Raw genomic sequence first — 51,040 nt, forward strand, 5'->3', positions numbered from 1 at the left:
GCACAGTGTGCTCTCTCAGCACAGTGCGTTCTCTTAGCACGGTGCGTTCTCTCAGTAAGTTTGCATGCAGTGTGTGTTGCATGGCAGTGTGTTCAGAGAGCGTACTGTGTGAAGAGAGCGCACTGTGCGAAAAGTGTGCTCAGAGAGCGCACTGTGCAAAGTGTGCGCATTGTGCGAAAAGTGCTAGCACTGTGCTAGCACTTTCGCACTGTGCTAGCACTGTGCTAGCACTTCCGCACTGTGCTAGCACTGTGCTAGCACTTCCGCACTGTGCTAGCACAATGCGCACTTCAAGCACTGTGCTGTGCTGTGCGCACAGTATGATGTGCTGTGCGCACAGTATGATGTGCTGTGCGCACAGTGCGCACAGTAGCACTTTACCCAACACTAGTCACAACTGCACCAAATAGCTGTTTGTTTGCGCTTTTTTGCGAACGTCAAATCTTGTCAACTTTGTCAACTTTATTTCCTGGCTGCTCCAGGTTACAAAATTTTGACAAAAGCTCAAAAAAGTGACAAAAACGTGAGCTGTTTTGAAAATTTTTTCAGCATTTTGTCACTCTCATGGCCTTTCGCCTAATGGCGTTTTGCAATTTTCTGCACCGCCCGTTTTGACATGCCTGGTGGGATCTGAGAAAGGTCCGCGCGCTCCTGTCAAAGGGCGGGCCCAGGAGAGGCCGAGAGCGTTGTGTCAGATACAGCAAACAGCAGCAGCACAAGCTTGGGCCAATTCGCGCTCTCGGGCGCTGCTGTTCCTTTCATTGCACGGGTGTACACCGTTTGTGAAATATACCAGTGGCGGTGAGGTGCGGTGCGTTGCTGTACTTGCGACGCCATCGCACATACTTCGCGAAGCGTTTCTTTTTTTGCTATTTCTTTTACATGCTCCCTGGAGGGGAAGCATTAGCCGTGTAGCAAAAAGCAGCGGCCAGAGGAAAGAGGAAGTCCGTGCAAAGCAAGTCCGCGAACCAGCCAGCCCCAACATTGTCCCACACACACGCACAGACTCAGATGTGGTATCCGCCGGCGTCACCTCATGTGCTGTGCGTCGGCAGTGGTTGGACGGGGTTGGAGCGGAACAGTGAGCCAGCGAGTGCCGGACCGGAAGCGTAGGACTGTGAGGGCAGGCAGTGCCGCGCAGTGAAGCATTGCAAACATACGACGCGGTGCGGTGTGTGCGCGCGTGTGTCTGTTTGCTAGCGTGTGTGTGCGTGTGCGTTTGTGTGCGCGTTTGGAGAGGACCGAAAGTGAGGTGCAACCCGCAAGGCGACACCACCAATCAATTCAACCAGTCACCGACAGTCACCGACTCAACTCAACCATGCCCCTGCTCAGGCGGCAAGTGCTCCAGAAAACGTCGACCGGGGAGCGGCTCCGCGATGGCGACGAGGTGCTCTACTGCCAACCGACCGGGGAGATATTCAGCAACTACGAGTAAGTATGCGCCGTAACGCTGGGCAGGATATGTGTGTGTGCACACACCAACACAAACACACACACACACACACAAAACGCACCAGTACAACAAGGAAAAGCTCTTCTATCTGCAACGCGCTTCTCTTTCCCGTGGTTTGGCCGTGTTTTTTGTTGCAGGGACTACTTCCACCGCATCATGCTCATCTCGTCCATGGTGTGGACCTGTGCGATGACCGGGCGGCCCAATCTCACCTACCTGGAGGCGCTCGACTCGGAGAAGGACGCCCGGAAGCTGCTGAAAACGTTTCCCGCCGCGGTCAAGGGCCCGTTCCTGCTCGTCGCCTCCCACACCCAGCGCACGTCGATCAACGAAATGCACGAGGACGTGTACGGGTTCGTGAAGGACCATCTGTTCAAGGGCGAGTCGGTGGACGCGATGGACCCGGTGCGGAAGGCGTTTCGGCGTGCCACCATCACGAACGTGCTGGTCGATAGGTAAGCTGTCTAGATGGCTGGCAAGAGGCGCAAGGTTCGATTCCCAATTCCGGACGTTGACCTGCGTAGGTCGTTTTGTAAATTAAAAACAAACCAAAAAGTTTTTTTTTAAATCTGTTTCGCGAAATGTCTTCCCTTGCGTCCGTGCGGTTTTTGAAACGGAAATGGCGCAAATTGACTAAACCCAACCTTTGCACCGCCCCCCCCCCCTCCCTTTTTTTTTTAGCACCCTAACGCCCAACGCACTGACGTACCAGGTGCGGGCGGAGGACGACATGACGCCGAAGGTGTGGACCGTACTGCCCGGCAACGTGAAGCGCGACCGCAGCGCGCTAACGCGCGAAAAGTGCAAACTCTTTCTCAAGCAGCACGTGGAGGCCGGCCCGGGCGGCCAGCTGCGCATCAAGGCGGACTCGCTGGCCCGGTTCGTGACCGGCGAGGGCTGGACCGACGGGCTGGTCTTCCACGGCCAGACGCCCAGCTTCCAGCAGTCCAAGCGGCTGAAGCAGAACGCGGAGCGCGGTGAAGCGGGTGGCGGTGGTGCTGCTGCATCGACGGTCAGCACCAAACAGCCGGCCAAACAGAAGAAGCAGACAAAACAGCTGGCGGCCGACGGGGCGGACGGGACCGGCAAGCCGAAAAAAGCGAAAACTCAACCGCCCGCCGACAAGGGCAAGGAGCGCAAGGGCAAGGAGCTGCCAAAGGCGGCGGCGGGATCGACCGCGGGTGGCGGCGGCGGCAAGCAGCAAAGCATCGCCAAGTACGTGGAGAAGCTGCCGGGCGAGACGCAGGCCCTCGAGGCGAAGGCGAAAAAGCAGGAGGAAGAGGCGGCCCAGCTGCGGCTGCGGGTGGAGCAGGAAGCGCTGGCGAAGAGGCGGGCGGAGGAGGAGAAGGCGCTGCTGGCGCAGCAGGTGGTGCTCGCGCTCAAGCGCTACAACGCGGTGCTGGAGGACCAGGAGCTGCCGGACCAGCGGCCGCTGCCGCCGGTGCGCCCTGTTCGGCCCCTGATCGCGGCCCGCCACTTCAGCAGCTTCGTCTTCATACTGGAGTATCTGAACTCGTTCGCGGACCTGCTCGCGATCCGCAGCAAGTTCCCGGGCGGGCTGACGATCCATCTGCTCGAGCGGGCGCTGATACTGCGCGAGGTGAACGGGCCGCTCAGCGACATCTTCCAGGTGCTGCTGAGCGCGATCTTCACCCAGCAGCTGGAGGAGGAGAACGAGGAGAGCGTGCGGTACGAGCGGATCGAGGGGCTGGCCCAGAAGCGGCAAACCGTGCCGGAGCAGGTGCGGGCCCGCGACGCGGCCCTCTGGTGCGAGAAGCACTACTCGACCAAGCTGAGCGAGATGCCGATCGACTCGATGACGGTGTCGGAGCTGCTCCGGCTGCACTTTCTCGCGTCGGGCGCGCTGGTGGAGGAGCGAGCCGCCCGCCACCGCTACCAGAACCGGGGCGGGTACGGCAGCGGGGACGATCCGGGGCTGCGGCTGGTGCGCGACTATCCGCACATCCTGCGCGCGCTCAACTGGTACTCCGTTTACCAGCTGCCGGTCGGCGACATCATCCAGATCCTGTGCTGCCTAATCCACCAGCTGCTGACGTACAGCGGGGTGCGCGATCTGGTAGAGGAGCGGGTCGAGAAGGCGCGCACCGCCCGGACCAGCTACCAGGCGAACCGGTGGGCCCAGCGGCGGCTCACTGTGAAGGCGGGCTCGCTCAAGAACGCGGCCCGCGACGACATGAAGCGCGAGCTGGCCGGCTTCGAGGGCGAACTGGCGGCCCGGGAGGAGTACCGGCGTAAGCTGACCGACCGGCTCGACGAGCAGTGTGCCCGGATCGAGGCGGACGCGCAGCGCCAGCTGAAGGTGCTGCAGGCCGAGTCGGAGCGGCTGAAGGAGGACTTCTTCGACTACCAGATCTATCTCGGCACGGACCGGTGCTACCGCAACTACTGGCTGTTCGAGTCGCTGCCCGGCCTGTTCGTCGAGCACGATCGGACGTACGCGGGCCGGTGCCTGGACCGCCCGACGCCCCACATTCCCGGGCTGGCCGCGTGCGCGCCCGACCAGCGCAAGAAGTACATTACGCGCGCGATCATGCGGTGCGCCGGGACGGACGGTGTGGTCGCCCTGCTCGACGCGAAAGCGATCGCGGACGCAAACGCAGTGTCGTCCTCCTCTACTCGCCCGGCACCTGTAGAAGAAGTGTACGAGCAGCTGCTGACACTCGGCAGCGCCAAGCTGGAGAGCGCCGAGCAGCAGCAGCAGCAGGGCAAGTCGCGTGCCAACTCGGCCGAGCCCGCTACCGACGGCGTGAACGGCGGTGCGGCCACGAATCTCCCAGCACCGGTGCGCCCGGCGTCCAACCAGGAGCTGCTGATGTGCACCGCCCAACCGGACGACTGTCCCGTGCACACGGAGCAGCATCCCGGGACGGTCGGCTGGGGCTACTACGCCACCGCCGACGAGCTGGACGCGCTGATCCGCAGCCTGAACGCGCGGGGCGCCCGGGAGAAGCAGCTGCGCGAGACGCTCGAGTGCGAGCGGGACCTGATCGTGACGCACATCGCGAAGTGCCCGCTCGACAAGCTGTCGGTGGGCGAGGCGGATCGGGCGGGTGCCCTCGCGGACATTGCCTCCCGCAACCAGAAGCGGTACGATGCGCCCAACTTCAGCCACGAGCCGGGCACGGAGCCGAACGAGATACTGGAGGCGGTCTTTCTCGAGAACCTGCTCGAGCTGGAGGCGAAGATAACGGTCGGCTATCTGGGCGTGATGCGGGTGCGCGACCGGGACAAGTGGCGCGAGGCGCTCGAGGCGCACGGGTACGATGCGCAGACGGACAAGCCGCTCGTGTGGGGCCCGAAGCGGCTCGCGCCCAAGGCGGAGGAGGGCGACAACGGCAGGGAGCAGCAGGACGGCGAACAGAAGCAGGTGAAGCAGGAGAATGGCGAGCCGAACGGCGACCGGGTGGACAGCGAGCAGGACCAGAAACCGGTGGTGGCGAAACTACCCGGCGGCGGCGATCTCGATTCGGAGCGGGACAGTCTCGAGCGGCTGATGTCGGAAGCGTCCCACCCGGGCCAGGGGCTGCCCGACACGACAGTCTCCCTACTAGACGAGACGCTAGAGGGCGAAGAGGTGTCGTACCCGCTGCACGAGTCGGAAACGCTGCGCCAGAGGGTGCAGTCGCTCGGCCGGGCCCTGCTGCAGGTGGCGCAGTGCATCGATCCGAAGTTCCTGCGCCACCCGTTCGGCCCGAAGAAGGACCACAAGGACCGGGCGGTGATGCAGCAGAAGCAGCACGAGGGGCTGAAGAATCTGGTCCGGTGGGAGGTGTCGCTGATGCAGTCGACCTGCTACGCACAGCTCTTCCTGCACTACAACGTGCTGTACGATGCGATCCACTGGTCGCGGTCGGCCGAGCGCATCTGCTGCATGATCTGCCGGCGGAAGGGTGACCCGGGGCTGACGCTGCTGTGCGACGAGTGTAACCGGGCCTGCCACACCTACTGCCTGAAGCCGAAGCTGAAGGAGGTGCCGGCCGGCGACTGGTACTGCAAACGGTGCCGGCCCGAAAACTTCAAGGAGAAGCCGAGCGCGAACAGGAAGAAGAAGAAGAAGATGTTCAGGTGGAAGGACGACGAGGAGGAGGACGAGGAGGAGGAGGAGGAGGAGCAGGAGGAGGATGAGGAGGAACAAAACGGAAGAGGGCACAGAAGGGACGAGATGGAGGAGGATGCGGAGGAGGAGGAGGTGGAGGAGCAGGCCGAGGAGGAGGATGGAGACGGTGTGGAGCAGCGGAATGAGGCGGACGAGTCGGCAGGCTCGCAGGGAAGTGGCCCCGAGGACGGGGCGGAGGAGAACGACGACGACGGAAGTGATGCGGATTATCGGGCGAAGCGCTCGAAGCTGATGGTGAAGGTAGCGAAGGTGGCGAAGCGCAGTAAACCGAAAGCGAAAGCGAAACCAACGATCGTGGTGACGTCGACGGGGCGCACCAGCCGCAGTACTGCCGCGACGAACGGCGCCTACCGGTACGGGGACGACGGCGAGGACGACGAGGAGAAGGATGACGACGACGACAACGGGGAGGAGGAGGAGGACGAAGATGAGACGATAGCGGACGAGGACGACGAATCGTACGATGAGCGGGAGGAGCGTCGGAAACGCCCCCGGGCCGCAGCCTCGCTCTCGAACGGTGGCGCCGATCGGAAGCGCAACAATGCCCAGCGGCGGTCCGCCAGCAAGAAGCACAAGCGGGCGGGGGATGCGCAGGACGTGTCGCCGCCCGCGAGCAAGCGAGCCCGGCGGGCGACCAACGGTCGGGCCAAAGTGGCCGGGCCGGGCACGATCGATAGCGACGAGGAGCCGCTCGGTGGCGGCGGGTCGCGCAAAGCGCCGACCCGCACGAGCGCCCGCTCGACCAAGGGCCAACGACGCAGCTCGCCGTACAACGACTACGACGACGAGGAGCTGGACGACGAGGAGGACGGCGACGAGGAAGGCACGGTGGCCCGGTTGCGCATCGGGGCGGCGGCCCGGCGGTCGCGCCGCACCGGCGACGACCTGCCGCTCAACTCGGTCGCGCTCTACACGCTGATCGACGACATACTGAAGCACCCGAACTCGTGGCCGTTCAACCGGCCGGTCTCGGCGAAGGAGGTGCCGGACTACTACGCCGTCATCAAGAGCCCGATGGACTTTGCGCGCATCAAGTCGAAGCTGAACATGGGCGACTACAAGATCAACGAGCAGATGCTGAGCGACGTGCAGCTGGTGTTTCGCAACTGTGATCTCTACAACACCGACGAGACGGACGTCTACCGGTAAGGTCTTGTTTGTTGTTGTACGCTTCATTACAACCTGTATACGTTTTGCTTTCCTCTCGTCCTGTTGCAGCATCGGCCGTGACCTGGAGCGGTACGTGGTGAAACGGTGCAAGGAGCTGAATCTACCCTTCCAGCCCAGTGATATGCAGAAGCCGGGTGTCCAGCAGAACGGCCCACCGTCCAAAAGCGTCAATGGCGTCGGCGACGGCGACGACGGCGCACATCGCAAGTAGTAGCGTGCCGTGTGGCACGAGAGCATCCAGTGGCCTCAGCAACCGCACGGACGGTAAGATAACTTGTAACTACTAGGCTGTGTTGGGTAAATCTGATTCAGATTCGTGAATTTGAATGAATCTTTGAATTGATACAATTAATCTGAATCTCGGTGGCAAAGATTCATGAATCTCAAATAATTATGAATCTCTAAAGATTCATGAATTTCGAAAGACTCCATGAATCCTTGGAGATGCATGAATCTTTGAAGATTAATTTATCTTTAGAGATTCATAAATCCTTGAGGATTCATAGATCCTTGGAAATTTATCAATCTTTCGAAATTAATAAATCCTTGGAGATTCTTCAATTTTTCGAGATGCATCAATCATTCGAGATTCATCACTTTTCGATATTAATGAATCCTTCGAGATTCATTAATCCTTGGATTGATAATACTCAATCTTGCGAGATTCATGAATCCTTGGAGATTCTTCAATCGTTCGAGATTCATGAATCATTGGAGATTCTTCAATCTTTTGAGATTCACGAATCCTTGAGTTGAGGTTACTCAATCTTGCGAGATTCAAGAATCCTTGGATTGAGAATACTCATTTTGCGAGATTCATGAATCCTTAGAGATTCATTATTCTATCGAGAATCCTTGGAGATTCATCAATTTTTCGAGATTCATGCATCCTTGTAGATTCATTATTCTTTCGTGATTCATGAATCCTTGGAGATTCTTCATTCTTTCGAAATTCATGAATCCTTGGATTGAGATTACTCAATATTTCGAGATCCTTAGAGAATCCTTAGAAAATTCATCAATCTATCGAGATTCATCGATCTTTCGAGGTTCATGAATCTTTGGAGATTTATCAATCTTTCGAGATTCATGAATACTTGAAGATACATCAATCGTTCGAATGAATCATTGAAGAGTCATCAATCTTTCAAAAGTCATTCAAATGAATGAATTTCAACGAAAGATGCATGCAACGCAACACTAACTAGGTTCATTATGTCCTTCCTCATGGGTTTTGTCTGTGTGTGTGCAGTAGATTAAAACGTATTTTCTGGCTTGTTTTTTAGGAAGCGTCTACGGATGGCTTTGACTTTCCATCTTCTGCTAGGCACATCGTGTACAGAGTTCATCGGCTAACCATCATTTTAGCTTTGTTCCAGCAGCACCAGCACCACCACAGCTAATGCAAAAAAGAGAAGGGACACAATGTGTATTGCAATAGGTTTAAAGCTAGCTTAAAATCAACAATCCTAGGATAAGGGAACCTATTTACTTATTTAGACCGTAAGGAACAATTCCAAGCAGCAGCGGGGTCTCCACCTGAACTCTCACATTTTTAAGGCCAAGGTTAAGAGGAGGAGAAAGAGCGGGGGTATGTCGAACAAAGTCGTGTGCAGCACGAACAAAAAAAGTCAACCAAATCGCCCCTCCCCCCCTACATAAACACACCTTGTGTGCTTTTCTCTCGTGGATTCTGATTGTGTAACGAAAACCAGTGGCGCGCGTGGGTTGGGTGTATTATGAATCTTGTTAAAACTCTTGTTTTTTTTTGTATTTTCTAATGCTTATGTTCCTAAAGGTATACTACTGAGCTTGGTTTTGTGCTGTGCCCAGGCCAGGCAGCTTCACAGGCGGTAGGAGGGGGACAGGCGCACATTTAGCTTCATTTTCTTTCGTCTTTCATTTACACATAGCATTCAACAAATTTGTGTTTACTCCATTACATGCACCAAACCAGAATCGATTAGTTGATTAAGGCCCATTAAAGGGATTCACACTTTACACACTAGCGGATAAGGAAGGTGTTTAGGACACACACACACACACACACAGATACACTTTAATACGCAACGAGAAGCGATAAGGTAGCGATGATCATCGTAGCAATTGTACAGACATTTTGCTTTTAAGAAAACATACAAAACAGAACCTTATTTCTTGTGAGGCAATTCTATGGAGAAAAAAACACCGGGAAAGGGGGAGTAGATTTTTGCTCTCCTATCAATGAGGTTTGTTTTTTCTTTCTTTTGGATCGTATCACGATGCGCAGGAAGCAGAAGCGAGGACGCAAGCAACTTTGAAGAAAGTGTAATAGGTATAGAGGAAAATGAAAGATTGCTTTTAGATGCTTAAGTTTTACACAATAAATAATAGGAATAAGATGAGCTCCAGCAAACCGGGCTACCATGTGTCATGTGTGTGCGAAGGAAAGAACCATTGGGAATGATCCTTTGGCACGGGAAGCTTCCCCAGTCCGCTTCGTGGAGCAAATGAGGTGAATCTCCACAGTGCAAATGATGCTCAAACCTCTTTGCCAGCAAATGGCAGGAAACGAACCAAAACACCCCATCTGGTCAGGTTGCCCGGAAGATTGCAGAAGACACGCGAGACCGTTTTCCGGAAGTGTTCGCACTCAGATCCAGAACATTCAGAGAGACGAACGGCGAATAGGTTTAGCAAGTATTTATTTACTGTCCAATCTGGGACACGTGTGTGTCAACGCGGAACGGGTCGGCAATGAACCCCCACACCTCCCCACCGAAATGCGCACCCACACATGCAGGCATACAGTGAGTGTGGGCACACACATGTGGACATGCGGGGTGGGTTTTATCGTCGAGCAGATGGGTCCCGCACGGGTGTAACTGTCGACACGCGCGCAACAAACTTTTGATTGCAGAAAGGACCTCTCGCACTAGCTGTGTGTGTGTGTGGGTGCACACGCACACGCACACCCACACACACATGCACACTTTTGACCTTAAGTTGTTAGAAGGCTGAATGTTGGATGCGAAACGCTGGGTTTAGTGGTGCTCCTCGTGCTCCTTCCTCTTCGATTCGGCCCATTTCGCTTGGTTCGCCGGCGAGTTAGCTGGAAGCAGAGACCGACCGGACAGAACATTGGGGGAAACGTTAAAACCCTGTGCGCTCACCCCCTTGCACACCGCGCAAACACCGATACCTACCCAGCTTGTGGATTTTGTAGAACAGCGGAATGGACACGCCGAACGCGATGAAGTAGTAGCGCCAGATCCACTGGTTCTTGAAGTAGTGCTGGATCGGGAACTGGGCCAACTTCGCCGAGAAGGTGTACGGGAACTTCATGGGACGTGCCACCGGGTCCGACATTTTGCTGCTGCTGATGCTGCTGGTGCGTTCTGGGGGGGGATAAGAGAAGAGTTCGCCGATGCCAAGCTGGCCAGGGCGAACAAAAGGGGGTGCGGTTAGATTTGTGGGCTGTCCGGTTCCGACGAGGGCTGCGAAAACCTCCGCGAGACCGTACCGATCGATCCGTAAAGGCGAGTTATTGTTATGTAATGCTTTCGTAAGGGCGGCCCTGTCGCGATGCTTACCTTTCAAAACGAATTTTCAATCAGCAAGAGTGACGGACGGGCCTGGGCGCTTCTTCTTGCTCTTGCTCCGTGTGCCGAAATGTGACAGCCCCGCGGCTGCGGTTGACAGCTGCCACCCGACGTTCGCTGACAGGCCCGTCGCAATGACAGCGCGCGCGCGCGATTCAAACTGCTAACACAAGACGTTAGCGCAACCGTTAGAAACGGTTGCTGGCAGTGCAGACGCTAGACGAGATTTCATAACGGATTATGCGGCAAAAACTAAAACCAAAATCAATCTAATTACAATGACAAATGTAAAGGCCGAGGTACATTGTCCGTAATTTAGCTAGTGTAATTTAGATATTCACCAGCGCATCTTGTGGCGGCTGACCGAAGCATTTTGCCAAACAATTTGGAGCCACTTCAGAAAATATCTTATTTTTACATGTTTTTTACTGAAACTGCACTAAAAAATGTTTGAAATTGATAGATAAAGATGTTGTACAAATATTTAAGCCATTTTTGCATCAAAAACGGTGTAAAAACGGCTTAAATTTGAGATCTGACATGAACATTCCCTCGATGACCAAAAAAAGTTTCCACCAGTCGCCGCTGGATGCGCTAGTAAAAATCGATAGTAGATTAGCGAGTATGGACAATGTACCGCGGCCTTAAAGATAAGATGCGTTAAAGCTACACGCAGCAAGCTTACTTCTAGAGATCTAACTGTACAAATTATACTAAATTTCCAACGCTATTTTCAACGCTGCATATTTACTACCGGATATGGTGCGTCGACTGGAACTGAAATTGTATCGGTTACATACGTGAACCAGGTTTAAACACAGCTCCAAATCAGAATCCAGAAGAATACAGGTACAGTATTTGAAAATAAATGAAATTTGGATCAGTACGGGCTCATGATCGGTTCCAGGACCGGTATGGGTTTAGCATCAGTTTCAGGTCCTTTATGGGTTTACTTTAAGTTCCAGGACTGACATGGATTCATGAATAGTTCCAGGACTGGTATAGGTTCAGTGTCAGTTCCAAGTCCGGTATGGGTTCAGTATCAGTTCCAGTACTGGTATAGGCTCATTATCGGTTCCAGGACCGGTATGGGTTCAGTAGCTGTTCCAGGGCGTATGGGTTCATGATAGAGTCCAGCACTGGTATGGGTTCATGATAGGTTCGAGGACCGGTATTGGTTCATTATCACATCCAGGTCCTTAATAGGTTTACTTTCAGTTCCAGGACTGATATGGATTCATGAGTAGTTCCAGCCTAGAATGGGTTCAGTGTCATTTCCAGCACCGTTATGGATTCAATATCAGTTTCAGGACCGGTATTGGTTTATGTGTAGTTCCAGGACCAGTATGGGTTCCGTATCAGTTCCAATTTAATATTGTATTTCGGTAAATCCTAGTCAGTTTTTATTAACTTCATGTTTTTCCAATGAGAATATTTGAAATATGCCATGAATTATAGCGTTTTATGTTATGACAATATGCTCTGAAAACCGTCATTTCAAATATCCTCCTCAGCACACAATGCCAACTTTGTATTTTCTCAACAGCACGGATAAACGGACAGCCGGATAAAAGGTACCCGAATAAACGGCGCTCCACCGTAGTTGATTCAAACGGTCGATCAGCGACTGTTGAGTTCGTGCCTTGCGCGAGAAGGAAATTGTAGAGGAAAACGGCGTTCAATTGCGAAGAATTTGATCAAATTAAATTAATAACTCGTGTACAACATCAATGGAGTTTCTTTTCTATGGCATTTGATACAAGTTTGCTTTAAATTGATTTGATTTTTGCACCATCAAACGTCTTAAGTCTGCTTGCAGTAGTGAACCAGGCAGTATGTACGATTTCTAACAGCACCATCAAAACAACCGTACCACAGCAGAAGTAGGCCACCTTCGGTCGGTATCACAGACCGGCGCACAGCTGTTTTCTGATAAGGTAAAGCGCTCGGTTTGCACACACCTCCCGGCATTCTAATATTCCGTCCTTTGGTGCCATTTTCGCCACCACCCGACCTTACCAGGGTTCTATGCTACGCCCGCTCGCTCTGCTACCATCCTGCATCCTTCGCCGAACGACAGTAAGCGTTTCCGCCCGGCGCAACACAATGGCCACCGATGGCAGCGGCACGGCCCCGGCGACGACCCCGACGGCGACCGACAACGAGTACTCGGTCGCGTTCGTGACCACGCCGGACAGTGCGGTGGCAACGAAGCTGGCCCGCCAGCTCGTCGAGCGGAAGCTGGTCGCGTGCGTCAACATCATCCCGGGGCTGACGTCGATCTACTCGTGGGAGGACAAGATTAACGAGGACCCGGAGGTGCTGATGATGCTCAAGACGCGCACCGACCGGGTCGAGGAGGTGATACGGTTCGTGCGGGAAAGCCACCCGTACAGTGTGGCGGAGGTGATCGCGATGCCGATAGCGGCTGGCAACCCACCGTACCTCGACTGGATCGGCAAAACTGTCCCCAAGCGGGACGGGTAGCGCGGGTGCCATAGGAAGCGAGCAGGTGAAGAAGTTTTTCCTTTTTCTTTCTTTTGCACATGGGACGGGGAATTGGGCGACGAGAATTGATATTATGGTAGAATATAGAACGGAGGGGGAAATTTCTGTACTGTAATTTCGCGTGCCTTTTATTTCTTTGCTAAAATGGTAACGGTTTTTGCCACACTCTTTAACCCAAATCGTTTCACCGGTAGCATTTATTGATATTTCTGTTCTTTTCTTCCTCACCGTCGCATTGAAATCTACACCCCATTTCGAAATTTGGCAGCCCCGTCAGTAGGCGAGAAACAAAAATACACACACACACACACGGTCCAAACCGGCTGGCTGGAAGTTAACGCACAGAACAAACGTACAAGCTGCTATAGGGTTAATAACGTTTCTTTTTTATGCTTTGCTTTTTGCTATGCTTACACACTTATGTTGCACCCCTGGCGGATCGCATTTTCTTTTCTTTTTTTTCGTTTGCTTGCCTACGACACAGTGAGTGTGGTATCGATAGATTGATGTGTACGAGTTTTGTGTGATGCTGGATACTGATACTTATTATATCACATATACATGCTACGAGTATGATGCGTTTTTCCTCCTTTCTTTCCAGCGCCAGTTAGACTGAGCACGCAGTTGTACAAAAGTGGGTTGTGATGTTGAGCAAGTTGAGAAAGAATTTTGCATACTGGCAGGGAGGAGGAGGGACATTGTGGGTGGGAAACTGTATGGCCGAAAGATTTGGATTAGGGCACAAGCAGAAAAAAAAACAGTAAGTAACCAGTGCTACAAAATGTCATGAGCATCACGTGATGTTCACCAACGAAAACAATGAACATATCCGTGGTAGCTTGATGCTCATTGCTGATACTCAATGAAAGTGCATCATGACATGCCGAACGCGACATGCGAATGCTTGAGTCCAATGCTATACTCCGACTGACAAGCTTAGCTTAAGCCGGTCACAAGCATAATCATGGCCTTTTCTGGCTGTGAACAGTGCTGCCAAATGTCACTGTTTCAGTCACCAACACTCATGACTGAAACGAAGTTCAAGTCAGGTCACATACACAACTGTGATGATCATAGGTGAGACTCAAACCGTTGGTGGATCAATCACATGCTTGGTGACATTTTTTTTTGTACCGCACTCTTGGTCACTCACTTGGTGACGACATGTTCTGTCGATGGAATAATTGGCGTGTGGTCCCGAGCGGTTGCACAACGTGTCACCAAGCATGTGATGGTCGCACCAACTGTTTGAGTCTCACCTCTGATAATCACAGTAGAGCTCGTGACGGTGACATGATTTTGTTTCAGCCGGAATTTGTCATGACTATGTCAGTGACATTTTGCTGAACTGATCACAGTAAAAACAAAAGTCATGACATAGTGACTGACCAAGCGTTGGTGTCACAAAAATGTCACGAAGCATGCATTGGTCACACCAATCGAGTTTTGAGTATCACTTCTGATTATCACAATTGAGTACGTGACGCTGAAATGGACTTTGATTCAGTCAGATTTGTTTTTTTATGACATTGACCGGGACATTTTGCAGCACTGTAAGTAACACACACTTCCAATAAGCTTACTAATAACGTGTTTTTATGTGTCCATCCCCCTCCCGAAATAGCCTCAACATTCGTACGATGTTTGCCTCTCTTTTTTGTTTACCATTTACAACATTCAAATATTGCGCTTAGGTGATGATTGGGTGCTGGCCGCCTGCTGCCTTCCACCATCCTCGCTTTCGCATAAAACCTAACACTGATTGCTGATGCTTGATCGTTATCATTCGCCTGTTGAAATCATGCCCGTCATTGGGGCCGAAAACTAACGGTTGCGTATGCAAAGTACACACACCCAGGGCAGCCTGTTTTTTTTACACCCCGCTACACAGCTTTCTTGCCCCATCTTTTAATCTTCGCGCTAACGATGCACACAACAGCAGACGATAAATAGCAAGAAAAAAAAATCGAAACAATTAACACTTTACGACACACTTTAAAACATGGCTCACAGCATGATACAGGGTTTTCTAGGGGTTCTCATACTTGTGGGACACTTGCTTGACTTTATCTTATTGGAAGTGAACTTCATATGTTGGAAATTGGACTCTATGGCACCCTTTTTGGACAGGCTCCTTGGACATTCCTGTTGGATTTGTCCAACAAGAGTGCTATAGAGTCCAATTCCCATTACATTAAGTTCATTTCCCGTAAGAAAGAGTTAATAAAGTGTCCCACAGCTATGAGAACTTCTGGAAAAAACCTGTAACCTGGGTGGTAGCGGCCACCCATCACGTCACTTCTCCGGTGGATGGTTTTTTTTCTTCTATCGGTTGGGTGCAGTTGGAGGAGGAGGTGGGTGGATGGGTGTGGTCGGTACGATGCTGTTCAATCATCCGCCCTTGCCCCGCCTTTTGGCCACACGATCGATTTGATACGGCTGCTTGCTTGTTGTGTTGTATATGTCGAGCTGATTAGGGGTTTATTAATATTTCCTTCTTCTTCTTCTTCTTCTTCGTTTGCTCTCGTTTCATTACATCTAATCGTACTAGCGGCGCGTAAGGTTTCACATTTTTTTCACTTCCCCTTGTGGCTTACCTTTCATCTTTAGTAACATTTTTTTGTTTCCTCTACGCATTTTACGCTCTCTCTCTCTCTCTCTCTCTCTCTCTCTCTCTCTATCCCTATCTCTCTCTCTTCCTTCTCTTTTCCTCTACTAACTGCAAATCATTAGCTTAACGTAACTTCGTACTCATCACAACAGAAAAATTGAAATAAGCTGGCTCGCTTGGCTTAAAGCTTCGGGCTTTTGATTTGTTTGATTTGTTTTGTTTGTTTGTTTGTCGCGGTGCATAATCTTTCTCTCCCCTCACCGGTGGTTTTGCGCCCCACCTGCTTGCAACCTAATTACACAACAAGCCGTTACCGGGAGCGCCATATTAAAGGGATTTTTCATGGATCGACCATCAAACTAATGCAACTGCGCTGCCCGAAAGTTTGCTAAATATACTACGAAATCAAAGGTTATATCATTAAAATATGTGTGTGTGTGTTTGTGTATCTGTGTGGTTTTATGATGGGTTTGTTTTTTTGTGGTTGTTGTGGGGAAACAATTTAATAAAACGATCCAAACACAAAACCCATTCGATACAGTTCGTTTAGTTAAAAGAAGGAACGAGAAAAATAAAATCGCAACAGAAGAGCCGTTACAATGCTCCCCACTAAGCGATACATCGGCGCACGTGTCTACTATTTGCCATCTTTCTCATTTAGCTAAATCTCGAAAACAAACAAACAAAAAATGTAACTAAAGCTAAACACGGCACGAGTCGCACTGGCCCGTAACTCATACCGAAAATGAAAATTAATGTGGTGATGGGGGTGAGGAAATTAAAAACAAAACGGGCCGCACAGCTGTCTCTCGCGCACGCGAACGCTAAATCTCAAATTGGTCTAAACGCTAAACGGTAATGAAATACGGCCCCCAGACCCCCTCCTGTGCAACACGTACATTCACGCGGTTTGATTTTACATCTCGCGCCCTACGGCACTATTTCCTACTCGGTCTCCCTCTCGCCCGGTGGTGAACGCTCCACCACTACTAAACAGACTAAAACAGACAGAGCCCACACGCCGCGGGAAATCTAATTGTGAATGATAGTTGTGTGTTTGCCGTAAATAATGCGCACTAGCGCCTCCTAGCCCCCACCCACACATATGCACATAAACAAGTGCCCTTTTGAGTGCACCGCCAGACAGAACTAATCTTACAATATCTGCTACTAATTTCATTTCACGGTGTTTGGTTTTTGCCCCGTGCACCGTCCTACTAGGCCCAGGCGCTGCTGCAGAGCTCGAAATCTTAAACGCAACAAAGAAAACAAAAATAAAAAACGAAGCACGGCACCGAAACGCGACAAGGGGTTCGCGGGACTCTCGTGTACACACCCGGTTGCTCCCCCTTTGCCCCCCTCCCCCCTCCACCCGCACCACGGTCTGCGATAGAGTGCAGAGGGGAAGTAAACCGTGCCGGGTTGGTGTGGTGTCGGGGCTGTTGGGCTGCCAGGGCGCCGCGACGATACACACTTAGGAACGACACACGCGCCATACTGCGCGGCAAGGGAAAGGAGGGGTGCGGGTGGAACGAAAAGCAGGGGGATAGGGGCGACGGCATGGATGGCTTAAGCACACTACGTGCAGCAGGCCTTGTAGGCGGGTAACCGCTCGCCGGTGCTCCTGTTCACGACCACCCGGTCCGGGTTGTCGGTCGTCTCCTTGCCGGCCACCTTGTCCAGGATGGCTTCGGCCAGCTCGCGGAACGCCAGCTCGATGTTCGTGTTCGCTTTGGCGGACGTTTCCATAAAGCGGATGTCATGTTCGCGGGCAATCTGTGCAGGGAAATGGGACACGGGCATGGTAGAACGATGAGATTGATAGCGTGGTGATAAACAGGAAAGAAAAGAAAAAAACCCCTCTGCGAGCTAACTTACATTTTCGCCCCTCTCTTTGCGCACCGCACGCTTGTCCGCCATGTCGCACTTGTTGCCGAGGATCATCTTTTCCACGTCCTCGTTGGCGTGCTGCAATGCAAAAAAAAAAAGCGGGAAATGAATGCGGAAACATGCAGGAGAGACAGGGATTTACAAAACAATAAACGACTAAGGCGTACCTCGTCTATATTTCGCAACCATTTCACTATATTGTCAAAGCTTTTCTCGTTCGTTATGTCGTACACCAGCATGATGCCCATCGCGCCGCGGTAGTAGGAGGTGGTGATCGTATGAAACCGTTCCTGTCCCGCCGTGTCCCAGATCTGTAGCTTTATTTTCTTGCCCCGCAGCTCGATGGTTTTGATTTTAAAGTCAATTCCTGCGATGATGGGGAGAGAGATAGATAGAGAAAAAAACGTGAATAAGGTTGTTTATGCAAGGAATGAACTACGCTTGGGCAATTCGGTTCATTTTGATGAACGTGAACGTACTAGTTCTTTCATGCAGATGAACTGAACGTTGGTTCGCAAAATGTCACAGTCAATGTCATAAAAAATCCTACTGAAACAAAATCCATGTCAGCGTCACGTACTCAATTGTGATAATCAGAGGTGATACTCAAAACTCGATTGGTGTGACCAATGCATGCTTCGTGACATTTTTGCGACACCAACGCTTGGTCAGTCACTATGTCATGACTTTTGTTTTAACTGTGATCAGTTCAGCAAAATGTCACTGACATAGTCATGACAAATTCCGGCTGCAACAAAATCATGTCAGCGTGACAAGCTCTACGCGTGATGAACAGAGGTGAGACTCAAACAGTTGTTGCGACCATCACATGCTTGATGACACGTTGTGCAACCGCTCGGGACCACACGCCAAGTATTCCATCGACAGAACATGTCGTGACCAAGTGAGTGACCAAGAGTGCGGTACTAAAAAAAATGTCACCAAGCATGTGATTAATCCACCCACTGTTTGAGTCTCATCCCTGATCATCACAGTTGTGTATGTGACCTGACTTGAACTTCGTTTCAGTCATGAGTGTTGGTGACTGAAACAGTTGCATTTGGCTTTTCACAGCCAGAAAAGGTCATGATTATGCTTGTGACCGGCTTAAGCTAAGCTTGTCAGTCGGAGTATCGCGTTGGACTCAAGCACTTTCATTGAGTATCAGCAATGAGCATCAAGCTACCACGGATATGTTCATTGTTTTCGTTGGTGGACATCTCGTGGTGCTCATGACATTTTTCAGCACTGGTAAATTGTTACATTTTAAAAGAAGAATATAATAAGTGTATTACATCTTCAAAATTATCAAGCAGACCAGGACGTTCTTTATTTTGACTGGTAGGACGTTCTTTTCGTGAACGTCCTCATATTACGGTTCACAGTTCATAAAAAGAATGTCTTACCCGTCGAAATAGAGAACGTCCTAGTCGGATAGATCGTTCATCTCTTTCAATACAAATATGAACAACTCATTACATTATGATTTATAAAAGACCGCTGAACGTTGCTTAGATGAACTTAGGTCGTTCGCTCTTTAGAACCAACTGAATGAATCGTACGGTTCTGGTTCTTGGGGCACACCTCTAGAATCGAACCGTCTAACCCAGCAGTCGACAAACTTTACGACCGAAAGTGCCAAATTCTACAAAAATGTTCGTAGAGATTCACCTGAAGAGCCCAAGTGTTAATTGTTTAGAGCCGCTATTTCGATATCAAACAACCATACTTTTCCACTCGCTTCTCTAACCCAACCCAAAAACCCGAATATTTTGAGCATGACATTTCGTAACGTCGTACTCTTCCATCTTTTATTACAGTAGTATGAAAAGTTGGACAAATTATTACAGGGGTTGTTTTCAGGAGTTTTCCCGAGCTCATAATTTTGGGACAGTTTCTTCCCTCTTGGCAGGTCATACAGATAGCTGATGAAATAAGGTGAAACACTTCTTACGCCGTAACCTGAACGATTTAAGCCTTGTGGGCTGAAGCTGAATCCTGTTGGAAAAACAGTTTTTGCTCTCTCTCTCTCTCTCTCTCTCTCTCTCTCTCTCTCTCTCTCTCTCTCTCTCTCTCTCTCTCTCTCTCTCTCTCTCTCTCTCTCTCTCTCTCTCTCTCTCTCTCTCTCTCTCTCTCTCTCTCCAAAACGTCTTTCATCATAAGACTTCAAATGGCTTTTAATAATACAAAAACAGAGGCAATTTCCCTTTTGTCCATATAGCTCCCCAAACCAACACAAAGGACGAATTTTGATATCGTCCAACTGCTTGTATATCATGTTCAATACGATCATATTACTAGTTCTATGTTATCTCCAGACAAATCAAATTTTCGTCCAACAAAATATGTTTGTGATCAGCATGCGCTTTCCAAGCAGCAACCGAGATCCCACTAGACTACTTCTATTACAATTAGTTTTAACAAATAGGAATTACCGATCATTAATCTTACTTGGATGCTATATTATTACCGAAAAACAACTAAAGCAAAAATCGTATTGCTTGCTATTATTAACCAATTGCCCTGCTTTTTAATGTTTGATAAAGTAACAATTTAAGTGCAAAATTAACTGACCCCGCGGCTTTCTATCATTTACAAAATTTGTCCCTTTACCTCAAAATTTTGCCGGTCACTGCTCTACCTACCATGAGCTTAGCTTAGCTCACATGCTTAGCTCCTTTCATTACATTCACTTTAGCACATATTGGCTTTTAGCAATATAATATTTAATAGCATGGAAAAATTTTACAAACTACAACTGATGTTAAGTGTTACGACAGGAATTCTATGTTAAATGAGACAAAAATTGTTTGATTAATAAACGTTAGCAGCACTTTTTTATGCGTTCAACTCCAGCATCAAATATGAAAATTAAAAGTTGTTAAAAGTTTGTCGGTAGTAATGTGTTGAGAATTAAAGCGAGAAGACATGTAATTAGCATAAGAGAAGATGAAAAAAACAACAGTATGACAAATTGTTTTACGTCCATCCAGGGGACTTGATAGAAATGTCGTTTCACTAGAGCATTAACACGATCGACAAGCTGATGGAGCAGTACATTTTAAATAGCAATAATAATAAATTTAGATAGTAGATTTTAAAATCGATTTTTCTTGAATTTAATTGCTCGAAGCTGGCCTCATGCTTGACACATAGCAAAATTGTCACACTCGTCCAAAAGAGGGCACGTATTATCTAATCAAAGCTTGTAGTAGGGATTAGCAAACAGAGAGGGGAGAAAATCCGATAATTGGACACAGGCAACGGGCTCCCAAACGCCGCACCCTTCAACGTAAACTAGTGGTAGACTGTTCAACCGCTCTAGAAACAGGGAGAGAAGCATGAAAGAAATTAGCCTTTTTTGCCATTGAATAAACGTTACGGAGAAGTGGATCAGCATGGATTGTATTACAAACATCATGTTAGAACAATTATCATAATCGACACCTTTGCTAAAGTAGTTAAAAAGAGTGAGTAAATAAATCAAAAACAAAAAGAGATACGAAGCGAATGATTTACGTGTAACCCTTTCACGTGCCCTTTTTTACAGGGCTACGGAAATAAATTTCAACGATCCTCTTTAATGTAAAAAGTACGCCGAAGACAATGGTCCTGAAACCCAACTAAAATGAGTTACTTATTAAGAGACCTAATATCAAAACCAACCCAATACTGGTCTTGATTCCAATAAACCACGTTTTCTGGGACCTATCATGAACTCATATCGGTCCTGAAACTGATACTGAATCCATACCGATACTGGAACTGATACTGAACATATACGGGTATTGGAACTGATACTGAACCCATGCAGGTCCTGGAACCTATAATGTACCCATATCGACCCTAGCATCTATCATGAACCCATACGGATTCCGGGTTCCTGGAACCGATCATGTACCCGTACCGGGTCTGAAACTGATAATGAACCTATACCGGTAATGGAACCTATCATGTACCCATATCGGTCCTAGAGCCTCTCATCTGCCCATACCGGTCCTCGAATCTATCATGAACCCACATCGGTATTGAAACTGAAACTGAACCCAAACATGAACTGGGGTCCGGGAACTGCTACAAAACCAATACCATTCTTGGAACCTATCATGAAATGAACCCATACCGGTCCTGGAACTGATACTGAACCTATACCGACCATGGTACTCTAATCATGAACGCATACTGGTTCTGTATTCAATCATGAAACCTTACTAGTACTGGAAGCAATCATAAACTCATGATGATCCAAGAACAGCTCCAGATTTCATTCATTTCCTGGACCAGTACCTGGACTTACTCTAGTTTTCGGCAACGATAACTGATACATTTCCAGTTCCAGATGATAAACCATATCCGGGATAGCAAATGTATGTGGGGACAATGTCGGCCTATACAGGCTTTCGAGACTTAATTCATTACCACTCAATAAGTCAAAATCCTTGCTACGGGGAGACGATCCACTCTAGGTTTAAACCCATGACGGGCATGTTATTGAGCCGTACGAGTTGACGACTGTACCACGCGACCGCCCCCAATTGTTGGACAGTTATACAGCTTCAAAAGGCCGTTACATTTTTTCATCGATTTCGTTTTGGGCTGCCGTTTGACCCGCCCTTTCCGAGAACCGTGATATTGTGCTGTAAGACTTAGAAATCGTATGGTCGGCGAAAGGGTTAACCACCCGGCAGAAAGCAGCAAATAGCTAGCAAGGGTTTCAAAAATTAAAAAATAAAAACCGGCCGAACAGAGCCTCGCCCCGACTTACCGATGGTCGAGATGAAGGTGGACGTGAACGCGTCGTCGGAAAAGCGAAACAGGATGCAGGTTTTCCCCACGCCGGAGTCGCCGATCAGCAGCAGCTTGAACAGCAGGTCGTATGTTTTCTTCGCCATTTTTTGTTTTGTTTCTTCCCTCTAAGCAGGCTGGGTTCGGCTGCGGCTCTTGCTGTTATCGAACTTGTTGCTTGTTGCTATTGCTTAGCGCGTGTGTGCGTGCTCGAAAGGTTTGATTACGCGCTTTCTTACGGCTCGGTTGATAGGGCGGCGGGTTGGTGGTGGTGGGATTTTTGGTTTCTTTTGTTGGTTTTGCACTTCAATCGGGGGAGGTTGACTTCGAAGCAGGGGCCAATGCGGTCTACTACTTCGACGGGGTCGGCAGCGCTATCTGTCCCTGGTTTGGTACGGTGGTTTCTCCCTGGGGTCGTCCCGTTCCTCTGCAGCCCGGTCTTGGGGCTTTACTGGCACTGGGGAGGTTTTACACGCCACCCGTTTGCCTTCGATCGCTGTAAAGAGGTATACGAAAAATTAGTCACACTGTCACAGGGATTGGTTTACGAGGCCGAGCTATGACCGATGACTCAATTGAACCGGCCGATGAGTTCATGCAATGACCGTCCGAACAGGCGAACGGCAACGGCGGCAGCTATCAATAAAGGATCACACGCAGAGTTCAATAGGGCGCAAAAAAAAAAAAAAAACTGTTCGCTTTGCTGCTTACAAAGGAATGGGGGCTAGGCCCTTGCTTAACTAGCAATAATAAACGCTCGCCCCTGTACTTGAAGGTTCGCGTGCAGGCGGCTTCCAAACCCCCCCCCCAAGCCCTTTATTTTACTCCCTTGTGGCTACACACAAACACACGCACACTCACACACGAACAATACGCGGGGCAAGATATGATGAAACCGAACAGTTAACAGTGTTACTATATTTGTCGATGTTCTAATGCACCCACGGGATCTTTCTTCCAGGCAGTGGAGGAGAAGATGATGCAAGGAATGAAGGGGAGGGGCTGTGTGAGCGCGCACAAACACACGCCCAAACACACACACACACACACACACATAAACATGCACACTCACACACACAATCACACGTACGAGCCCCGGTAACAGATTGGGTCTGGCGTCTGGCGAGCCCGGGACCAGTGACTTGCCTGTGCGTTTAATTAAATGCTGCGCCCGTTTGTGTTTGAGGGTGGCAAAGCTTCCGTCGCTTCACGTGAATCACGGACACACACTTGCTTTGACGTGGGTTTTGGGGTGGCGGCTCGGCTCGGCTCGGCTGCTTTTGCTGGCTAATGTACACCGTGTTGGTTGCTCCCTTCTGCTGTTGGCGGGCGTCCCTCGATCTCGCTAATGCTATTTGCCTGCTTGCAGTAAACCTTTGCTGCCTTGTTTTTTCGTTGTTCGCCGTTTTATTTTTTTGGTACCGTTCCCTTTGCACGCACTTGCACCTCTCTGTCAGGCTGTCGGTGGCTTTGGGGTTATCGTTCAGCCGCGGCCACAGCAGGGGCGAGCCAGGCGAAAACATCACCCGCGCTGACAGCTGCCTGACAGCGCGTTGTCGCTTTTGACACTTTGAGGGCAGCAGTTTGCGAACGGGCATTTGAATGGCAACGTTTGACCGTTAGGGTGCCAATAATGTGGTGTGAAAAAAAGCACTGACAAGAGCATTGCATTTAATTGTACACATGTAAGTAGCCCAGCGCACTAGCAGCAATCGAACACGACATCGAACATGAAAAATGTATGGGATTTGACATGTTCGATTTGGCAACCAACAACCAACAGCGCCGGGTATGAGAAAAATTCGAGTTTGAATTGTTGAGTTTAAAATGACAATACGTTTTGTTTCATGCATACACGATCCGCAAGCAATCCTGCTTTGATAATTCCGACTATCCTTTTCGTCCGGCCACATAGCGACAGCTAAGAACTTCTTCTTCTTCTTTGGCTCAAACCAACCGTTGTCGGTCAAGGCCTGCCCGCCTGGACCACTTGTTGGGTTGGCTTTCAGTGACTTATGGATTACCCCCCATAGCAGGATAGTCAGTCCTACGTATGGCGGCACAGTCCATTCGAGGCTTGAACCCATGACGGGCATGTTGTTAAGTCGTACGAGTTGACGACTGTACCACGGGACCGGCTAGGAATTAGTGATGGGAAAAATAAATTTTTGGTCGGTATCGATTCCTGCTAGCTACGAAGTTCTCTGGAATCGATTCCAGAATCGGAATCGGAATTGGCTTCAGCATCGGCTCCGAAATCAGAATCGCTTTCAGAATTGGAATCGGTTCTGGAGTCAGAATCGGTTTCGGTATCTCAATAAGAAGAGACTTTTGGATCTGATGTATTGATAGACGCAAAAAAACCAAACTTACTTGTAAACAATCTATTCTCATGGAGATTCCCGGACTGATTTCGCTTCTGAAACTTCTTATTTGAATTCTGATTCTCATTCCGGAGTCAATTCTGATTTCGTTTCTGGAGCAAATTTGCGATTCCCAAGTCGATTCCGATGCCGGATGCACTTCTGAATTCGGAATCGATTCCGGAATCGGCTTTGGAATCAACTTCGGAATCGGTTCGGCAATTGATTTCGATCACGGAGTCGGAATCGGGTAGGTCCGATTCTAAGCTCCCACGTTTCCAACATTAATTGGTAAAAAAGCGAATGTTTTGATAGCTTTGTGCTCCAATTTTATTCAACTGATAAATAAGATATTAATGCGCCCCTTTAGCAAGAGTTTGATTTCCTCAAGCATCCTCTTCCTAAAGTTGATCAGTCACAGTAACGGTTGTAGCGTTAGCAAGCCCATTGCAATGCGATTGTTTTTTTTCTTCTTCTGCTTCAGCTTCTTTGCAGTACAACGTACGATAAAAGCCGATCGTTTTTTTTCTTCTTTTTCTGTTTGCGGCTTTCGATCCGAGCTCTGGGAGGTTTTCTTTTTTTTTTTTAGCGAAAGGAGAGAGATGTATGCACAACCACACCCAGAGCCCCCGGGGCTGCTAGGCCTTCTAGCTGAGCTGGGGCAGAAACAGGTGCGCATAGAATATCATATTGATGTAGAGCAGGGCGACGATGATGGTGGTGGCTGCCTGGTGGTATCACTTTTTCTTCGCATCCTTCAGCCCGGCGCCGGCATTAAACTTGAAGAAGATGATGTCGCCATCCTCGACCACGTAGTTGCGGCCCTGCTGCCGGTACTTGCCGGCGGCTTTCGCGGCCGCCTCGCTGCCCTCCTCCTTGAAGTCGGCGAAGTGCATCACCTCCGCCATGATGAAGCCCTTCTCGAAGTCGGTGTGGATGCGGCCGGCCGCCTGCGGCGCCTTGGTCGCCTTCTGGATCGTCCAAGCCTTCACCTCGTCCGGGCCGGCGGTGAAGAAGTACTCGAGCTGCAGCGCCTTGTAGCCGGTGGTGATGATCTTGTCCAGCACCGAGACGCACTTGTGCTCCTCCTCGTACGCCTTCCGGTCCGCGTCCGTCTCCAGCTCGGTCAGCTGCTGCTCGAACGCACCGGAGAACGGGATGATCGGGGCGCCCGGATCGTTCTTGTCCACCCACTCCTTGATCTTCGGCAGCCACTTGTTCTTCTTCCGGATAAAGTCCTTGTCCGACAGGTTCACCAGATAGATGCACGGCTTGGACGTCAGGAAGAGGTACTTGTTTAGCACCTCGATATCGTGCGCGCTCCAGTCGGCGAATCGGATGTGCTTCTTCTCATCCACCAGGACCTCTTTGATTTTCAGCAGTGTTTCCTGCGAACAACGTAAAGCAAACGGAGAAAGGATGGCAATCAGTTGGGTAGAGATCGTGCTATCGCTGAAGCATGCGGCGTCGGCAAGTTGCATCATAAATAAATGATTAATTTCATTCAATCGATGACTGTAGCTGTGTACAATATAGATACTTTAACCACAAAAGACAACGGAAAGGATAGCCACGATGCCTGGATCAATGATTAATGGCTTTTAGGTCGATGGGAAATTACGTTCACGTATCAATCCGCTCATGAAGGGTGGTGCGCACTGCTTCTCGGAAGGAAATTTCACCGACAGCGGTAACGCTTCCAACAGAAATGAACGTGCTAGAATCATATTACAATGTCCCCCTTCTTCATCCACACACACACACACTCTATCAACGGCTTGTTAATAAGATAATAGATTCTACCCACAACAAGCCGCAATAGATGAGGCAACGGAACGATTATGCATCCTAATGGGTCTATTTTAACAAGCTTTTATTCCAAACACTCCCACTCTTTCTTTGATAGCCGGCAGGTGGTCTGCTCTCCCCAAACTCCCCGGCTGCCCATGACATGACAGCAGAGTGAAAATGGCCGGCAATCAATAAGTTCTGAGCTGCTTGCCGTCGTCTCCCCCTGGTTCCCGATGAAATGATTAATCTTCCTTCGAATGCGCCGTTTTCACTGCAGCATACACATCATCCACAAAAAAAAAACAACTACAATAAACTCCAAAAACTTATCTATCACGTGCCATCCAGCGACATTCGATTGTAGTTTGAGTGGTTTTCGGATATTGCCACTCCACTCCGGGCGAGTTTCACCAGCTTTGAGCAGCGTTGGGAGCGTGCAGTTCGGTTTCCTGCTATTGTAAAGCACAGTTTCTTGCGCAGTGGAAGGGGAGCCACCCGTCGAGGGGGTTACTTATGCCTTCCGAGTCAATCCTTCCATCGGTTTGTAGTTGCTGTACCAAGTGACGGGCAGAAAAAGACACGATTCAATTCAATTGAACTGAATAATTTATCATGCTAGATGGGACTTATTGTTTGTATGCTTTCATGTTTTCCATTCAACGTACCGCTAGAGTGAGGTTGAGCTGTTTGACAGTTGCATCAACGACTAAGCAAAGCATTAAAAATGGTGTTTTGTTGCTGTGAATGAATGATTTACATGGATTTGGCTTCAATGAGTTTTGTCTCTTGGATTGGAACTAGTGATGGGAAAATACAGTTTACGTCAGAATCGATTCTGGCTAGCTGCGATATTTTCTAGAATCGATTTCGGGTAGTAGGCCCGGAATCAGTTTCCGGAATCGATTCCCGAATTGGCGCCGGAATCGGAATTGGCTCCGAAATCAGAATTGGAGTCGGTTTCGGCATTTCCAAAAGAACAGGCGTTTGGGTTCAAGTATTGATAAGTCAGTATTGATAGCCGCAAAGGAACCAAACTTACTTGCAAACGATATATTCTCATGGAGAATCGCAAACGATATATTCTCAAACTCCTTATTTCAATTAACGAACTCATTCTCATTCAGAAGCTAATTCCAATTATGGAGTCAGTTCAGATTCCGTTTCCGGAGCAAATTGCGATTCCCAATTCTCAATCAATTCCGATTACGGAGTCGATTCTGACTTCGGAAAGCCGATTTCGGAACCAACTCCGAATTAAAATCAAGCATCAGCTCCGGCTCCGGAAATGACTCCGAACACGGAATCGGAATCGGATAGGTCCAATTCCGAGCTCCCACCACTAATTTCATAAAGACTTTGAAATCTAGCTCATTCGCCTCTTACGCCACTAATTGGACGGTACACGCCCAAGATTGCGCTCAAAATTGGGTCGTCCAACGACATTTTTAAATCAATCGTTATAAGTATGGTGATAGCATTTTACTTTTTTTGTTTGGGCCTGTTGGTACAGTCGTCCACTCGTACGACTTAACAACATGCCCTTAATGGTTTCAAGCCCTGAATAGACCGTGCCCCCATACGTAGGACTGACTTATCCTGTTATGGTAACAACAAGTCACTGAAAGCCAAGCTCACCTCACTAGTGCGTACAGACAGGCCTTGACCGACAACGGTTGTGTTGTGCCAAAGAAGAAGATAGCATTTTAAGAGTTTACTAATCTTGCCTCAAACGTAAATACGGTCAGAGCCGAAATAATTTGAATTCAAATCAAATGAAAAAAAAAACTTGCCTCAAACCAACCAGAGATTGTGTACGATCGTTCAGTGGCACAGGGCCGTCGAATAATTGAACAAAAATTAAAATTTTCATCTTTTTCATCATTTCAAAGTCGCTCCATATCGTATTCTTAACTAGAAAGTTGCCAAAATTGAACATAAAATGATACAAAGCATACACCTATTTCACTTTACCAGGCACATTTAACTACAGCCTGCCAAGGTTTCATTGATGCCGTCGGAAAGTCTGCTAGGTTTGCCGCTAGGACACCCAAAGATCGACCCAAATTGATGATAAAATGCCGAGGAAAAAAACATTTAATTTATCTTTGTAACAACGATCACACCCCGTTGACCTTACAGTACAGTATCAAACAACCAGACACTGCAGAGGGAAAGACATGCCCGACATGCCATGTTCTACAGACAAGAAACAGCTCTCGCCGCATCCTTTCAGCGACGGGGAAGAATGGTCGCATGGTTGCGGTGGTACACCCCCTTTCATTCATGCCGGGAGTGATCAATGAACATGATGCATGAATCTATATTTTTAGCTGATTGTTAATAGATTTAGATGCTCTTTTGGCACCCATCCGCTTAGTGCTTCCCCCTCCGATTAGTTCTGCGGTCGCCGTGGGTGCGTCTCAACCATGACCAACAACTTGACAGTTGATTCCGGTTGGCTGGCTGCAGGTCGAACCGAACTGGGTGATCGGGCGATGATTAGGGTGGGATGAAGATAAATGGGTTTGTTAATTTCATTTCCTCCGAAATCACGGCTCAAAACCGCACCTAGGAAATGGTTCATAGGGAAGTTAGAGAGAGAGAGGAAAGTGACACCTATCGATATAAAATGTACATGACGACACACGCCCGGTCGCTGCTTCGAGGGAGGTAAAATCGATTGTGCCGATTGTGTGACGGATCGGGCGGGGAAGCAAAGTGTGAACGATTGTGAGGTAAACATTAAATTAATCCTTACAGGTGGTCCAATCGTGAACTCTGATCCCAAACCCGAAGCATAGCAGATGTTGTTGATCCGAGGCACGCACCTTCCGATTGGGTATCGTGTAACGAAAAACACGCCGCTGGAAGCGCAAACTTGTTGGGTGAGAGGCACATGATTGATGATACGCCTTTTTCTTTAAACGCGTAGAACGAAAGCAATGAAGCAAAAGGATGGAGCAGTAACACTCTCCAAACGAGGGTTTGCCCGTGATGACTTTCTCAGCGGGAGCTCCGAAATTCCAGCACGCACGGCTTTCCCCGACACACAAAACACGCCTAATTTGTACCCGCAGCGCACCGACAGCGCGCACGGTAACTTACATATTCCGGCTTGCTTTTCTTGTCGCCCCCGCGCGTCACCAGCTTTTCCAGCTTGTCCAGGTTGATCATCAGCTTTTCCTCGTCCTTCAGCCGCAGCTCCTCGCTGATGATGGACAGATCGCGCACCGGATCGACCTCGCCCTCCACGTGCGTTACGTCGGGATCGTCAAACCCACCTACGCAGGGGAGTAGAGCATTTGGAAGAGAAAGAAGAAGAGAAGAAGAATAAGAAAACACCCAAACGCAACTTTAGCGCTAATGCACTTTCGCGCGCAATTACATCGCGATGGAGGGACACACTTACGGCACAGATGGAAGATGGCATCGCACGCACTGATGTGCGACAGGAATGCGTTGCCGAGACCCTGCCCCTCGGCGGCACCTTTCACCAGGCCGGCAATGTCGACCACGTTCAGGTACGCCGGCACCTTGCTGAAAAACGGAGTAGACGGAGAAAAAAAAACAGTTTAGGTTAAATTATTGCAATCGATTCGTAGTACTTAAGGGGCCGCGTCGCGGAGGTGCAATTTGAATAAATATTGCTCCACACCAGAGGTCGTCAGGAAGCGGTCGGGAAGTTGGTCCAGTGCTGGGTTGTGCTGGGTCCTTTTTTTTCTTTTATTTGTGGCCCCTCAGAACTACCGAACACATTCCAATAGCTGGCGCGGTAATTGGTTGGAGATCGGCGGTGGAAGTTAAATTTCCACAGCAAGAACAGGCGCTCGCGACACAGCCACCCGATGGGCTGGGTGGACTCCGATAACCGGTCGGTTATGCATACACCGTGTGTCGTCGTGTGTGTAATTTGCTTAATTTTTCAATCGAAGCTATCACGACCCTGGTAATCGCGCAACGATCTCCTCTGTTGTGGATGGAGGAGTTTTGTAGTGCAAAAAAACACACACACACACACAATATTGAAAACAAATGATTCAGTCTTGCTCGGGGAAACACAAGTGGGGGGAAGTTACACGGGTACATCAGGGTACTTAAAGGCAACAATCACCGTGAACTGGGGTGGAAAGATTAAAGCACCAACCAGCACCAGCAGAACCAGCAGCAGTAGTAGCAGCGGTATGCAAAAAAGGTCACACTGGCAATTATAGATCGTGTGGAGAAAAAAAAATGGAAACTAATAGAAGGCAAGTGGTTTCCGGGGCGACAGTCACCTGACCAGAGGTGCTCATGCTCGTTCCAGATAGAATGCAAACTAACGACAGCTAGACGCAACCAAATTCGCCCATCGTTTCACATTTATAGACGAAAGCATTCCGCATTAGTGTTGGAAAAAATGAATTCTAAGAGGAATTCGAATCTCCGAATCTCAATCCGAATCCCACTTGAGCTTTTGCCGTTTTTCCATGGTTTCTTCATCGAGTTCCGCATATCACTTTTAGAAATCATCAATTTTACACAGAGCTCGCTTCAACACTTTATATGGCAGTAACGTACCAGTCAACGTTATAATTCATAGATTTCATCAATATTCCGGTTAGTTTGACTTTACCATGTCCATGGCCGAGTTAAGAACTCACCGTAATTGATGTAATTTGAAATGCTCCTCGTATAATTATCACTGCATCGTCTGTAAATGTGCAACGTGTTTGACTTTAGACGTTAACCTAAACATAAGATATCTGTTAAACGGTTTACGGTGATAACCTCAATGTTATCAAAAAAGATTGTTTACATTAGCGATTCAACCCATTTTTCACGCTTCAATTTCAATAAATCCAATTGCGATGCGATCACTATACCAATTGAAATAGCGGTCAATTCCCAATCCAAATCGAATAGTAATGCTAATCCCAGTCGCAATTCCAATCCCAATAGAATCGCAATCGAATCCCACTCCTTTCCTTTAATTCCTTCTATAGCGCACGAAGCCATCATTAAATTAAATTTAAAAAAACTGCGGTGTTGCAATCTCTACGGCAAACAATACGGCTTTGTACCGAAACGTTCAACGCTTACTAACTTAATGTCCTTTAAATCTCATGTATTCCGTCTAGTCGAGGATGGGTACCAGGATGACACTGTATATAGTGACTTCCGTGCGGCATTTGATCGACTTTCTCATAAATAACGCAAACTAGGAAAATGCAACCGTTTGTTAAGTTGGTTTGAGTCATTCCTTCGTGATTCGTGTTATGCTATGTTTTAATACCTCTTCAGGTCTGGTTGATTTCCATATCTCCTTAAATGCATTCTGTTCGCAACTATGCTCCTCCCTCTCTTCCCCAGCTTCCTCCCACTCTCTAACCTCTCCCTATATGTAGCCTAGCAACTAATCTATCATGACATTAGTAGGTAGCGCTACAACATTAAGAAAATAAAAATAATGTATATATTGCAAATCCAATCCAAATCGAATCGCAATGAAATCTTTAAGGGATTCAAATCCTACAAACAACATCCAATCCGATCGACTCTTTCTAGGGATGGAATCTTCGAATTTTTCTAGGGATGGAATCTTCGAATCTTCCGAATTGAGAATCTCCGAATAGTATTCCGCACGCCATCACCTACACTCAATAGTTTCCGAAAGAATTCACAAGTTTGTCCGCGAAGACACCGCGAACGGCAACGAGCTGGAGTTTTGTACCAAGTAGGGTCGCAGCTTGATTGCAGCAAACCCCACCGTAACCTGCGTATTCAAGGAGCGCCTGGAGTGCACGGCTACGGAGTTGCAACATTTTAAGCCCCATCACATCCAGCGCACACAATGTGTATCCCGCTCGCGCAACCCTATTACGGCTGATTACGGAATGTACGACTTGTTTTTACCACCGGTGCCCGATTTCCTGACCCGGTGATTTCTACTTAATTTGCTCAATCTGCATATCTCACACACACACACATAGGGGGGGGACGGCGAGGCAGCACAAGGCCCCGGTCCCTTGTTAACCTCAGACCGTACTCTCGCTCCTAGGCGGCGGCCTTAACATTTCGCTCCGCGCACACTGGGAGCATCAAAAGCAAGCGAGGAACGCATTGGGCAAGAAAAACCAGAATTTCTGCGAAGGTACACCACCTAATTTCGGCTATTATTGGCTGCTTACGCTCATGCGGTTCCACCAGGAGCCTCTCGTCTGTCTACGTTTCGAATTCCGTGAACTCTCGACGAACCACCCTCCGCCACTTCGGTGCGTTCTCGGATCGATTGGAGAAAATCGATTTGTCCTTCTGCCTGGGAAGCGAAGACCTATCCTCCGACGTGTCCGAGGGAGCAGCGGAGGTGAGCTATACCGGAGGATGGCAGCGCTCTTACTGCTTCTGCGGCTGCTGTTCGGTGTGCTACGGTACGACCAAGGGCTGCTCCCCGAAACGATCCAGAGGGGGGAGGCAAGAAGATTGCCATACGAAAGTAGCAATTATAGCGGACTCGTTCTAGAGGTACATTTTGATATGCTAATGCCGCCCGTGCTATGGGACTCGAGTCGGGGCGGAACGTGGAGTTTTAAGGTTAAAAAACGTGTACGGTTCTGAACCGATTACGTGTGTGTGTGTGTGTGATCGGAGGTCGCGGCTAAGGATGTCCACGAGAATGATGCTCCACAGAAGGTAGGAGCTCGCGATGGTAGACATCATTCAGGGCGATCCTTCGTCGAGACGAAAAGCGTATAATCAAATGCTTCCGAACTCCTAGAGGCACTCTATTTGGAGGAATACATTGAACACCCAAAAAAAAGTCTCAGTGGATGAAGATCTCGTGAAAACTATTCCAATATCAGGAGATGTCAGATTAGAAGCTCAGAATCAGAATTTCGTCGTATTCCACGGTAAACATGTTGCTCTCCTAGCTCAGAGTTTCACAAAGAAATCCATACCGAGATTTAACTGCCTTTTTGTGCAACTGTACTAGGAATTATTAGCTTGATGCAACCAATGTGCGGTAGGCAAAATGTAACATCTCTAACAGCGAACTGCATATAAACCAGTTGGTAGTGCCAGATAGTAGCAGCCAGTATAAAGTGCACTAGAATCATCTCGTCATGTTTTTTGTTGTTGTTGATGTGTTTCTTCACTGTGTTGCCTAACCTCGACCCAGCGATTCGTTCCTGAGGACAGGAGCGGACCAAAAAGGATACGAAAACCCGACCGGTGGGAATATGAACTGGCTGAACCTCATACACCTCATATGTGTGTGTGTATGTGTGTCTGTGTTGCTGTATGTTTTGTGTGTACACAAAATTTGTGCAATTTTACGTAATTTCGGCCAATTTTGTATAATTACGTCCCTCGTTCGCGTTCCGTTTCCGAATCTGGCACAGTTGCCTCGTTTGGTCGGAGCCCTGGCTTCCATATTTTTGCCCTCCTCCCCCCCCCCCCCTCCCTCACTGCACCGACCTTCCGCTCCCTACCTTCCCGCGCAAATAGGGTGGATCATTTTACACACTTGACGGTCGCCATTATCTTTCGCCGTTGCCTCGCAATGGGCATTGGAACACGGGGATCGTCTTGGAATAGGGGATGGGTTTCGGGCTTGGGCTTTGCATTTCGAGCTCAAACATTGTTGAGATGCTGCTGCTGTAGTGCTGGGAGTTTTTATAACAAATATTGAAGAATTCACTCCAAATTTCAGCCTGTTGTTTTGGTTGACTTCCATTTGCACATCGGGTTTGGTCCTTCGTCATAAAGTGTGGGACACAGGAAAGCCAATCTGTCTGCGGTGCTGGCGCAGACTGCATACCCTGCGGCAGGGAGACGGCCGAGGGCGCTCAAATGTGCGCCAACATCGACGACAGTCGTCCGCGTCAACGAGGCCCCAGATAAGCACGAATCATTTCGTTGGAAAAACTTGACTCACCCAAAAAAAAAAAAAAAAAAAAAAAAGTGGGGAAAAACCACGGCATAACTGCATGTACACCACAAACGAACACATAAAGTGCGCAACGATGGCAATGATTATAGGGTGTGTAACGGCATAATGACGTCTGGGCATGCATTTCCTGTTGCCCTCCCGGCAAACGTATGGAGCATTTGGACGGCCCCACTGTGTTCCCGGTGGGGTTTGCGCTGCTTACCGAGCTGCGCCTTCCAGAAGCACCGAAAAAAGCACCGCGTCTGTCCAAAATAAAAGTGCTGACACACACACACACACACACACACAAAAGATGGCCCGCCAACTCCTGCGATATGGCGCTACAAGGAGCAGTGAGGTACGGCGAACCAGAGCTCCAACAAGAAATTGGGAAGCACAATTCCTCGTCCTGCGTTAGGTGAAAACGAAACGGTTCAAGGTTTGGTAGTTCGTACCAAAAAAAAAAAGAAAGAATCTATCGATGGCCAAATAAATCCACCGATTCCCCTCCGCCGCCCATGTAACCCCTACAACACGGGTTGAAGATCATGCGAAATTCTAAGAATTTTTCCCTCAACCGTTCCCCAGGACTCACAATCATGATTGCTAGGTGATTTGAATAATATCGTTCCTTTGCCCTGTTTTGGTTGGTGCTCTGGCGGTGGGGGGGTGGGGGGGGAGGGGAGGTACCGTGTCGCCCTTTTTCTCGCCTGCAATTTGCTTCACCCAAAAGGACTTGATAAAAGGTTTGCATTTTGTTGCCGTTGTTGTTGTTGTTGTTGTTGTTGCTTTCTTCGGCTTGTCGGCGCTGTCGTTATTTTGGCAACGCGGGCTGCTCCTCGGCGGTATTTGCATAATGACCGACCGCGCGGGCTCTGTGGCGCAAGGGGACGGTGAAGCGAGGCGGTGGAGCAGGACAGCTTCGGCGGCAGGGAAATGGCCGGTCATCGCTTGTGTGGGGCGATTAATGGCCAGTTGCTGCACTACTGTGTGAGCCTGCGGCTGAGTTGAAGGTTAACGTTAAAACGTTCCAATAAAACTGAACTGTCCTTGCGACGGGTTCGGCCGGGGACCGGTGGGGATAGGACACTAGGAGCTGTTAGAAGAAGCTTGGTAGGCACGTGTTACACAGAGCATGTGTGTGTGTGTTTTTTTTTGATAAAGATCTTATTTCTCAAAGAAATGCATTCTGGTTTGATTACACAATTTTTGTTCCTTCAACTAGTCTTCCTAAGCTCTTTGGCAAGTGCAAACAAACAGAAAGACAAAAGAAAGGCACCTCCGCCATTTAGCTAACACCAGCAGCCAATGGGAGGAAGCGGCGACACAGCAAGTCACATCAGCAATGAAACGATGGCTCCACTTTTAGCACGCAATTGCTGAAACCGATCCCAAACCGAGCGAACCCCGTGGGGCGCCATTTTTGTTTCACTTGTACCATTTATGCCGAAGAGCTCGCCACGCGGGCTGGGCAGGACGGGCAGAACAAGGATAGAGGCCCATCCGGTTCCCGCTCCTGGTATTGAGGAACCTTAAAGAAGGAAGAAAAGAAAAACTAGCCCCCCCACCGATGTCGGACAGCTTTTCCGACCAGTTTCGGCGCAGCCTACACACATTGCTCCTGCGCTGGCCGGTGCTCCCTCGTGCTCCCTTACTCGCACGCGTTCAAACCTCCCTTAAGGAACGGTAAAAGGGGTAGCAAAAAGAGGGAGAGCGAAAACCTGAAGCCCAAAAAAAAAAGGCCGGTGTAGGAACGCGAAAGAAGCAACAAGCGCCATAGTCCGCAAGCTTTCCTGCGCATTGGCAGCAGGAACGCGAAAGTGGGCGAAAACGGGCAACCGGTAGCAACGACGAGCCGGAGCCTGTTTTGTTGAATGGCGAATGTAGCTACCGTGTGTGCCTGTTTTTTTTTTTGTTAGTTCGTTTTCGTCGTTTTCAGCTGAAAATGGGGGAAACACGCAGCAGCAGCAGCAGCAACAGTGGCTAGCGTGGGGCTCAGGTGCTCGCGTAGTCGCCCGCTATTCCAATTGGTCGAGCCGGACGAGGGATTTAATCGCCCCTTCCGCTGCGCTGCAACACAGCACATTCGCGTGTCGTGTTCGTTAGGACGCTTTTGCTGATTAGATACCTTTTCGTTTGCTACTGCCACGCACGCCGTCGCAGGCTACCACCAACAAGAGCATTTACTTTGTTTTGCCATTTTTTTTTCTTCATTCTTCAACTGCGAGAAGCTCTCCATCTTGTATTGTAGCGCGCACGGCCACCATTACAATGGCGATGATGGGGCCTGATGGAGTGCTGAAGGGGTTTTAATTTTGAAAAATAATTCCTACAACGGAAAAGGTCTTAAAACCGGGACAAAAACGGACACATTAAATGAAGCGCCCAAGACAATAGCCGCGAAGAACGTCCAGCAAAATCCGGCAAGTAGTGCTCCACTGGTGTAGATGGCTCTGCTGGCTTTTTTACCCTCCCCGGTACCAACGCATCGCCACATCCTTCCCAAAATACGGCGATCCTTCGCCGTCCGCAAAATGATTGGTGCAAACGCCACGCCTCTTTTCGTGCCGCTCCAAATGGGTCCGCTGATTTCAGTAGCATGTAGGACAGAAATTGCCACCGAAAAAAGAAGAAGAAGAAGAAGAAGAAGGAAACGATAACGGAGGCAACAGCGCCCTCGGAAAAGTGAAGCGTTGGCTCTAGGTCCGTTCCTCACGCGCCGGCACGGCAGCACTACGAAATTAAACGTTTAGAGTACGTGTGTCTCTTCCGGCGGATCGGTACCGCCACCGATAACTATTGTTTATAGTGTCAGCGGTGCTCCGTGGTTCCCCAACTGCCTCGACCGCCAGTGGAACGGTATCGCGGCCCGCAAACCGTTCGATAAAGGGCGCGGTTCCAATCATTCTCCAATTTCCTTCCGCGCGCCACTAGAAGCGGGGCTGCGAAGCGGTCCCTCCGGATTCGATACGGTCCGTAGACGTATTTAGTAGAATTACTATAATTGCAAAATCGCATTAAAACTACGCCCTTGCACACTACGCGCGCACACGGCGCTTTGACAACGGGGCGTTTGTGTGCGGCTTCCGGCGATCTAAAAACGGCCCGTGCGTTCCTCCTGGCGAGTTGCAGCGATGCCCGGGCAATGTTGTGCGCACGCAGGGCAGCTTCTGGGGGTCGACAGCATGATTCGTTAAGCACCGGCACCAGATGGTAGGGAAAACATGATCGATCGGTTCCCGGCGATGCCAACACAGTGATTCGAAACGATTTCGCGTTGATGTTGATCCTTTGGAGCTTCCGTTTGGGGAAGATTTTTTCTGTTCTTTTTTTTTGCTACGGAATTGATGACACAATTGTACACCTCACAAACACACTACAATGTTGTAAATTCAAGGTTTGTTTAGTTTGCTTTTAAACCTTGAGCACCATGGCTATCATATATAACTGATTTTAAATCTTAACCCCTTCCAAAAGATAAGGCTGGTTTTACGTGCCTTGATAATGGAATAAATAAATAAATAAATAAATAAATAAGGTCTAGTCTAGTCACGATATTTTGTAACAAGATCAAAGCGCAAAATGGTAAATATGCGTATGTTGTAAATCGTTTTCAAAAATAATAATTTAATCGGTTTGAATTAATAAAGTTCAAATTCAATGAATAGATAACTTTCCCCCGTTTTAACTGAATCAATTAATTGATACGTTTTCATGGTGAAAAATCGAGAATATAGGACTTGTTCTATTCTTTTAATCCAGCGGTCGGCAAACTTTTAAGATAAATCGCCAAATTTTTTTGAATGATCGAGAGTAGTGGTAAGAGCCAAGAGTAAGGTTTTTTTGCACTTATATTATTACATTATAAAATTGTAGAAACAAAATAGAGAGAGTTTATTGTTAACAAAGTTTTTTTTGTGATTATATTGGCCAAACCAAGTTCAAAATTGGTAGTTCCTGTTATTAATATAAATAGTAAAGATTTATCAGTTAAAGATCTGCTGAAAAATGCCATGCCAGACAAATTGATAACTGATTCCTTATAAAAATGCACTTTGACAATCGTTGTACTCATAAAAAGCAACAGCGTGGAAACGAAAAAAAAACAAGAATATTTTTTTTTCGCTTTTGTTTTCAAATACGAATACGTTTTCAAATAGAAAAAAAAAATGTTGTCCAACCAATTTGTGCGAAATTTATTGACTTTTCCATCATTCCATATTACGATAATTAAAAGTTTAAAAATATTTCTAAATAATTTCTTCACTATTTTTTATACGAATAGTTCCATCTCTTCTTTCAAAATCAGTCAAATCCTTTCTCGGGATTGAATGTTGTGGCGGGCCGCATCTGGCCCGCTGGCCGGACTTCGCCGACCGCTGTTTTAATCGATTCGACTCGTGGTGAGATCTTTGACTCGATTGCGCTTTGAAATATGCTTGATGTTTTAGAAGTATGGTAGGGAAAATCAATCGAGACGAGCAGCCGACATCGCAGTAGGCGACAAACGGCCAGACCAACTCTTGCAGCAGACTTTAAAATACGCTCACAAAATAAGAATGTTAGCCAAATCATAAGGAATTTCCTCACAGATGCTCAAACGAAATGTTTTATTCTAATTTAATTTCATTCAATTATCGTTTCCATATTGAGCCATCCAATTTCATTTCTCTAGCGTTTAATTGATTTTATTTGGTTAATTTTACCACATAGTACCTCTTAATTTTGGATAGCAAGAAAACTGAAATAGTTTACTTTACTGCCAAAATACATTGATCCATTTACAACTAGGGTTTTGATGTCAAGAACGACAGGGTTGCATCGACTTTGGAATCGGAAGTACAAGTAGTCGTTTTAATGGATAAATCTCGCCTACTTGATACATTTTTATGGAAAGACCTCTAAATCGTAATAAGAAGTGACAGGGCGTCGAGACAGCTCGATTATAAGTATAGAATAAGTAAGCCATATATATAGGATAATAAAAATTCCTTAGATTAATACAGGGTTTTCCAGGAGTTCTCATAGCTGTGAGACACTTTATTGACTCTTATTTACAAGAAATTAACTTCATATGATGGGAATTGGACTCTATAGCATCTTTTATGGACAAATCCAATAGAAATTTTTCCTGGAGGCTGTCCAAAAAGAGTGCCATAGAATCCAGTTTCCGTCCAATGAAGTTTACATCCAATAAGAAAGAGTCAAGGAAGTGTCCCACAATCCTGGAAAACCTTGTATATTGTATCCACATATATTCTAGGTCGATATTAAATTTTCAAAACATCGAATAGGTAGTCAATATTACAAAAAATGTCCACTAAATGTTAATATACGTTGTTGTTGTCCCGATGTGATGATGAAACCACAATCAAAAAACAACCAAAAACCGTATTTCATTATTTTTATCACGTAAAAGTTTGTTTATAGTCCATCACACTTCCCTGGGGGCATCATATATGATAGCCATCGGAAATGTAAATGAAATGAAATGATCTGGCACTCAAAGTGTTACAGTGCAAATTTTTGAATAATATATTATCAATTAGTTATTTATAATTATTTACTTATTTAACATTCAGAGAGAATAGCGCCGTCAAGTTACACTTAGGACTGTAGCTTCGTTAAAAAAGCTACGATTTATTTGACCAAATCGACACAATTAGGCTGTGCTTACACGCGTGTTTTAAATTGAATTGAGCAGGTTTTTATTGTACACACACACACAAACACACACACACACACACACACACACACACACACACACACACACACACACACACACACACACACACACACACACACACACACACACACACACACACACACACACACACACACACACACACACACACACACACACACACACACACACACACACACACCAATCAACACTTTTTATTACAATATATCCTTTTCAACATAACATTTTTCAAATCTTAGTTCTCTCCAATGAATCGCCAATGAAAAGGAGGCGGCTGCATCGGGTGCAAACGGATTAAAGTATTTTATTTTATCATTTTCTATTCAGGACGGACGGCTTCGGCTATATTGCTTATTATTTATCAATTCTTAATTTACTATCATGTTTAAATTCATTAGTCAAAAAATTTAATTTGAATTAGATTGTATAGGTTAAAGCAAGGGGTTTGGTTGGACCAGAGCAAACACTTACCTTGCTGGCTTATGGTATTCGCAAAGGTAATCAAATCTAGCATCGGGAACTGGAACTCTGGAATTACAGAAAGAAAAAATGTACATACATGATTTTTTTAATAAAACACTTTTCATTATCACAGTAATGTTGTACTAATCCCTTCAAATCGGATGTTTTTTTTTTGTTTTGTCAGACCATGTTTGTGTCCGACTGAACATACTTCATCTCGACAGTTGCAAGTGGGCATACTTATGCCACATAAGCACAACCCAACCTGCTGTTGATATTTCAATTGCTGTGTTATTTGTATCATTAAGTCGCAAACATTCGAAAGCGTTCAGTGAGGTAAGACCGCTCGGAAAGCTTGGCGGAACACGAAACCTGTGTCTGCTTGTGGTGTGTGTTTTGTGGTCATTTTAAGTTTTCCATTAAAAAAAAACACTGGCAATAGCTTCACCCCGCTCGCGCTTACAATTGTAAGAAAAAGATGTTGCGGGAATTGCGCGCTACAATCAAACAAACGCATAAAAAAGCCCGACACAGAACCCGAGAACCATTACCACGGGGTGTGATGGATGGACAAGAATTGGACGGCATCGGGGGGAAATGGTGCCTTGAATTTCTTGTTTGTTGTTGTTGTTCTGTTTGGTTGTGTGGACAGATCTCCTTGCCTGTTGGGCGCTTTGGGTGCATCCGCGCCAAGCGGCCAGTTGCATTTAATTTCCCTTTTTATTATTATCTTTTATCACGCTACGCGCGGCCAAACAGCGAATTGCACGAATCGGAAAGGGCCATTGATTCGGGAGGCGATATAAATGTATGCGACCCCAGGGGTTTGCGGATTGGGCCGCTGTTCGCGTCGAAAAGGGCCCGGTGGCTGGCCAAAAAACGGAAAGCTCGAAACAATTGTATGCTACGGCGCGCAAGCAACACATTTGCCGGACCGTTCCGGCGAAAAGGGAACTTATTATCGCTAGAGCGGTCAGGTGCGCCTGTGGAGTGGCCGCGCTGGCCAGTCGGCAGGATAATTATCCGCGTGCCCGCGAACACCCGCCCGGGCGACGTTTGATGAAATGGTAATGGTTCCCTGTTCTCTCTCTCTCTCTCTTTCTTGCGCTCCCGCTTACCCGCGCTATCCCTCGTTTCTGTTAGAAGTGAGTCGGACCAGCGGCGTTGGCAATGTCATGGAATTATCACCAGCGCAGCTAGAGGTTGTTCGCGACGCGGACGCAGCCCGGGACAGGCAGCAGGAACGCATTTGCCGTTTTTGTCGTTGTTGCTATTCTGCCTTATCGCCACGCCATGTTTGACGCTTGGTACGCGTGCAAGGAGAGTTGCACGGGTGAATAATTGCAGGATTTTTAATTAATTCCACACACCGGCGGCGCAGCCGACACGACACGGTGACGATTGGCTGCGTTCCGAACGGTGAGCCCTCCGCCCCCTCCCCCTCCCCCCCTCTCCCACTTGCCCCTTGCAGTAGAGCGCGCGCGAGGTGGTGAGTGTAAATATAGGTAAAGAGCAGGCCGGGCCCAATCATCCGGGTTTGCGTTTGAATGGCACGGCTGCTGGGGCACGGAATGGATCAGTGGGCCTTTAATTATCCCATCGTCGCTTCCGCCAGCTGCTGCTGCCAGGAGGGGCGAGGAGTGCACCGGGTGCCCTATCATACGGCACTGGCCTTTTAGCAGCTTAGTTCCATTTCCAGGAGACACACTCGCGCCGATCATTTAATCGATGCCCCGCGACGGTGTCGTGTCCCGCTGCCGCTGCCGCTGGGACAGTTGGAGCTTCCGATGCTTATTGACTACTGTTTGTCCTGCCACCTTTTCATCTCACCCCGTTCCCTAAGCCTCTCCCGTCCTCCAACCCCCCTCCTTCGCTCCTTATTAGGGAGTTAGGGACGCGTCGTATCGTTTGATATGCAAATGAGTGCCTGCAAACGTTTCCCCACCTCCCCTTTCCACCCACCGTTCATTCTCCTCCACAGTGAGACATTTTAGACCTAGCTGGAACAAAAACTCGGTTGTCTTGCTTTATCTTCTACACCGCACTTGCTTGCACTCATTCGCGAGCGTTGAAATATACTCTCCCTATTAGTGATGTCGTCTATTGTTAGTCCGATTCCGAGTCGGAGTCGTCTGGAGTCGTCCGGAGTCGTTCGGAGTCGTCTAGAGTCGATCGTAGTCGAGCAGTGTGTTTTAATGTGCTGGTGATCAGGCATTTAATTTTGTTGTGTTTTTTTGTCTTTCACTTTGCGCGTGCACTTCGTATATCGGCGTTTGTTTCGAAGACCGACTCCAAACGATTTCGGACGACTCCGGACGACTCTGATTGACTCCGACCGACGCCAGACGACTCCGACTCCGAATGACTCCGAGGAACTCCGAGCGACTCCGACTCCGAATGACTCCGGACGACTCCAAACGACTCCGACTTCGAATGACTCCGAACAACTACTGATGACTCCGAACGACTCTGGACGACTCCGGACGTCTCCGTTTAATGCAAGGTGGACCTATCTTCCACCAAATCGAGTCGATTCCAAATTTATTAGAGTCGGATCGGAGTCGACTCCGGATTTTTGCCCACTTATCCCACCACTACTCCCGATTTCATGTCCTCGCGAATAGCCTGCTGCTATAAGAATGTATGTGTGAATGCGGAGCGTTTTTCTCTGTGCTTCCTCTTCTCCCTTCTTTCATTGATTGCGCGATTCCTTATTCGACTTCGCAGTAACAATGAGAGTGTGTACGAAAATATACACACCATTTACGTTTAGCATCCGGTGTCCACACGGAACGCCGATAAACCAAACACCACCGTCGACTCTCAAATTCTCGATTTTGACGTGACGGTGGCTCCCTTCACATTAAATAATAATGTATAAACTACTTGCTACATCACCTCCCCCGCGCTCCTCCCCCTCTCCTGGAACCCATACAATGAAGTCCGGGAGAGAAGGGGGAGAGAGGGAGGGAGAGCATCAGCTTTTGATATCTAAAAAAAAAAATAACTCCAAAAATGTCTGTCTTTGGGTACCTGCATGAGTACTGAGATAGGAGGACCCCATCTCAGGTCCATAGTTTTACCCATTCATCGCGTTTTGTTCGTTTGGGTCGTCCCAATCACCCCCCTGTCCGTTTCAATCAATTCCCGTACCTGCTCTCGTTCGGGTCGATCGTGCAGAAAGGGAAATTTTCTGCCGGTGCGGCACTCTTCGTCAGCACGTTGAAGAACGTCGATTTGCCCACGTTCGGTACGCCGACGATGCCGATGCGCAGGTTCGTACCGATGCGCCCGATCAAAGGCTTAATTTCTGGTTCGGTTAATTTCTTCGGTGGCATTTTTTGCACGCAGCCGGCAGCCGTTCAGCAGATGAGAGAGAGATAGCGAGATTTCTGGAGCAGCAGCGCTTTGTGCTGGGGAATAGAAGATGAAAGGAAATCGTGTCAGCGTGAACGCACTTCTACTTTCTAGTCCCGAAAGCGTGCTGGGCAGCGTTTATTTTTGTGCACGTCGGAACCATCCCGGTCCGTCGGTCGGTCGGTCGGTAGCTAGAATAAGACAGCTGAAGCAAAGAAGAATACGACCGATTTGACAGCACGGTGCGTGGCGCTGCTCCGGACCGGCTGAGAGCATCGCGAGCACATGCCGAATGACTAAAGGGTTTGGTTTGGAGTTGCTGCACTTGTTAAATTGTGTATTCCTTGCATGTGGAAATGTTTTGCGTTAGTTAGTGGCTAGCGAGAGAAGAGTTGGCGTACTGTGGATGTGGATGTTGACATTTACACTGCAGTTTGTGATTGATTGATGTTGGCTGAAGGCATGTTGTGGCATGTTTTGGTGGTGCCTGGAAGATTATTTCACTCGCGCATTCTAGCCGCAGTTTTTAAACTAAGTTGATGGACGAAGTTCTTGTTTCGATTAACCTTTTTTTTCTTTCTTCCGCCGACAGTTCCGAGGTCTAACCTTACTTTTTGCCCGCTCGCACTGAGGTAAACAGCCGGCAAGACGGGTGATACCGCCGACCAATCGCTAACCTGTAAAGCCTCCGCCGAAAAGCACGACTTACCAGGCTACTTGCTTGTACGCTCGTGTCTCGTGCCTGTGAATTACCTTTTGCTGATGAGCCACTGGCTTTTCCAGTCGCGGGTCAAATTTTCTCTCGGCACAAGTAATTTACGGCACAAGCACGGGAAAACGCGAACCACCGCACGGAAGAAAACAAACGTGGAAGGCCGGACGGTTGACGTTTGACAGCTGTTCAGCCTTGCTCGCTGTCAGCGCGCTCGCCCTTTTCGAGCAGCCTGCTCACTCGACGCGGAGGGGTTTTTTGAATGTTCGAGCAGTCCATCTCACCTTTACGTTGGCAGTGAGAAAGTTCGGTGTGCCGTTGTGGACAAGCAAAATGGTTAAAATCTATCAATCAACAGTTTTTCTGTTTTATGCTTTCACGCGTTGCTTTCAAATATGGTGAACAAGCTCCTCAAAATGAAGCAAATAAATACAACATGATAAAACATGAGTAAAATAATAAATTCAAAACAATACATTTTTGGAGTGACAAAAACATTTTACTGTGGAATGCAGAAGAGGAATAAGACTACAAACTCAGGCTAATTTGTGGACCGAAGTAATTTTACCAATTGTTCTCCAACTTTTTTTTTAAACAAAACGTTTCAAACACATTTTTGAGGATCTTCCTTTTTTTAAAATAAAAATGGATTTATTCGCGTGTACAGAATAATTTCTATTTACTAGGGTAGATATTTACAAAATACTCTAATACAGCTTTACATTTACAAAAGTAGTGCACACTTAAGGACGACTAAATCTATCTCATCATCGTTGTTATCAACGATGTGAAAAATGTAGTTAGCAAACAACCTAAGAATACATATACGTATTCCCAGACTAACACATGCTAGCTCTGGAAATCGCAGACTATTAAACAGATAGGGGCTTCCTGGAGCTATTGAAACAATTTCTTGCTGCAGCAGTGCCCAAGCCGCCGCTACTCTACTACAGCTAGCAAATTTGTGTTCCAGACTTTCCATTTGAGGACAAAACGAACATTGATTGGAAGCCCTTCTTACCATCCGAAACAAGAGCTCTCCATGTGAGACTTTACCATTTGCTAGCATGTACAGAGTAGCTCGTTGTTGTGCTGATAAGGCAAAACTTTGAATATTAGCCCAGATTCTGGTCCAGCAGAGTTGCTGATTTGCATGTGCTACTTTGGCATCTGGTAGCTTGTCCACAAGCATGCGACGAAGTTTACGTGAAGAGGGGTTTGAGACATATTCAGCAGGTAAATATGCCAGTTGTCTTACCACGAATTTCAAGCAGGGATACCAGGTTGGAAAGGTGGCCAGATCCGGCGGATTGCCAGTTTGGTATTTAAGGGAGCTGTACTCTGCTCGGTATCGATTTGTCAAGAGGGCATATACAGTTATTCCTGTGCTGGTTTAGTCCACCTCGCTTCCGTAGTAAAGCCAGTTGCTGCAGTGGAAGTCGGATTCCTCCATTGCCATGCAAAAGATATCCCCCTATTATGTTGGAGACTCTTGCCGTGTCTAATGCTCGAACACCACATATTGAAGCCACGCACCATAGCTTGGGGAGTAGAAACGTGTCCAAGACTAGCACTTTTTGCACGATGTTTAAATTCCTCATGCGATGCACCCTAACTAACGAGGCGAAGTGCTGGATAGATCCCAAGACCGAAAATGTGCTGATAGAAAAGCCATATATGCAACTAGTGGCGGATTAACACGAGTGGAGGCCCTAAGTGGTCACACGAATATAGGCCTATCTGAAGTGCCGATCGAGAAGTTGTATGAGGAATTCTAAACCAGAAAAGATTTGAGAAGCATATTTACTTGTGAGCGGGGGGTGGGTCCTTTTTTCGGGTCCGCAGGAGACATCTTCATTCGAAAATGCAGGTCCTGTATGCAGCTGAAAAACTGACCAATGTTTTCATAATACTAGCAATTGGTAGCTCATGTGCTGAACAAGTATTAGTACCTAAACGCAAAAGCACTCGTCAATATACCTCACACTTTTGCACAATCATTCGGCACTTCTTTTCCTGGCAATAGTTTTATATTAAACGATTCTTAGTATTGAAAGAAATGCTTCTAAAGAAATGCTCAATGTTAACCGATTGTGATCTAGATTTGAGATTAGCTTCCAAAAAATGTATCCTGCACAAAAATGATATTGCTCGCTATGCGAAATTTCGTACTCGTTAAGAGAGATACTTGGTGGATTCTTAGGTTTGCTCGTTATGCGAAAAACTCCCAATGGGGTTCCACTGTAATTGAAAAATTTCAATGCGACATTATTCTTAGCTCTTACCTAGTAGGAAAAGAAGAAAGATGGTTCATACTACTATTACACCATTACTAAGTTGAAAAGAGGCGAATGATGCCAATAGGCTAAAAAATAAAAAAAAATAAAAAATACTAAGTTAATTGCTACATTTAAGTTAATGTTATAAAATAAAATAAAACACTCATACATGCACAAACACAGCCAAAAATTACCTTAAAACCTTAAAACTACTGCCAAGGCTGTCTCATACACTCTTATTCATTCGCATTAAAAATTTAAGGAAAATCTGTGAATTTCCTGAGATTTGCGTCGGATCGGACTATCCCGCTTTGGGCAATCAATAAGTCACGGATAGCCCAGCCCATTAATGATATAGGATAGGCCTTGACCGACAACGATAGTTTTTATCCATATTTCTATTAACAATTTTGTAGATTTTGGCTAATGTTTGTACATCGAATTTGTTTGATTCTTGTTCTAGGCAAAATAAGGACAAACTGTTTTCTCGATCATGGACAAAACATCACTTTTGATGATGAATTTCTGGCATTTTTGTCATTCGTAATTTGGTAAAGTAATTTTTCATTATTGATTGTTTTGTTTAGTTTGTTTATTTTTGAAATCTATGAATTCCTGAATTCCACGAATTCCAAACATCAGGCTATAAGTGGGCCAGTGGTACTTTCGTTTACTCGTACGACTTAATAATATGCTCGTCATGGATTCAAGCCTAGAATTGACCGTTCCCTCATAGCAAGAACTTGACTGCCTAACAGGCCGTGTGGTACGGACTAAATATAAAAAGCCTGTATAGGTCGGCATAGGATGTTACGTCAAATAGAGTAAGATGATAATACTACTTATCAATATGGACACAAACGAACATTTCTATACTTTGATTTCCAATGCCTTCTGAAATTTTTTGATTAATTGCGAAACATTTTTCTGTACAATATTGCAATAATTTCATCTTAAAAAAAACATTTATTTCGTTCCCCAATCGATGGAGACAACTTACATAGAATCCACAGAGATAGTGTATGCTATTTTGTCTACACTTTAGAGTAATGTAGCGTTGTAGCAGTAGCAGTTGCTCAATGAACGCTTTCACTCGCACTCGCTATCTAGTGACTGATGGTTCCAGTTGCTTTAAGACTGTCCCCTATCCACAGCAGGTATTATTATTATTCAGATTCGTAGTATAGGTATTCAATTTGTACAATTGATTTTGCCCCGTAACGCCCAGCCGAACCAGCCGTTGCCTATGCTCTTTTTAAAGTCAAGGCCACCGGCAATTCTTACCATATCGATCGAGGTCCTTTTGCCAGCGGGGCCTTATCGGTTATTCACTCCACGCCAAGGAAAGCTGACCAAAAAGGCACCGTTGACACACAGCCGGAGGGTGCTCCGTGGACGAGTTCTTAGAAGCAGTTCTGCGTTGGCTGTGTGTGTGTGTTTTTCTTTTGGTTCTGGACGCTCTGTCATTTTTAATATGCTAGCAGTCTATTATTATTAATATAGGACATGTAATTAATAGAGCATTGCGAGAGCCATTGCATACATTAAACATAAAAATTGTATATAATTATACTCATTGTGCCCGATCATGCTGTCGAAGGGTGCTCTAGGCACGATGAGGAAAGGATGGGAGGTCCCCGGGCAGAGGGCTGTTGAGGTGTGGAAGCGAACAAAACGGGATATAACTTAGCGACATCGAGTCGATTTGTCACCCAGGACGAAAAAGGACACGCCCTTGGCCCGACGCAGACAAAAATGTGCAGCGCGCGTACCCCCAGGACGTGCCGTGCCCAGTTGCGCCGGGATGCTAAAAGGGAAATCACAACGGCACCCTTTGGTACGTTCGCGTCGGGCCGCGCGGGCTCACCGTTCTTTTTTCCCTATTTTACGCAGCCAAAGCGACTAGGCTAGACGATCAGGGAAGACAGCGTGTTTTTGCTGCTGTGCTGCTTTATTCAATTTGAGCACAGATGAAACGATAAAATAAATCCATCAAAGGAAGTTCGGTAGCAGCGATCGGCAGTTGCATCGCGCGTCATTCAACGCACATAAAGCGCAATAGGGGTAGTGTGCGCACCCTTCTGCACAAAGCGCAGCTTCCGGTTTGGGCGAGGGATCGGGTTCCGTAATGGTGCTGCGGTACTGAGGTGAAAAAAAAAATAAAAAGAGAAGATGGTCGCGGGTATTTCATTCGCAAAGGCGTTAAGGAGTATATGCGGATGTTGTGTTACCATCAACAGTATTAAATTGTTTTCTGATTAACTGGGAAGTTCACAGATTCTATTGTTGTTTATTTAATTATTACATTAGCTCTGATCAACATCAATCCTCATTAAGTAGCAGCATTAAACAATCCTTTTGTAGGTGCGTCCATAGAGTCATTGGTAAACGTAGTGGTTAGTACACAACCGTATTGAGACCTATTCTCAACGGGACTCGAGAGGTGAAATCAACTAACCGGAAAATTCTTCTCAACGCAGACAACAGGAGATGATTGTAAAGAGATAATCTACACTTAGCTTACCAAAATCCTTAGACCTAATCAGACCCTTAAGACCTAATCAAATAAATCAAGAAGTATAGGACAACGGCATCATTGTAAGTCGTCGTACAGATGTAAAAAAGTGCTGCATCGATTGACGAAATATTTTGCAAGAGAATAGCCATAAAAAGGAGGATAAAATGTGAAAATTGAAAAAGGCAACTCAGGTAGAGCTCGGCAATTGTTCAGCGCCATCACATCAATCACCGTCAAACTGGTCAAAAACATCGAAACTATCTGTCAATTTTTGCTACTTAAAGGCTCAAGGTGACAGGTCGGTGAGATTGAAATGTGTCGAGTGGAGACGGTTGCGAACAAAACGCGCTCAAAGGTGCTGCCACATGAACGTTGCCTAACTTTAGGGGCGCCAAATGGTTAAACGCTGCAACGTGGCGCGTCTTCTTCAATTAGTGAAATAAAGAGGAGGCAAAAGAAAAAAATAGAGAACAAATTTGTTGGAAAATATAATCGCTGCCACTAACAAGATCTCTACGAACAGTCCCAAGCTCTGCTGCAAGCTGGTAAACTCCGTGTAAGCATGAATGGAAACAAGAACGACAAAAAAAAAAACATGAAAAATGATACCTTTTTAATTGCTCGAGCGCGCTTGAATGGCAAACTAGAGCTAGGGCCTTTATCGGGCCGGCCAGCAAAGGGAAGGAAAGAGAGGGAGAGCAAAGAGTTATAAAGAAGGCGCCCTCGCCCGGCACTCGGTGCACCCATTCATAGGATCCGCAGGCTCCGATCGTCGCCCCGGCCAAGCCGTTACGGCACCGGAGAGTAGCGGCTGCAATGCGTGAAACCATATAATTAAGTGACAGATGTGATAATGTATTTTCTGGTTGGCGCACCGTTTGGGCCTGCTCTGCGTACCGCTGGTTCCCTATGTTTGCCTCCTCCTTCTTCTCCTCCTCCACGTTCTGCCAACCGTGCCCGTGCCGCTCAGTGCAGTCAGTTTAGTCGGAAGTCTATTAATAAAGCACCCAAAACGGGCAGGACTCTTGGGTGCGAATGAATAGAACTAGACCGTTGGTGTGAGAGAGGGGAAAACGAACCAAATAATAATAATAAAAAAATATAAATATGAATTGAAAAATGCCGCCTAAGGGTGCTGAACGATGGGTGCGCTCGGGGCGGCTGCATCCGTCCGTGCGTCTTTCCATTTCGGGGGTCAAACATGGATTAGCGCCATATCCCTGACCAGAGGGCTCGCCGAATCCTCTCTGGCCAGGCGAGCGGGACACGGTAATAGTGTGCATCTGCAACGCCGTCACCAAGAGGGGACACATTAGAAAACTGCCAGCCAGAGAATGCTTATCCCACAAAACGAAACAAAAAATCCTGCACTGGATAAAAGCAACCAAAGCGCACCGGAGATGGAGATGCCGAGTGCGTGCAAAAGGTGCACCAGGGGGGTTTTGGGTATGAAGAACAGGATGCAAACAACAACAAAAAAACCACCCCCGAGGGGAAAAACGCGAGTCCAAAGGATAGCTCGTTCCGAAAAGTGGGCCGTTTCCGTGTCGAGGGCGAATACCGGGGGCGGATCCGGACTTGATACACACACGTACCCGGCGGTGACTAAATTACATTCATGGGACCATTCAGTTGCATGGGATGGTGTGTGTGTGTGTGTGTGTCGGTAAAATAAAACCAAGCGTCCCGGGCGGAACAAGCTGCACCAGGCTCATTCATGTTGAATGAATGTGTTTCGATACTTATCGATACTGCTGTGTGTGTCGGATTCGCTTTCGATTTTTTGCTAGCAGTGCCGTTGACAAA

General features: G+C 47.7%; 5 protein-coding genes across 13 annotated transcripts; 2 read left to right on the forward strand and 3 right to left on the reverse strand.

Annotated features, from left to right (window-relative positions):
- Window positions 1-637: 637 nt before the first annotated feature.
- Window positions 638-9,159, forward strand: LOC1272417 (bromodomain adjacent to zinc finger domain protein 1A). Its single transcript, XM_061640571.1, has 5 exons — window positions 638-1,434; window positions 1,594-1,911; window positions 2,138-6,739; window positions 6,813-7,028; window positions 8,051-9,159. The coding sequence occupies exons 1-4, from the start codon at window positions 1,322-1,324 to the stop codon at window positions 6,973-6,975; spliced, it is 5,196 nt and encodes a 1,731-aa protein (XP_061496555.1). The 5' UTR covers window positions 638-1,321; the 3' UTR covers window positions 6,976-7,028; window positions 8,051-9,159.
- A 272-nt stretch (window positions 9,160-9,431) lies between these two features.
- Window positions 9,432-10,476, reverse strand: LOC1272441 (uncharacterized). 4 transcript variants are annotated; one of them, XM_311195.6, is made up of 3 exons: window positions 10,337-10,476; window positions 9,950-10,178; window positions 9,432-9,855 (listed from the first exon to the last, which is right to left on the reverse strand). In XM_311195.6, the coding sequence occupies exons 2-3, from the start codon at window positions 10,110-10,112 to the stop codon at window positions 9,788-9,790; spliced, it is 231 nt and encodes a 76-aa protein (XP_311195.5). In that variant the 5' UTR covers window positions 10,113-10,178; window positions 10,337-10,476; the 3' UTR covers window positions 9,432-9,787. The 4 variants fall into 4 exon arrangements, with proteins under 4 accessions (XP_311195.5, XP_061496574.1, XP_061496576.1 ...); XM_061640590.1 differs by having other exon boundaries at window positions 9,950-10,141; window positions 10,337-10,449; XM_061640592.1 differs by having other exon boundaries at window positions 9,950-10,141; window positions 10,267-10,395.
- A 1,479-nt stretch (window positions 10,477-11,955) lies between these two features.
- Window positions 11,956-12,968, forward strand: LOC1272276 (divalent-cation tolerance protein CutA). Its single transcript, XM_311196.5, has 2 exons — window positions 11,956-12,282; window positions 12,368-12,968. Exon 2 carries the CDS (start codon window positions 12,374-12,376, stop codon window positions 12,830-12,832), a length of 459 nt encoding a protein of 152 aa, XP_311196.6. The 5' UTR covers window positions 11,956-12,282; window positions 12,368-12,373; the 3' UTR covers window positions 12,833-12,968.
- A 53-nt stretch (window positions 12,969-13,021) lies between these two features.
- LOC1272433 (ras-related protein Rab-10) lies at window positions 13,022-23,655 on the reverse strand. Of its 5 annotated transcripts, none has more exons than XM_061642924.1 (5): window positions 23,286-23,655; window positions 22,120-22,635; window positions 17,522-17,721; window positions 17,343-17,432; window positions 13,022-17,240 (listed from the first exon to the last, which is right to left on the reverse strand). In XM_061642924.1, the coding sequence occupies exons 2-5, from the start codon at window positions 22,244-22,246 to the stop codon at window positions 17,043-17,045; spliced, it is 615 nt and encodes a 204-aa protein (XP_061498908.1). In that variant the 5' UTR covers window positions 22,247-22,635; window positions 23,286-23,655; the 3' UTR covers window positions 13,022-17,042. The 5 variants fall into 5 exon arrangements, with proteins under 5 accessions (XP_061498908.1, XP_061499029.1, XP_061499148.1 ...); XM_061643045.1 differs by having other exon boundaries at window positions 23,212-23,621; XM_061643164.1 differs by having other exon boundaries at window positions 23,001-23,287.
- Window positions 23,656-24,806: 1,151 nt separating this feature from the next.
- On the reverse strand, window positions 24,807-44,625 carry LOC1272430 (obg-like ATPase 1). Of its 2 annotated transcripts, none has more exons than XM_311198.5 (6): window positions 44,479-44,625; window positions 43,522-43,781; window positions 40,378-40,434; window positions 29,703-29,830; window positions 29,399-29,574; window positions 24,807-25,890 (listed from the first exon to the last, which is right to left on the reverse strand). In XM_311198.5, the coding sequence occupies exons 2-6, from the start codon at window positions 43,704-43,706 to the stop codon at window positions 25,240-25,242; spliced, it is 1,197 nt and encodes a 398-aa protein (XP_311198.3). In that variant the 5' UTR covers window positions 43,707-43,781; window positions 44,479-44,625; the 3' UTR covers window positions 24,807-25,239. The 2 variants fall into 2 exon arrangements, with proteins under 2 accessions (XP_311198.3, XP_003437054.2); XM_003437006.2 differs by having other exon boundaries at window positions 44,435-44,621.
- Window positions 44,626-51,040: the final 6,415 nt, after the last annotated feature.

This window comes from Anopheles gambiae, chromosome X (genome assembly GCF_943734735.2).
Source record: "Anopheles gambiae chromosome X, idAnoGambNW_F1_1, whole genome shotgun sequence".
Taxonomy (NCBI): Eukaryota; Metazoa; Arthropoda; class Insecta; order Diptera; family Culicidae; genus Anopheles; species Anopheles gambiae.

Excerpts from the sequence above, each read along its gene's own strand:
- LOC1272417 (XM_061640571.1), top strand. The coding sequence starts at position 1,322 with ATGCCCCTGCTCAGGCGGCAAGTGCTCCAGAAAACGTCGACCGGGGAG. Across the intron at positions 1,435-1,593 it reads GAGATATTCAGCAACTACGA|GGACTACTTCCACCGCATCA; the intron begins GTAAGTATGCGC and ends TTTTTGTTGCAG. Across the intron at positions 1,912-2,137 it reads ACGAACGTGCTGGTCGATAG|CACCCTAACGCCCAACGCAC; the intron begins GTAAGCTGTCTA and ends TTTTTTTTTTAG.
- LOC1272441 (XM_311195.6), bottom strand. The coding sequence starts at position 10,112 with ATGTCGGACCCGGTGGCACGTCCCATGAAGTTCCCGTACACCTTCTCG. Across the intron at positions 9,856-9,949 it reads CTACAAAATCCACAAGCTGG|CTAACTCGCCGGCGAACCAA; the intron begins GTAGGTATCGGT and ends CTCTGCTTCCAG.
- LOC1272276 (XM_311196.5), top strand. The coding sequence starts at position 12,374 with ATGCTACGCCCGCTCGCTCTGCTACCATCCTGCATCCTTCGCCGAACG.
- LOC1272433 (XM_061642924.1), bottom strand. The coding sequence starts at position 22,246 with ATGGCGAAGAAAACATACGACCTGCTGTTCAAGCTGCTGCTGATCGGC. Across the intron at positions 17,433-17,521 it reads GGTTGCGAAATATAGACGAG|CACGCCAACGAGGACGTGGA; the intron begins GTACGCCTTAGT and ends TTTGCATTGCAG. Across the intron at positions 17,241-17,342 it reads GCAAAGAGAGGGGCGAAAAT|ATTGCCCGCGAACATGACAT; the intron begins GTAAGTTAGCTC and ends TTCCCTGCACAG.
- LOC1272430 (XM_311198.5), bottom strand. The coding sequence starts at position 43,706 with ATGCCACCGAAGAAATTAACCGAACCAGAAATTAAGCCTTTGATCGGG. Across the intron at positions 40,435-43,521 it reads ATCGACCCGAACGAGAGCAG|AGTTCCAGTTCCCGATGCTA; the intron begins GTACGGGAATTG and ends CTGTAATTCCAG. Across the intron at positions 25,891-29,398 it reads AGAAAAGCAAGCCGGAATAT|GAAACACTGCTGAAAATCAA; the intron begins GTAAGTTACCGT and ends CGTTGTTCGCAG.